Source organism: Zootoca vivipara, chromosome 10, assembly GCF_965207765.1.
Source record: "Zootoca vivipara chromosome 10, rZooViv2.hap1.1, whole genome shotgun sequence".
NCBI classification, from domain to species: Eukaryota; Metazoa; Chordata; class Lepidosauria; order Squamata; family Lacertidae; genus Zootoca; species Zootoca vivipara.
In genome coordinates, this window is record NC_142593.1 from 48,171,349 (window position 1) to 48,242,828 (window position 71,480).

A 71,480-nucleotide genomic window follows, 5' to 3' on the forward strand; every position below is an offset into this window, starting at 1 on the left:
GGAAGAGTGGAAGAGAGTGTCTTGGTGCTTACTCCAACTGCGCTGCGGCCAAATGGTTGTCTCCATTCCTTCCTGCTATTCCCAGGGACATAAACCAAGAACAAAGAGGGACCCAGAAGAGTTGGCAGGATTCCAGGTTGCCCACAACCTGTGAGCTAAGTGGAGCTCAGCCAGGTTTCTGAGATTTTTTTATTTTTCTCACCCCCCCCTCCCTCCTCAGAAAATAAAGGTCACTCTGCAGAATTCTCCCAACATACTAACCTGTCTCTCTACTTCCCAACCCCAGGGGTTGCCATTCCCCACTTACAATGCCCCAGAACGATGCTGGTTCCAGGGCTTTGCGGAGGATTCGAAACGGTGGCCACACCACCACTTTCAGCAGTAGTTGCGGCACACACAGATTTGCCCCCCCCCCGAGAAGGGGGGATTGCGAGTGGTCTCATGATGAATGGCCAGGGCGGTTGCCTCAGTCTGTGCAGTGGTAAGCATGCCCCTCATAATTGGCCGCATTTAAAGGGCATTTGACAAATCCATGGAGGATAAAAGGTAAAGGGACCCCTGACCATTAGGTCCAGTCGTGACCGACTCTGGGGTTGTGGCGCTCATCTCGCATTATTGGCCGAGGGAGCCGGCGTACAGCTTCCAGGTCATGTGGCCAGCATGACAAAGCTGCTTCTGGCGAACCAGAGCAGCACACGGAAACGCCTTTACCTTCCCGCTATTTATCTACTTGCACTTTGACGTGCTTTGGAACTGCTAGGTTGGCAGGAGCTGGGACCGAGCAACGGGAGCTCACCCCGACGCGGGGATTCGAACCGCCGACCTTCTGATCAGCAAGCTCTAGGCTCTGTGGTTTAACCCACAGTGCCACCTGCATGGAGGATAGATATGGGCAAATCTATGTTTCTCTCAATTTCTCCTTTTTTTCAATCTTACATCCAGTCCTCCAAATTTCTACATAAGTTTGTGGTGTGTCTGTCTCTCTCTCTCTGTGTGTGTGTGTTTTTTTCCTAATTTTTATATGTAAAAATTGTATTTTCGTATAATTGATTATGTAATTTCTATATCGCTTAATGTATTAAGGATGCCACCAAGCGGCATGCAAAAAACCGAAGCAACAACTTATGCGGTCCTGCTTAATATACACATTTTTTGCAATATACACATTTTCCCCTGATGTAATGAGACTTTGTGTGTTACTTTCATGAATATGTCCACTTTTAAGCATGCTTTAACCAAATATGTGCATTCTGGGCACTTATTATCTACCTTGCAAAATTCGTAGAAGTGTGAATTTCACTGAGTTTTAGTTCATGACCAGTTCTAAAAAGTGTGAGTTGGGTAGGTCACCTTTAAATGTGAACTGAATAAAATTCCCCATGACTAGTAGCCAAGATGCCTGCATCCTACATTGGGAGAGGGCTGCTATGCTCATGCCCCATGTTTGGGCTTCCCAGGAGCATCTAGTTGGTCTGAACCAAGAGAGTTCTCTTCTTACGCTGTACAGGGAGGGGGTGGAAATCTGTGTTGGATGCTTACATTTGGTCTGTGAGGATTCTTTTAAAAATTTCCACGATAATTAAAACAAACCACATTCCCACTTTTTTATTTATTTAGGAAGTCCTCTTAGCCGTGGTCCATCTTGCAAGCAAGCGCAGAGCCACAGTAAAGAAATGGGAGGCACCTCCCAGGGCGACTTGCTCCGAGGATGAGAATCAGCCGACAGCCACACAGCTAACTCTTTCCTATTGTCGGAGCTGCAGAATTTGAAAACACAGCGATTTTATTTTCCATTATCTCTGTTACCACATTTAATGGGGCTGAGAAGCTTTTAAATAAAACACTCCCTCCCGGGGCCCTCCCTCCTCTCGACTCCCCACCCCACCCCCCAACCGGCTTCCCTGGGCACAGGGTGCTTTACACACTCTGGAAATTGTGGCAATTAACGTTTCTCATTAGGAGAAGGAGCAGGCTCACAAGCCCCCTCATTGTCTCCTGCGGGGGGATGGTTCAATAAAGAGTGAGGAGGCCGCTTCTTTCAACATTTCCCACTCATTGTGGGCAGACAAAGCCAGGCCTCTAATTATATTTTCACAATCTGTGCGTATCTTTAAGGGGCCTGTCAGAAACAAGCTCGTCATCTTTTGTTCAGCTTCGTTTCAGGGAGCTTTTTAACCTCAGCTATTTCTCAACATCCCTCGCTGATGGGGAGGGCAGGGGTCCCAACAATGGCGCTCCCATTTGCCGACTTGAGAGCCTTCTTTCTCAGGGAAGAATGGAAATCACTGTATTTTGAAAACAGTCTCTCTCTCCTCCTCCTCCTCCTCCTCCTCCTCCTCCTCCTCCTCCTCCTCCTCCTCCTCCTCCTCCTTCCTCCTCCTTCCGAGCCCTTCGGCCTTCTCCTTTCTCTTGTAACCAAGTCGAGAATCCCAGAGCAGCCGGCAAACAACGAAAGTGCGGGTTTGAATGGCTTGCAGCATAACCAAGAAGCACTCAGGGGAGCCACTCCTGAACACAGGATCTGGTCTTTAAGGGACGATGGGTTTCAGCATAAACATTGTCCCTCCCTTGGCCTAATATATAAATAAACCAACGTTGGGAGATACGGGAGAGATGAGATTTATGCTACAATCCACCAGCCCAGCTTCCCCTCAAATGTTGGTCTCATACATATATGTATGTATATCTGGGATTCCCAGTGCTGCTTGGTTAACAGGAGTTGAGCTTGTCACTGGAATCCTTCTTCTTCTTTGGTGATCACTCGTAGCCGAGTAAGATTGTCTTCCATAAACACGGTTTTAAAAGTGAGTCCGTAAGTGACTGTGGAGGTCAAGTCTGGATCCACACGTCCTTCCACAGTGGGGACATTGGTTCCCGGGTGGGAGTTGATCACAGTGTGGATTTGCCAAGCATGCCTTCCTCTTAGCACATTTCTCGCTTGCGTCCTGAGTTCAAGTGTCTTCAAAGCCCATGACACCTTTGGTAAAGGCTGTTCTCCATCTGGAGCGCTCGCAGGCCAGTGTTTCCCAGTCGTCAGTGTTCATACTACATTTTTAAAGATTTGCCTTGAGACAGTCTTTAAACCTCTTTGGTTGACCACCAGCATTACGCTTTCCATTTTTAAGTTCGGAATAGAGTAGTTGCTTTGGAAGACGACCATCAGGCATCCGCACAACATGACCAGCCCAATGAAGTTGAGGTTGAAGAATCATTGCTTCAAAGGCACCATGTCCTCTTCAGCTGAGGAAAACAGTGCCTGCCATTGCCTCGCGATCGGCCAGAAGTGTCTTGAGCTTCTTCTTTTTTATCCACCAGGTGTTTTTCAGTTCTCTGGTTCTTCTTTGAACCTCAGCCTTAGCGTTGGCATAGGATTTTTTCTTAGTGGCACAGTTTCTATCTCTTTGCCAGATCTGAAAGACCTTCCTTTTCTTGTCAATCATGCATTCAATCTCACTGTCATTCTCATCAAACCAGTCCTGGTGTTTCTTGGTTTGGTATCCAATAGTTTGTTCACAGGCTGCAATAATGTTTGTTTTTAGCTTGGTCCAGTGTTCCTCGATGCTATCAGGGAATTCTGAAAGCAGGTGGTCCTTAAGAGTCATTTGGAAGCAATCCCTCTTAATGGGATCTTGAAGGGCTTGAGTGTTCATTTTGCACCTTGGTTTCCTTCCTTGAAGCCTGCGTTGAGGTATAATCTTGATAGCCATCATGGAGCATATTAGTCTGTGATCTGTCCAGCAGTCATCGGCGCTCATCATAGCTCTGGTAAGGAGCACAGCACGGCGATCTTTAGCAACCCACATACAATATTGCAGGACATCTTAGGCATGCAAGATGTTCTCACCACCTCTGAATGGGATCGTGCACTCCAGGGGTGAACTTTGGTCGTTCAAATTTCAGTGGAGGCCAAAATTCGACACCCCTTGGCCCTTCCATTCTGTGCATCCCTGCTACTGGACCACCTACCGTAATACTTCTCTCCCATCTTTCATGGGAGAGGAAACCAGTTTTATATGAGAGCAGGTCCTTGGGCCTTGGATTGTGTGCATATAAAACTAGCTTCGCCCACTCGCCCAACTACAGAATCATAACATGCTTGTTACTGCACAGCCTCAATGCCTTTCAGTGCTGGTATCAGATATAAGCCTCAATCTCACACCCTGACGGCCGCCACAGACTGAAATTTTTGCAGCCAACCCAACAACAATGCTATACAATTTTTTATTCGCAGTTCCCCCTATTTTACATATTTATTTACACATTATTTGGCTGGGAAACTAAGTCACAAAACCCAGAGAAGTGCAAATTTCGAGCAATAGTTGCGTTTCAGTTTGCCCAACTGTTTCTGAAGGTGCAAATTAAGTAGATCCACATTATAATTTCGAGGCGTATCGGATTTCTCCTAGTCATTTTATGAAACCAGCTTACAGAAACAACAGCATACAGAATAAAAAACTATACTCCAATAACACAATGTATTGATAACAGTCACAAATGGGAACAGTAACAGAAGCTGCCCGCGTTTTTGGACTGGCATTTTGGGCTGTTGGCAACTGGCGCCTTCATGATGAACTGCCGCACTTCAAAATTTACCACAGCCACAGGACAAGCAAGCTTCCTTGAAGGACAGCTTGCTCCTCGCTGTTGATCTTCCATTGCAAAATCCAATCCCAATCTGAGATGTGATGATATGTTTGTCTAGAACCATGACTACATTGAGTGCAATCCAGAACCCTCTGCAAGAGGCAAGAACCACTTGCCGGCTGAGGCTGAAATCCTGGACACCTTTACCTGGGAGGAAGTCCTGTGGAAGTCAGCAGGACTTACTTCTGACTAGACAGGTGTAGGGTTGCATTGAGTGCAAAAGGTTCTCTGAAGGTAGGACTTGTGCATTGATGTAAGAGGGGGATATCCAGTGATATTCCACTCAAGTGGAACAGTTGTCTGTGAGCAGAACAGGACTCCACCCACAGCTTTCTGCATGCACCCCAATCCATAGGTGCCAACTCCCAGATTTAAAAATCTGGGATCGGCACCAGAAGTCGCCCTGCGGCCATTTTGGAAGTGGGCAGAGCAGCACCGGAAGTTGCTTCTATGCATGCTCTGCCCATTTCCAAAATGGCTGCAGCGCCGGAAGTCGTGCTGCGGCCATTTTGGAAGTGGGCAGAGCAGCACCGGAAGTCGCTTCTACGCATGCTCTGCCCATATCCAAAATGGCCACAGCACCAGAAATTGCTTCTGCGCATGTCTGGAGACTCCAGACATGCGCAGAAGGAGCCTCCCCGGGCCGGTAAGAATCCGGGGGATTTACGGGGGTTTTTAAAATCTGGGCTGCCAGTGGGAAACAGCTGGAAAAATGGGGAATACGGGAAACTTGGCAGCTATGCCCCAATCTGATCAAGAGGGTTGGCTCTGTTGGGCCTCTCTTCAGAGCTGATTTTAGGATGCACATCAAGGGCTACCATGAGTGAGAAGATAGGCCAGGAGAGGTGCCATTGCGCAAGCAGAGTTTTACTAGAGAGACATTGGACCTCACCAAGAGAACAGTCATTTACATACAGAATAATAATAATAATAAAAACCCAACAAGTGCTTTCCTCCCTGCACACACACACACACACACACACACACACACACCACTTGCACTGAGCTGACAGATGTGTAAATAAATGTCTCTTTCCATTCAGAATAAATTCATTTCAATATGTGAAGGCTGGGGAGAGACGTCAGTGTCCAGTTCTTTGGCTTTTCTTGATTTTACGGGCATTTTTATCCAGTACATCCGTGTGGATTCTTACACATTGTCCTGTTGCGTTTTAAGATCCTATTTGTTGGGGATTTATTTTCTTTATTTTCTTTATTTTTCTTTTTTGTAAATATCTTCTCCTTAATTGGGTGCCGAGTCTAATAATCCTGCCTCAGCTTGTTAACTGTACAATGGCAGTCAAAGTTAATGACCCATTAGTGATTAATTCCTTAACCAGCATCTAATTGCTCACTGTAAAACCTTTTCTTAAAACGGGATTAAATCATCTGGATCCTTAACCACTTCTTTGCTCTAAATTCGCTAAGGCTCTTAACCTGGGCCTCCTTCTTTGAGTCACCTATTTCCTCTTTCACTTAAAACTCTCTTCAAGCAACGAAGACAAGATTTTAAACATTCGCTGCTAACAGCGGAACATAACGGTTGAAAGCCAAAGAAGACTGTAAAGAAACAATGGGAAATAATCAGAAATGAAACTCGCTGAAAATGTGGGCTTTCTTTCTTTCAATCCTCCCTAAATCCTAATTCAAACTGGCCATCCGGCAAAAAGGCTGTTTAATTCCTCTATCCTTCTCTACCCGGGTGACCCATCAGCAAAATGTTTCTCATTTTAAATATTATTGAATGTTCACTAGTATGATGTGTGAGTGCTGGGTTATTCAAGTGTCGAGCTTGAACAGGGATTGATTCTGTGACAGCACCAGAAAAGGAAAAAAATGGGTTACGGGAGGACAGAAGGGGCAATGTATATTTCTAGGTGTGTGAGAATAAAAAATAACAGCATACGCTAATGGCTGGAGTTAAGAAATGGGGTGGCAAGTGAGATGGACGAGGTCCTTGTTTGGGGTGGGTGCTCCCCCCCCCCCCCGCTCTATTGCCGCCCAAGGATTGATTTGACTCACTTCTGGCTACGGAGATACAGAGCTATTGAATTAGGAAAAGTCCTGCAAGGTTTCCAGAGGCCTAAATTTTTTCGTATAGATAGATTTGTCCCTCCCAAACGTGACAGGCTGCTTCTGCTGTTGCTCGGCTTCATGTAGGTCAAGCTGTACATTTGGCAGTAGAGGAGGCAGACAGGAACATTTCCGGTAAGACGTCCAAACAAAACTGTATTTGGGTGGGGAAAGAATAACGAAAACTATGCGGCTAAAATTTTGAGCACGTTCATCTCTTTTGTTGAGATCAAGGGGAATTAAAAATTCTTAACCTTGGGGTGGGCAATGTCCAAGGTTTCTCAAAGGGGAGCTGCAGGGGTAGTTTATTATTTATTATTTCCCAATTATGGGATGTGCTGCTCGTTGTACAAATGTAGGAGACCAGGGGCATGGGCCAAATGAAGCGAAAACACATCTCAATCTGCGAACACACACCACGCCTTTAAAGCACATTCGAAGCACATTTCAACCACCCAAATAATGCTGGGAACTCTAGTTTCCTCCTCACGGAGCTACCCCTCCCAGCACTCTTATTGAACTACAGTTACCAAGATACCTTGGGGGGAGGGAGGTGCTTTCAATGCACTTTAAAGTCATGGTTGTGTACCCATTAATTCCTACAGGAAAAGTTATATGGAGACTGATCTCTCTTTCCACAGAAATCAATAGGTCTTAAAAGCATTGAACTTTAACCGGATAGTATCCCCTTCTCCAAATTTGTTTATTCCTTCTTCTGTGTCCCTTCTGGACCCAGGTGGCGCTGTGGGTTAAACCACAGAGTCTAGGGCTTGCTGATCAGAAGGTCGGCGGTTCGAATCCCTGCAACGGGGTGAGCTCTCATTGTTTGGTCCCAGCTCCTGCCCACCTAGCAGTTCTAAAGCACGTCAAAGTGCAAGTAGATAAATAGGGACCGCTTTGGCGGGAAGGCAAACGGCGTTTCCGTGCGCTGCTCTGGTTTGCCAGAAGCAGCTTTGTCATGCTGGCCACATGACCCGGAAGCTGTCTGCGGACAAACGCCGGCTCCCTTGGCCTATAGAGCGAGATGAGCGCCGCAACCCCAGAGTCGGACACGACTGGACCTGATGGTCAGGGGTGCCTTTACCTTTATCCCCCTCTCTAAATTTGTTTATTCCTTCTTCTGTGTCTGTTGCTTGGGGTTCTATAGCACATTCTTTTGCTGGTACACTTGAAAGCCCTCTGCGGCTTTTAAAGGCTGGGTCACGTTGTCTCTCCATTTTAAAGCTTTCCAGTTTGGGGGGGGGGGGACAACAGTTGTGGTTCCTGCTCACGAGCAACCCTTCTGAAGGCCTCAGGAACCAATGGAATTGGCAACATGCTGTGTGACTGACTGTGACTCTACCTGCCTCCTTGACAAGGCGACCTGAGGGGAACATAGGCAGTCAAAAGTCTTCGTGATCTGCTTAACTCTGGATCAACATTCAAGCACACTTTTGCAAAAAATCAAACATTTGCTGGGGAGGGAAATTTACGCCAGCAATCCTGCGCACCTGTTTTCCCCACACAGGAAAGATATATCCAGAGCGTGGAAAAAAAAGACAAAGATGATGAACTCTTAAGAACCATAAGTAAGAGAACAGACTCAGAGGAGGAAAGTAGCTTTAGGGCATTAATCTGAGCTGAACTTCCCAAGGTCAACAAGACAGCGGTCTGTTTGATAAAGGGACTTTACAAACTTACTCTTTTGATGATGGAGTGAGTGAGAAGCAGGTCATCATGCTTTAAAATAAAGCCATAGTCCGTGGGACCTCTTTGTGCTTCAGCGCCATGTAAATAAGAGAGCTAAATCCATATTAAGGACAGAAGAAGACCCCTAAAACCTAGTTCAGTGTCCTGTTCCCCATGACGGACTGCAAAGCAGATGGTCCCAGCTCCATCCCCTGGCCTGAAAAATATCTCAGGTAGCAGAAGTTTCAGGCTTGTGATTATGAGATCATTATTCTGACTATTATAACTGCCATGCTGCTGTGATTCGTACCGTGCCATCAAAATCATCGCTAGTGATTCGGATTTGTGCCCAAAATGACTTTTCCTAAATGTATATTCCAGCGAGGATACGTTGGCCAAGATTGCCACCTGGTGGAATATAAGAGAAGTTCACCAGAAGGGTGTTTGATCCAAGTTGCCAAAGTTTTAATCAAGGGGGGGGGGGGGGGAGAGAAGGAATTTAAAGGAAAGACAAAAACCAGAAGAGATGCATTCCCTTCTGAAACTGAGGTGGGTGAAACTAGCCCTCTCCTTACCTTGTCCTGTCTACTTTGCAGGTAGAAGTGAGGGCAATCTGTGAAGTAGTGAAAAGATGATATAGATATAGATATAGATTAGATATAGATATAGATATATAGATACAGATATAGATACAGTATATATAGATATAGATATAAATATATGATTAGGTAGGTAGGTAGGTTTAGTCTGAAATCATCTCAGCTCTCTCCCTCAATAAGCGTTAAGGAAAAAACCAAACTATTTCTCTCTGAACATTTTGTGCACTTTTATTTTTTTTAAAAAGAAATTAATTCAGACATGGGAAGCTACGGACTCATACCCTCCAACATTTCTCTCATGAAAACAGGGATGGATTATTATTATTATTATTATTATTATTATTATTATTATTTATACCCCACCCCCTCTGAGAGGGTTGACTCAGCCACTCTGGGAGGCTTCCAATATATATAAAAACATAATAAGAATTATATACAGGACTGCCTTCAGATGCCTTCCAAAAGTTGTATAGTTACTTATCTCTTTGGCTCAGACGTCACATAGCTCCATAGGCTCCAAAATGTCTCCAATGAAAATAGGAACATAATCCTGTTTCTGTCTACAACTGTTTTGGCCCTAGCACACAGTGGCTTAACAGGATAGGCCCCAGCCCCATAATTTTGGAAGTGCCCTGTTAAAGCTCCTTGAATTCCTGATATGTGGCCCTTTGTGTCGCTCTGTGTGGCCCTTAGAATTCTCCCCAGGCCACACCTCTCACTGCTCCTGCTTAAAAAAACCCAAGTGTCTCCACTTGGCTGGCATAAGTAAAAAAATTAAAATGTGACCATTAAGGGCACCTCCCACATATCACTTAGTAGGTTAGGCCCAAGCAGGAGTGCAAGGTTAGGAGAAAAGACCTGTTGCATATACGGTAGTTCTTTAATTAAAAAAAAAACAATTTCTTCTTTAACTCCTCCGACCTGCTCATTATTAAAAAGCAAAATGTTGTAAGTTGTCCTAGAAGTGGGCCCTGAGCTGAAAAAAGGTGTCCCCAACAACCCCCAAAAGTATAGTGCGATCATGTGCCCTGATTTACAGAGCATCGTCTTCTGTTTGAATTGCTACCTGTTATAGAGAGAATCCTAAAACAGGAGAGCAAGCACAGAAGACCTGGAACTTGCCCATTGACAGTTGGCAGCGGACATAGCAGGTACACAGGTTAGCCGGTCATAGTCTTTTTCCACTATGGCGAGGTGTCTTATATTTTGATTTAAAACCATTGTTTCTAAATTTGCAACTGTGCATATGCATTAGCAGATGCAGATCTGTGTCCTTTGTTGTCTTGTGGGTGGGTGTGTTGGGTAAGTGGCCACCCTGAACGACTTCAAAACGACACTCTCCTTCGCTGAGCATGTTCTCAAGAGAAGCACTCTAGACTCAACCGTGTTTACGGCCTTGCTTCTAAAAGTTCCCGTTAGGCTGTGGGATTGTGACTCACAGTTTGCTTATCTCGGCGGATTAGTCCTGATCTGATTACAGTGTTTACTGTTAGCACTCCTAAAGCAAGAGGCCTCTCAACAAATCGTCCTCCCCACTTCTGTGTGTTTGAAGAGTTGTTGGCGAGGCGCAATTTCTCTCAAAGAGAAAAAAGCACACACCTTTGCGATATCAAATTGTTGACTCAGGGCCTCTCCATACATCATTTTCTATCGCACGTGCACGATTATTTGTCTTCCTTCGCTATTGGGGATCGATCCCACTGGCAATACGGTATCATTTGCACCTGCAAACATTTGGGGTGGGCATATTGCTACGTTTCCAACCTGCCGAAACCCTGTAACACTTTGTGCCACAAATGTTTGTGTCTGGTGCGTGTGTTGCACAACAACCTCTGCAGACAAGAAGTTATGTGGTACCAGTGTTGGGGACACCTTTGCAGAGCAAGCAGTGTAAACAAGTTGCAGTATATATACCAGGATACTTCCTTCTCCATTCCCTCCCCCCTCGCCCCCGTGTCTGTTTCTTTAACCTGCTGATACCAGAAATTCTGCGGCTAGTAGGTATGCCCAGTTTTCACTGGGCTTTCCCCCATTTCTTAAGAAAAATATTTTCTGACTTCTGTAAACCTGAGGATTCCCTCAAGTGTGCTTGCTAATCCATCTTTTCCATCTCTCGGGGGCTCCATTCTGACTGCATCGCTGTCAGCACTCGCCCCCCTGAGCTCGCTGCTAGGAGGAGTGATTTGAGAACAGAAGGGCTCCCTTGCCGGATCAAATCAATGGCCCCGTTGAGTTCAGCTTTCAGTTTTCAAGACTGAACCGTTCTGGAAATTCACAAGCCAGGGTATTGCACGCAGTTTTCACTGGGTGATTGTTTTATTACGTTTCATCACTGTTGCTGTGTGTTTTATGAAATGTGTTGTATAAATCAGGTGCTAAATAAAATAACGTAAAATGTTGCCGCGGGAAGATCTGTGCTTCTCTGTGCTCCTTCTTAGGGAGAAGCACGTTCTGCATGTGCAAAAGGGAGGGCCTCCTCTGTGTGGGCTCCAGGACTAAGAACAAAAGCCCTGCTGGGTCAACCCTGCGGCTTCCATCCCACCGTGGCCAGCCAGATACCTATGAGAAGTCTGCAAGCAGAACCTGAGCACGTTAGCACTATTTGGTGACTCCCATCAACCGGTATTCAGAAGCATCTTGCCTCTTACAGTGAAGGTGGAACATAGTCATTGGGGTTAGTAGTCATAGAATCATAGAGTTGGAAGAGACCACAAGGGCCATCCAGTCCAACCCCCTGCCAAGCAGGAAACACCAGCAAAGCATTCCTGACAGATGGCTGTTATAGACCTCCAAAGAAGGAGACTCCACCACACTCCTTGGCAGCAAATTCCACTGGCGAACAGCTCTTACTGTCAGGAAGTTCTTCCTAATGTTTACGTGGAATCTTCTTTCTTGTAGCTTGAATCCATTGCGCCATGTCCGCTTCTCTGGAGCAGCAGAAAACAACCTTTCACCCTCTTCTATATGACATCCTTTTATATATTTGAACATGGCTATCATATCACCCCTTAACCTTCTCTTCTCCAGGCTAAACATACCCAGCTCCCTAAGCCGTTCCTCATAAGGCACCGTTTCCAAGGCCTTTGACCATTTTGGTTGCCCTCCTCTGGACACGTTCCAGCTTCCCTCAGTATCCTTCTTGAGCTGTGGTGCCCAGAACTGGACACAGTATTCCAGGTGAGGTCTGACCAGAGCAGAATACAGTGGTACTGTACTATTACTTCCCTTGATCTAGATGCTATACTAGTCAGTGATAAGACTTCTGCTTCAGGACTTTGTCTAACCCCCCTTTGAAGCCATCCCAGTTTGTAACCCATCCCTGCCTCCTGCACTTATGTGAGGAAGTACTTTCTTTCTAGTCCAACCCCCTGCAATGCAGAAATATACAGCTGTCCTGCACAGGGATCAAAACTGCAACCATGACATTATGGATAGCTCTAGCCGACTGAGCTATCCAGGCAGACATTTCAGTTGTTCTTTTCCCTCACATGAACCTTTTCCCATTCCACAATTTCCTCTTTGAGGTCAAGTGACCCAGAACAATGCACAGTATTCCAGACGCAATTGCATCATAGATTGTGCAACAGTGTTGGTTTTCAATGCCTTTCCTGATTACCCCTAGCATGGAATCTACCCTTTTCACAGCTGCCGCCCACTGGGCTAGCATCTTCGCCAAGCTATCCTCCAACAAAGTCTCATTCCTCACCATTCCTCACCACCCCATGGACATATATGTGAAATTGAAAATACCCTCCAGAGAGAGGTATGCTTTTTAATTTTCTTGTTTTGAAAATCTATCCGCCGTTTTATAAATCCGATCGTCATTTGTTTTATAATCTATTTGTCACTTTAAAATTTCGTTTCAAACTTCTCTGTACCATTAAAGATAAATGCATCAAAAAACACACACACAAATAGCATTTGTGCATTTATTATTGTACATATGTTTCCTTTATTTTTGTATGTCACCTTTCCTCCATCATGGAGCTCCAGGCAGCTTACAAAAATGGCCCCCAGAAATCCAAGCCCTTGCCGACCTGCTTCGCTGCAGCAAGACTGCAACACCACCAGCGTTTGAGACAGATGAAAGCACTAACCTCGGAATCTTTCCTTTTTAAAACATATTTGTTTATTGTGAATGTTGAAAAACATCGAATGATTGTTAACACAAAAGACAATGCGATTGGAGAGAGAGGAAATGGCAAATTACCGTCAGAGAATTGGAAGACCCTTCATCAACAATTATGCACAACAGCTTTTGCCAACCTGGCGCCCTCCAGGTGTTCTGGAGCGTGCCAAGGGTGGCAAAAGCTGTGGTACAAACAAAGCCGTTCGAAAGAGGGAAAAGGCTACTCAGATGGAAATAAACACCACCAAAGAGTGTCGTCATTATTAGGAATACAAGTGAGCAGGTTATTTTTACGCCAGAGGGAGGGGGGGGGAAATCTTGCTTAACACAAAAGATAATATTATTATTTTTAAATCAGTTATCATATACGATAAAATGCTCGTGAAACCAATAGTCTCTTTCGCAAAGATATTATTCCATGCCTTCAGTGCTGGGAGAGACAGTTGCTTCAACTCGGAGAGGCGTCTTTTCTATCCATTGCTTGCAGCAGATAATCCATCATCTAATGGAGACACAGAGAGAGAGGGAGAACAATAACAGTGAGAGGGCAATCTTGACAAAAGCCACTGTAGTGATGGGTGCAGAGGTCATATGTCCCTCAACCAGCTCCAGCCCAAGATGTTTCACTGCTGGAGGCGAAGAGGTTCCACAAACAGGAGCCAACTGGGTGGACAACTGAACATTTCAGTCAACCAGTGGGGCAGACTAGGACTGGTAGGGGTGGGGAAGGCAGGAGACCAAGAACAGGTAGCGCCAGAGCCACCCACTGACTGCTTGTATCCAGGGCCGGATTTAGGTTTGATGAGGCCCTAAGCTACTGAAGGTAATTGGGCCCTTTATATGTCCAGCTGTCCTTTGTCAACAGCAAACCGCCGCTGTTTTTTGTGTTGAATATATGCTATATGGTAATTTTTGGACCTAATTGGTATCTAAAGCCATTTGCACATAACAAAATAGGTATTTTATCAAAGTAATTGTTGGACTGAAATACAATTAAGAAGAAGTATATTAATAGTGAAATACAATTAAGAAGTAGTATATTAATAGAGAAATAATTATTAAGCTCTAACTTAAAATGATTTTTTTATTCATAACAAACTTAATAATGCCAACACATTGGCATTTGGCAATAACAAAAGTTCCTTTATTTGTTTTTATACAGTATTTTGGAAATCTACATCCAGTTTTTCCCCCTGCAATTTTCTTTTGGGGGGGGGGCAAGAGAGTGGGACCCTAAGCTATAGCTGTTTAGCTTATACGTAAATCCGGCACTGCTTGTAAGTAAGGCTGGAGTTGGACAGGAGTTGGAACTGGCAGCGTATTGGCCCATTTGCCCTGTATAGACCAGCCTCCACTAACATCAGCGCTGGTGTGACAGGAGGAGAGCATTCTCCACCAGACCCGAGGCAGCAGGACAGATTAGGAGGACCAAGAGCGACCATGTGGCAGCAGATATCATTGTGGTTGGCATCCACCTGTCTCAAGAGACAATGGCCTGCCCCCTAGGGGTGAAGTCAAACCACTGCATTAGCAGCACTGAAGTGACCTCCTCAGAGCTCAAGCTTGGGCAGTGTGTATGGAGTCTTTTAATGAACTAAACCAGGCATCCCCAAACTCGGCCCTCCAGATGTTTTGGGACTACAATTCCCATCATCCCTGACCATTGCTCCTGTTAGCTAGGGATCATAGGAGTTGTAGTCCCAAAACATCTGGAGGGCCGAGTTTGGGGATGCCTGAACTAAACAGAGTGGAAGATTATGAGTCATGGGGCTGGGAAGAGTCAAGGAATACATCCGTGCTTATCTTATCTTTTGGTTGCTATTTTGTCAAGGTTGTTAACATTGTTTTATAGCAGGGGTCCCCAGACTTACCGGCGTTTGGGCCGGTTCCCACCGCGCCGATCGCGCGACGGGCCGGAGGACGGGGGAGCGCGCGCCTGTGCGGGCCTGCGGGTGGGGGAGCTTACTGGCACGGCGGCGCGCTTCCAGGGTGGAAAAAGCGCCGAAAATCCGTTGTGCGCATGCGTATGGGCCTCCCCCGACCTGGAAGTGCACCAGAAATGACCTCTTCCGGGTTGGGAGAGGCCCATACGCATGCGCACAAAGGATTTTCGGCGCTTTTTTTCCCGACCCGGAAGAGCGCTGCCGCGCTGCGCGCCATAAGAGCGAGCAGCGGCGGCGGGCGGCAGGGGTCGTTGCGGGCCGGATTGGCAGGCCAATTGGGCCGCATCCGGCCCCCGGGCCGTAGTCTGGGGACCCCTGTTTTATAGCTTATGACCACTGTAGTGCTTTGAGTAATCCTATAATATGGCCTTTGTTGTGCTGTTTAGCTTATCTTTCCCAAGTCATTTCATTAATAGTGTTTTATAGACTGTAATTGTTTCACTGATGAATTGTAATTGTTTTGACTGATGGTTGCATTTGTGGTGTTCTATTATGTTATTGTTACAGTGGTACCTCGGTTTTCGAACGTCTCCATTGACGAACATTTCAGTTTTTGAATGCTGTAATCCCAGAAGTACAGTGGTACCTCGCAAGACGAATTTAATTCGTTCCGTGAGTCAATTCGTTTTGCGAAAAATTCGTCTTGCGAATCGCGGTTTCCCATAGAAATGCATTGAAATTTCTTTTTTTGCCCATAGGAACGCATTCATTAAATTTCAATGCATTCCTATGGGAAACTGCAATTCGCAAGATGAATTTTTCGCAAAACGAATTCGTCTTGCGAGTCACCATCAGATCGCAAGACGAATGCGTCTTGCGAAAAATCCGTCAGGGCATTCATCTTGCGAGGTACCACTGTAAATGCTTCAGTTTTTGAACACGCTTCAGAAGTCGAACATGCCATGTGGCTTCCGTATTGAGTTTTCTGTATTGAAGAAGAAGAGGAGGAGTTTGGATTTGATATCCCGCTTTAACACTACCCGAAGGAGTCTCAAAGCGGCTAACAATCTCCTTTCCCTTCCTCCCCACAACAAACACTCTGTGAGGTGAGTGAGGCCGAGAGACTTCAGAGAACTGTGACTAGCCCAAGGTCACCCAGCAGCTGCATGTGGAGGAGCGGAGACGCGAACCCGGTTCCCCAGATTACGGGTCTACCGCTCTTAACCACTACACCACACTGGCTCTCACTTTCACTATTGAGGCTTCCGTATTGAGTTTTTGGTTTTCAAACGTTTCGGAACTCGAACGGTCTTCCGGAACGGATTACGTTTGAAAACCAAGGTCCAACTGTATTTATTGTTTGTAAGCCGCTTTGTGATTTGGTTGAATGAAAGCAGCATATCCATATAATCAATCAGATGGGGATAGCTAAGTGACTCGGGAGGAACAGCCAGGGGCTGCTACTACTGCCCCGCATCCCTCATCTACTGCCTGACACAGCTGCTTCACTATAATAATAACAACACTCCCACTCCCACAACATATTAAAAGGGCATTGGATGACAATCAGCCAGAGGCCTGGTTAAAGAGGAACATTTTCACCTGGCACCTAAATGAAGGCGCTGGCCGAACCATGTCAGAATATGGGTAAACTCATTACTTGGGGCAGTAGTTCATTTACTATAGCCCCAAGCACAAATCAATCAGTTTTTCTAGAAAATTAAATCAAAATAATCAGAAAGGGAGAGCTGTTTCCCCCTTGGTGTAGCAAGCTTCCCAGTACCTCATGATAGTAAGTTATTTATGTTTCAACAAGCTAAAAAATGCTTTGTGTAAATTGGGAGGTTAGGAATATGCTCCGCAGGCAAGAGTTCCAAGATCCAGTCTTTTGCCATTGTCACTATTTCAGGGTGGGATTCAATTACATACATACCATCAAATTCAGGTTGTGCAATTATAGTTGGCTGGGAGGTCTGATTTAGCATAAGGTACCTCCTACATGTTCCTGTTTTGAGGCTCAACTTGGTGACCTTCTCAGATGTATTTTCACCTCTGTTGAACCATGTTTGGCATGTTTGTTTGAAGGAAACAAACCGAAACAAAATGAACTGTGACAGGAGCTTCCCATGTTCAAATTGTCAATGAAAGCATCAGAAGTGCAGCAGCAAGCATCATTCAGTTTGCAACTCAAGGGTTAACTCTGTTATCAGTAAGTCAGCCAACCAATAGGGGGATGGTGGAAGTGTTGCTTAGCAACCAGACAGAGCAGCTTGACATTTACTGAGGTAGCATACACTCTGATTGGCTGTGCAGTTCTCAGGGAACTTTCCCTCTGTGTGTTTGGCTGAATGTTTCCCTGCTGCTTACAAGGCCTAAACTAAGAGAGACAAAATCCCTCTGCTCGTTCCTCCTCAAATTATACACTTTGTTCAGGTTTGCTCAGAAAAGTGTTATCAGGATTTCTTTCCTCTCTGGACTCCGTCTACATTATTTAAGTGACTTTTGGCAACACAGAGATGAAGGCAAGTGTTTACACTTACGTCTTTGAGACTGCTGTTGTCCTCTGCCTCCCAAGTGCTCTTGACAGGAAATGGAGATTCTTCCCTAAGAACCTGAGCACTTTGGTTTTCATTCCCTTCAAGAAGCCGGAGGAACTGCTTGAATGTTTCCTCCCAGTGTAGATAGTCTCCCAGTTGCTTGGCATTATCGGGTAGCAAAGAGAAAGGTGGCTCATTTCGTTCTTCATATATAGTAGGGAAATCTCCACTGCTCTTTTTGCCCATGAAGTGCCCTGCAAGAGGAACCGAAATGCCATGAAAGTGGTGCCGAAAGTCATAGAATTGTAGATTGGGAAGGTACCCCCAAGACCCATCTAGTCCAACCCCCTGCAATGCAGAAATCTTTTTGCCCAATGTGGGGCTCGAACCCACGACCCTGAGATTAAGAGTCTCATGCTCTATGGACTGAGCTATCTGCTTTATGCTGTGATCCTATCATCCGGCGAGGCATGCCTGAATCAGGCAGAAGTACATCAAAGTTGGTACCCTCATAAGAGTACCAAGCTAGCAGAGTGATGATGGCAGCCCTTGTGAAATTATTTAGGGTGCTTCTGGGCACAGGTAATTCAGTCTAGGAAGACATTATTTGTAGCTTAATTTGTTCCTTGGCAAGTGTTTGTTGCAATCCACCCAAAGCTTAGCATGTGCACAAGATCACATCACATAATTAATCCAGGAGAGTTACTGGGGTTTTTTTGTAATCAAGATCTCTAAGTAGATTAGAACTGCCACTTTGCCCATAACCAAGCACAGGAGATATGGGGAATATCCATGGTTAATAGGACATGGTGGTTAAAGGATGCTAGCGACAACTAATCCATGTCTGTGCCCAAAAGAGCTAAATCAGGCACGTCCAACAGGTAGATTGTGATCTACTGGTAGATCACTGGACGTCTGCAGTAGATCACTGGTATATCACTGGCTCCCCCCAAAGAGACTGAACAACTGTGGCTCCCCTAAAAAAAAGCTCAACATTTTAGCTCCTCCCTGAAAAACTCAACAACTTTGACCCAAACCCAACCCCCCCCCCCCCAAAAAATGGGCCTTCCTCCTTCCTAAAACAAAGCTCAACAACTTTGACCTGAACCCCAAAAAGGGGGTAGATCACTGCCAGTTTTTAACTCTGTGAGTAGATTGCAGTCTCTTGGGAGTTGGCCACCCCTGAGCTAAATGAAGCACGCAGCTATACTGAAATCCCAGGGCAGAAGTTGCCGAGGTGGCACCCGTGGGCACAATGACACCCTTGGGATCTTTTCCCTGGTGCCCACAAAGCCTCTTAACCTCACTCCCATGTCACTGCCCCCTTGGTCATGAGATGGCAAGAGAGGTTGCCTTCTGCTCTGTGAAAAGTATGTAGAACCGAAGGAGGAAGTTGGAAGCGTGACACTCTATCCCACTTCCTCTTTCACCTCCATGTGCTTTCCGAGGCTCAGGTGAATTATTTTATCCAGATCCCTTGGAAAGGAAAAGTGGGTGGGTGGGTGTGGTAAGGGGCAGAGAAGACACCACCGAAGGTTGTGCCCATGTCACTTGTTCAAAAGTTCAAATGTGTCCACAGGTTTCTTGTTAGGTGACGCCTGTCTTGGAGATTGAGGGTTTCATGCTGGGGCTAAACAGGCATCCTTTGCCTTGACTGAAATGTGGTAGTCTCTTCTCTTTCACCCTCTCATCAAAATTCTAGCACACTTATGCATCAAAGATGTTCCAATAAAAAGGAACTCAACAGGCTGACAAATTAACGCTAGGAACCTAGATGCCTTGCAAGCAAACTCACTGGGGACTTTTTCACTGGGCTGATGGGGGTGGGGAGGAGAAACAGGTGTGTGTGTGTGTGTGTGTGTGTGTGTGTGTGTGTGTGTGTGTGTGTTATATCCTTCCAAATAGAAACCCCCATCAAAGGTGTAATTCACACTCTGTATTTTTCGGCCATGTGAGTGCTCCTGACTTTTGGATAGGGACCCATACATGCACAAAAGAGTGTGCAGACCAGGTGAGCATGGATTTTCAAGGTGCTATGATAGACACATCAGTGACCACAGTGTAATGCACACACTCGTTTCTTTTATCCTGCTGATCAAACAGGCTTTGCTTGCAGGTTTTGAAGCCCTACAAAAGCATGCAAAAATTATGGGCTAAAATAGACATGAAAGACCTTTTCCTGACTTTAACCCTTTTCCTGCCGGCCACCTTTGGGCTCCCCTACACTTTCGGTTGACGCGTATTTTGATCGTATTGTGCACCGATTAATTTTTCCCAGGTGCGAGGGCTATCCTCATTGTTCCTCGGCTATGCCGAGTGAAAATCCAATCTTACCTGCTGAATCGTATCTTATCCGATGCACAGAAAAAATCAAGAGGCAGATTTTGCTCTAGTGAGCATCAGTTCACTGGTGGGTAAGGTCAAATTTTCAGAAGGCACAGCTGCAGAACAAGAAAAGTTCTTGGAACTTGGGGAACTAATCAGTACACAATACGACCAAACACGGGACGAGCCAAAGTGTGGATGGGCCCAATGATGACCTCCCCCAAGCTGCTTTCCCCCACCACAACATCCCTGAAAAAGGCACATATATCTAGAGAATGGGAGGAGAAAAGCGGCGTGGGGGAGGGTGGTTTCGATGGCTGGTGGCGGGGAAAGGGTGAAGCACTTCCATTTCTCCAGCAACTCCTCTGCTCAAAAGCAAAGCCTCTCTTGGAGCTTGTTCTAGTTAAATCAATGTTACTTGCAACTACATATGTAAAGCTCTGTTGGGATGAGCCGTGTTCCCATCATATCATTTCTACTCTCTGGAATAAACTGTCCTCTGTCTCCAGGCCATCTCAAGGGAAGAAGCAAAGAGGCAGCAGATACTTGTGCACAGTACAGGTGTGTGGATGATACAGTATTTCGCAAGCTATTTCTATTGGGGAAGGGCTATGGCAGAGCAGAACATTCCAGGTTCAATCCACAGCATTTCCAGCTAGGACCCATCTCTGAAAACATGAAAAGCAGCTACCAATCAGTGTAGGCAGCACTGGGTTAAGTGGAGCAGGGCTCTGACAGCTCTGATAGGCAGTGTACTATCTTTGTAATGCCAGGAGAGACAAGACATCAATTTTATAAGAAGATGTAGAGACCAACCTGTCAGGGATCCTATTAGTACAACCTTTGCTCCTTACACTAGGATATCCTGAAACTAAAGTAGCTCTCTAGCAGATGCCAGTGCAATGACAGCCTAAGAAAAACCCTGATAGCTTAGACCAGGGATCTATCTAGTTTCCAACACCAGCTGGCTGGCCAGATACATGAATGGAGGGCAACAGTGTCCCTGATTGGTTTGTCCTCAGTACCTGGTATTCAGAGCTGTACTCTCTCTGTCAATGGAGATTTCATTTAGCTCTCCAATATCTTAATAGAAAACTCAGTTCTCTTGAGTTTAGAACCCTATGTAGCCCAAATGGCAACACCATCCAAAGTTCATCAGCACATTTTAGCAAGCCTGGGGCCACCCCAAGTACCTTTCTCCCCCCCTCAAAAATAAAAGCTTGCGGGGGCGGGTAACCCAAGTGAGGGGATGTCTAATAGCAGCCGGCTGAGGACCAAAGATGCTCATTTTGCGCAGAATTCAGTAGAGGAACAGGAATTGAAGGAGTGGGGGGAGGAATGGAGTATCCCCACAAAAGACATGGCAAGCTGATTGGCTGGGACATTGAACAGGTGCACTCCACACTGCAATGTTTTGCTGGCCCACTTGTCAGGATTGAAAAGACCCAAGGGATGGAATTCTTTTCCATGGAACCTAATGGCGGATATGACTACAGGGTAGCAAAGTCCCGCCCCCCCCCCTCAAAAAATAATAATGACCTGCTGTGTGAAGTCGCATTTTCTTTTCCAAAAGATGAAAATAAAAACCAGCAGCAACGCATCTGTCTGCACGCGGAATAGATTGACACGAACAGGATGGATGGGATAACGTGATGCGGCGCAGGAGCGGGGCAAGTTAGAGGGGATGCTCACTGGAAACGGAAGGCATTGCGTCGCCAGGATGGGCTTGGCTGAGAAGGAAAATGATAACGGACGGATGGATGCTCTCCAAGCAGGAAGCCAGCTTTTCAAAGTTGGGGGGAAAGTACGAGATCCCTCCCTCCGTCCCTCTAAAGCTCACTCTCCTTCCCTCCGCTCAACCCTCACTCCCTCAATGCTACTCGCTCCCCCTGCAAAAACAACAATTGTAGGCTCCTCGCGGCAAAGACCTCGCTCTCTTTTCACTTTCTCTCGGGGCTGATGCTCCTCTGTCAAGCGCCAACCGCGGCGTCGGGGTGGAGAGAGAAAGCGCGCGCGCCACACACACACACACATTTGGCGACCGTGGGCGCACAGCAATTCGTGCGTACTCACCCACTGCCCAGTGGCTGCCCCGGGGGTAGATCTTGGCCATCGGGGACGCCCCCTCGCTGCCTTGCAAGGGCGCGGCGCGGCCTCCACGTCCCTCCAGCAGCAGCGCGAAGGCAAAGAGACCCAGGAGGGAGAAGAGCCCGCGGGGCTTCGGCAGCAGCTGGAACTCAGGGCGCGCCATCGTGCGTTCCGGGCTTGGCCTCGACGGGGCGGCTCCGCGCTCTGCTTGATCAAGGGCAGCGGCGAGTCGCGACAGAGGCTGAGTGCGGCGCTGCTTCTGCCTCCTCGGCCGGGACCCGCCTTTATATGCAGGCTAGGCGAGGTGGCAGGAAAGGTCAAGCCCTTGACGCCTCCCCTCGAGGGCGCTGCTGGAAACTCGGGAGCGAAGCAGCGCCTCTCCGTCCGCCTGACTGGCTGGCTGGCTCGACGGTGAAAGCGCAGCCGAGTGCGCCTCCTCCTTCCTCTGACGCCCACCCGTCCAGCCATTACTGCTTAAGTGCTACCCTCTGGGGGAAGGTTCCCCCAGCCCACTGTCCCCCGCCCCGTCTGTGGCTTCAGCAGCTGCACGGCAAGCTGACACCACCAGCCTTACAGGTAGAGCTTCCCCCCACCGCTCAGATTCAAGGATGGGTAAAACGGCACCTGGAGAACTTCTGCCTGTTGGAAAAAAGCGCCCGTCGGAAATATGAGAGCCCCATGGCAGGCGCAGGCGGGGGGGGGTAGCAATTCTGAATAATGCCAAGAGGGGTGGGGTCGGCCCTAGATTCTGCTCTCAGCTCCCGAGGCTCAGCCTTGTGAAGTCCTCCTAAAGAAGAGGGTGTCTCTGAAACAGTGCAGAGGGACTCTTACCCCACTAGCACAAGCAAGCTCTTACCTCTAGAACGCCAGAGGGGAACTGTCCTCTCAGAGAGAGCCTGAGGAGGGAGGAGACCCCCGGTATTGGGTGGTATATAAATAATAATAATAATAATAATAATAATAATAATAATAATAATAATAATAATAATAATAATAATATTCCAGCTGAGGTAGGTATAGCAAGGCTTAGCCCCCGACTTGATTTCAGTCCTGAGATGCTTAAAGTCCTAATAAATTGGAAATGTTCCTCTGAACATGTGCCAGGTACATTTCTCTGACTTCTGAGGGGAAATCGCCCACTGGAGGTAAAGGTGTATTGAAAGCTAAGGGCTTCTGTCCGCTCTCATTTTTGCAATAAGTGCAGGGAGGAGACCAGTGGCGTAGCCTGGGGAGCCGTGGCCCCGGGGACATTGTTTTGAGGGGCGCGAGCAGGTGCCCCACGAAAGGCTCCCTCATCGAGGTTGGAGCTGCAGGAAGGGAAGCCGGGGCTCAGTTCCGTCTTCACAAGAGAGCTGCGGAGGCAGCTTCCTCCCACGACAGCCCAATTAATATTTAACGGGAGGGAATTGAAAAGGGTAGGTGCCGTGACAGTAGGAGCCTGATTTCTGTATTGCGTGAGACGGGCATCCTGATAATGATAAGGTGGCATCTCCGGGGAGCCCTCACCTGCAGAGTGCAGTGCTGGATTGGGTATTTAAGGTCTTTCAGGTATCCTGATCTCAAGCTGTACAGTATAGGGCTTTATGCAGTAAAACCAGCACTTCGAATCAGTTGTCCTGGAATGTTGCATGTCAGTTAGAAAAGGGAAACTGGAAAGGGGGGGGGGAGAGAGAGAGAGAGAGAGATTGGGATGTCCTGTCTGGAGGGAAAACCGGAGTTTTCCTATTTGGAGGGAGTTTACACTGCAACAGTTTGTTGCAGAAGGTCACATTTGCCTTTCCTGCTGGGAAAGCATGTAGGTTTTCCCATTTACCAAGCCCACTGCCAGCTGCTCAATATTGTCCTCTCTGCTGAGTGGTAGAGGGATGCCTGTAGCTCAACAGAGTGCACCCTTGCATGCTACATAATGTCCCACATGCAGCCCAAAGTGGAGCTTTCGGGAGCAGAATGAGGAAATGCCCTCTGAGAAACTGGGGAGGGGCTGCTAGGCAGGTCGAACAGTGCTGAGCTTTACGAACAAGAGGTTCAGTTCTGTATAAGTCCATTTTATACGTCCGTGCAGTGGTAGAGCCAGACTACAGGGCACAAGTCCAGCGTGACCAGGGTGCAATTTTGTTTCATCTAGCCTCAAGTTCTTGCCCATTCCAACAGTTAATTTTATGCTTAATTTTTGCGCTTAATTTCTCCAAGATTGTGTCTTCTCGATGGTGGTGGTTTTATAATTTATTACAGGCCTGGCACCAGTTCTGAGTGGAAGCCAGATTGCACAGCAGCCTCTTCACCTTCTTCCTTTTGCACATCAAACGCACCCTGTTGCAAGCTCCTGATATTTTCTGATTAATGCACCAGCCCTCCCTCTCACTGCTCTACCCTGTGCCATTCATTCATATCTCCCCCTATTCACGAAACAAGCCAACAAACAAACAAACAAAAGCTATCAATGGGAATGAAACGTGCTATGCCTCGTCTAAAGAAAACGCCATCTCCCCCTCCCCATTTCAGGACCCTCCTCGTCCATAAATGAAGTGGGAATCTTTGTTTTCCCCTCTGTTTGGTGAGACTTGATAAGGCCTCCGACTGCCATTCCCTTATCAAAGTAGGGGGAAGGGGCTCTTTATTTGGAGGATTACAGGTGCTGATAACTCCAGGGATATTCACACGTGAACACTGTCGCCTCTGATTGATGAAGCCCGTGCACTCTGTTATTGTATCCTGCGTGCATTATTGCGCCTGGAGCCTTTGAGAGATACCGGGGAACACCTCTGCGGACACCCACCATATATGCCCCTGTCTGTTGATGTTATCCAGTTTTCAAAACCCATCTTTCATTTTGTGCTCCCCTCCGCCTCTCACCAACACATTTCTTCTGCATAGAAACAAGGGAAACTTTGCTCCAGGGGATCCTGACAGTATCTTCGCTAGCATGTTACTTCCCTTATTAAATCTGCACCAGACTCTTTTCTGCATCTTCACAGCTGTAGTTCTGCAAAGTAGAGACACTGCTCTATTGGTGCCCTTGGCCCATGGAATGCCCTCCCTTCAGATGTCAAGGGGATAAATAACTATGCAACTTTTAGAAGACACGGGAAGGCAGCCCCGTACAGGGAAGTTTTTAATGTTTGATGTTTTGTTATGCTTTTACTGTATACAAATACAAGAACACTATTGATGGGGCAATTCACGTGCACTTTCCCCAACCAACGATCACTCTATTAATTTTATTTTTTCAGAAAGCAAGTGGTGTTGGGGAAATGAAGAGGCTTCCCTTACCCTGAATAAGACCCTATTTTATTTGTTTGATATCTTCAAATATCTTAAGGGCTGCCACCTGGAAGAGGGAACATGCTTGTTTTCTCCTGCTCTGGAGAACCAATGGCTTCAAGATACAAAAAAGGAGATTCCGACTTAACATTCAGAAATAACTTTCTGACAGTAGGAGCTGTTCGGCAGTGGAACGGACTCCTTCGGAAGGTTGTGGACTCTCCTTCCTTGGAGGTTTTTAAACAGAGGTTGGGTGGCCATCTGTCAGGGATGCTTTAGCTGAGATTTCTGCATTGCAGGAGGTTGGACTAGAGCACCCAACTCTAAGATTCTATGATAATATGCTTTTATACCACTGCTTTATTGGTTTTAGGCTGTATTTTTAAAATGATGGTGTACGTACGTGTGTGTGTGTGTGTGTGTGTGTGTGTGTGTGTGTGTGTGTGTGTGTACCACTTAGGAAATTATATTAAAATTAAGAAGTTTACAAATGCTCTTCAATATATAAATAGATGAATGAATAAATGAATGAACGAATAATCAGATGACTGAAACAGACAAATGTTACAATTGTTGGGCAGGGTGGGGAGGACCCTTCTTCACTAGGTCTATAACCAACATTTTGCTTGGGTACTTCTAAGCTGATTGGTCAAGAAGAAGAAACATAGCATGGAACCCCTTAACCACATCAAAGATTGCGGCAGCTCCTGGAAGGCTTCTAAAACGGCAACATTAACAGAGATCTTGTGAACAGGAGCACATAGGCGGTACTCAAAGGCTTTCCTCCCAATGGGGCTGTGTAAAGGGATCCTGGTGAAACAATTGCCTATCATACTGATTAGCTGTTGAGTAGCATGGGTGGCGCTGTGGGTTAAACCACTGAGCCTAGGGCTTGCTGATCAGAAGGTCGGCGGTTCGAATCCCTGCGACGGGGTGAGCACCCGTTGCTTGGTCCCTGCTTCTGCCAACCTAGCAGTTTGAAAGCACATAAAAGTGCAAGTAGATAAATAGGTGCCGCTCCGGTGGGAAGGTAAACGGTGTTTCTGTGTGCTGCTCTGGTTCGCCAGAAGTGGCTTAGTCATGCTGGTCACATGACCTGGGAGCTGTACGTCGGCTCTCTTGGCCAATAACGCGAGATGAGCGCCACAACCCCAGAGTCATCCGCGACTGGACCTAACGTTCAGGGGTCCTTTACGTTTGTTTTTTGTTGTTGTTGTTTAGTCGTTTAGTCGTGTCCGACTCTTTGTGACCCCATGGACCAGAGCACGCCAGGCACTCCTGTCTTCCACTGCCTCCCGCAGTTTGGTCAAACTCATGTTCGTAGCTTCGAGAACACTGTCCAACCATCTCATCCTCTGTCATCCCCTTCTCCTTGTGCCCTCCATTACCTTTACCATTACCTCCGTTACCTTTACCATTACCACCTTGTGCCCTCCTTTACCTTTACCTTTAGGCAAAACTCACTCCTGTTCCCCAGAGCCTCCTTCTGAACAGCTGACTGGCACTATCGCAAATTTTGTAACGCTCCCAAAAACTAGACTGGGAGAGGAACTGGGCTCGCAACATCTGCTTGCGTACAGAGGTTTGTTTCTTCTGTGCACACGAGCCTCTGAGCTGAAACCAGGGCAGAAGCATCCTGAACGTACAGCATCTCCCTGTATTTTGTAGTTTGGAAATCAGAGTATAACCTGAATATAAATGCATGCATACAGCTTCTTTTCTGTGCTTTAATTACAGTATACATTGCAAAATCAGTTTGTATAGATACACCACCATAATTCTGTATTTTCCATCATAGTAATTTATTCTGTGTTACTAAGCATATAGAAGGGAATCCAGGTGCAACAAACACAGTGATTCACTTTAAATGACTCGGCTGTTTTCCTTTGAGACAACTTCTCCTTCATATGAATAAATTGCAGTCACATCTGTGTACAACTAACTGACGCTTAGTTCTCATTTTCAAACCTTTTTCCTGCTTAGCTTTAGGCAAAATGTGACACAACCAAGCTTTCTGCATCAGAAAGACATTTATGGATATTAATTTATATAATCAAATTGTCGTTATTTGTGCTCTTATTTCCTTCCTTTACGTTTCTGCCACATAATAGTGTCTTCTCTATGACCCATTGTTATTTGGTTGCTGTAATGTGCTCTCTGATATCATCATCATTTTATTATTATTTATATGCTGCCCATCTGACTGGGTTGGCCCAGCCACCCCGGGCAGCTCCCAACAAAATATTAAAAACACAATAAAACATCAACCATTAAAAACTTCCCTGAACATCTCAAAGTGGTGTGGTGAAGGACCAGACAGAGCAGGACTGGTTAGATTTTAAAGCGTTCTCCCAAATTGGTTATATGTTATTATTTGATCTGAGAAGTGCAAAAAAAAGAGATAAAGGTTGTGGTTAATCGTGACACCTGAGACAAGGGCAGGCGAGTGATGACACGGGTGAAGTTCTGATAGTTGAGGAATTCAGTTCGTTTCATGTTTCAAGGGGAGCCCACCAGATCCACAGTTTCTGAAACAAATGTTGGCATCTGTCTCAAGAGACAATGGAGTGTGCCTCTGTGGGTGAAGTAAAACCATGGCTTTAGCAGCAACGAAGAGGCCTCCCCGGGACGCAAGTCTGGGCAGTGGCCTTGGCCTTGTTGTTATAGTCCAAAGGAAAGCAGAGCAATACATTTGGGACCAGCATGGCTGCAGGAGTTGTCAGAAGCGGTGTCAGTTTGCATTTCTTACGGTAGTGCAGAAAGAATTGATCTGATGTGAAGAGATCTTTCCTATTCATTCAAGAGGGATCTGAAAGCTTCTCTGTGTGAAAGAAACAAGCAGAAGAGGTGTGTGATGTTTGGGTTATTCCTTCAGAGAAGCTGGGTACAGCTGGCTTAAACTGGTTCTGTTACCTCTTCTGTCTGTTAGGATCGTCCTACTCGCGTGTAGGACCCTGGCAGAGAGACATGCCCGACTGGCATGTTCTCTTCCTCCTGGTCGGTCGTTTGGGAGCTTCAAAAGCTTTCTCCAGCCCGAACATCACAGCGACTGATACCAAGAGGCATCGGCACGCTTAGGAGCCTGCAGAGTGTTGGCAGCATTCTGCCTCAGCTCCTTCCTCTTTCTCATCAGACAGCAAAGAGAGAGAACAAAGGACAATAGTCCCACTTCACGGAACACAGCAGCACAGACATCCTGTCTCCGTCACTTCCCACACTGTGGAATGGAAACATACACCGTCATGTGATTAAAAAACAATCCCGTGGCTGCAAACACGGAGCAAGAATCCTAACACTGTCAAGGTCATGCTGACTAGAAGGAGCCTGGGTTTCACTTTCTCTGTCTATAGCCTTTCTTTCTGGTGTGGTGTTCTGCATATAGTGTTTATAATTATTGTAAGTTTAAGATAAGTCTGCTGCAACTGGGTTTCTTATGGACAGTGCCAACCCGAAATGTATTGGATTTGTGACCATTATGCTCATTTGCCTTCATTAGCAGTAAACCTCTGCTGGATGAAATATTAATTGCCTCTGGTTTATTTTGGGGGGGGGAATCCCGCAACGTGTTTAAGTTTTTACTCTGCTAACTAGACGTTGGAATCTGCTCTGGATCAATATGGAGTAGAATTCCATGATAGGAGGCACAGAAGACACCATCCAAACCTGTGTGAGACTCCACTCCGGATTTGTGTAGGGTTCACTCCTTAGCCTTTTGTTCTCCCAAAAATATCCCAAAGTATCTCTCCCAGTCCTACCTGGAGGTGCCAGGGATTTAACTTGGGACCTTCTGCATGCAAAGCATATGCTCTGCTGCTGAGCGACAGCCCTTCCCCATAAGGGTCAGATTGAACGATGGATTTAAATGCTGAAAATTGTTCTGAGGGTAGGCCTGCAACAAAATGTTGCAGTGTGCAGTGCTGCTGTTCAAGGCTGGTTAGAATTCCTCCATCCCATTCCTCTTCCCTGCTGGTCTTCTGTGTGGGCATGTGTCCCCTGCAAAAGTCTCTCTGCATTTCAAGGCGACTGACAAGTGATAATTCCAGTGTGCATTGTGCCATTTTGGCTTCATGAGCAAAAGCACTAGGAGAAAGGAGATCACCACTGGTATATGTGCACTACGTATTATAGTGAATACTGAGAAGAGCAGAATGAGCAAATTGGTTGAAAGCGACAGAGTAAGAAAGAAAATAAGCCCAGGGGGCATACACTTCTAGAAAATGAAAGGGTCATTGTCGAGTGTGAATTCGGGAAACAGGGATAAAATGAAATAAAAGGGGCAGAGAAAAATGTGTTCTGCAAAAGCCTTCAGGAAAATCGAGAGTTTATGGAAGCCAACGCTATTCCATAATCAGCGCTTGTTTTGAAGAGTGGTTTTCCATCAACTGGCACCCGTCATCCCTTCCATTTGCCTGATTATGACTTGAAACTCAGGAACTAAAACACTTTCCGCTGTTAGTGATCACAAGAAGTGTGTGACCTTGTAGAAGAAGATCTGTTCAAGCCCACAATTAGAGATTTTGTCTTGGGCGGGGGCTAAGCAGGCAGCAAATCATTGCCAAACAGCCTGGAAATAGAACTACTGGTAGCTCAATAGAGTTTATGCTTGCTCTTCAAGAGCAGTAGAGTAGAATACATTATTGCTTACATCTGCAATAGTAAAAAGGCCAGAAGCTCTCTCTCTCTCTCTCCTTATATATTTATATATGTATATATAATTATATATGTATATATAATTACGTGCCACCTCAATCTCTGAGCAGTGAGTGATTTCAGGGGGTTCAGTGTGTTTGGTTTTCTTGGAACGAGGAACAGCAGAGTCTGTGCTGTCTTCAGGATAGATGGCTCATTTACACATGTATACAACCTGAGCCAGACACCTGCTTATTGGGAGAAAAGCAATGACAAACCTAGACAGCATCTTAAAAAGCAGAGACATCACCTTGCCAACAAAGGTTCGTATAGTTAAAGCTATGGTTTCCCCAGTAGTGATGTATGGAAGTGAGAGCTGGACCATAAAGAAGGCTGATCACCGAAGAATTGATGCTTTTGAATTATGGTGCTGGAGGAGACTCTTGAGAGTCCCATGGACTGCAAGACGATCAAACCTATCCATTCTGAAGGAAATCAGCCCTGAGTGCTCACTGGAAGGACAGATCGTGAAGCTGAGGCTCAGGGCCGGCTCTACATAGACCCCCGGTGGCGCAGTGCACCACGGGGGGGGGTGATAAGCTGGGCAAGGAGGGCGCCATGCGGAAACCAATTGCGCCCTGCGAGGGCGGGGCGGGCGGCGGAGTGATCTCCGCCCCTCAGCACCAGGGCGCGCGATCTGCTCAAGACGGCCCTGCTGAGGCTCCAATACTTTGGCCGCCTCATGAGAAGAGAAGACTCCCTAGAAAAGACCCTGATGCTGGGAAAGATGGAGGGCACAAGGAGAAGGGGACGACAGAGGACGAGATGGTTGGACAGTGTTCTCAAAGCTACGAACATGAGTTTGACCAAACTGCGGGAGGCAGTGGAAGAGGGGAGTGCTTAGCGGGCTCTGGTCCATGGGGTCACGAAGTGTCGGACACGACTAAACGACTAAACAACAACACAACCTGAGCCTAAGAAGGGGGGTCTGATAGCATCCCCCAGTTTGCTCTGCTTGCCAACCCCACCTACCCCATTGCCCTGACCACACACCTGACCAAGCCCTCCTCCCTTTACACTTCACCCCTGCCTATCGCCCCAGATAGCCCCCCCAGCTCTCCCCAAGCCCCTCCCCTCTCATCCCAAGCCACAGCCCCTTTTAAAGATGGGGAAAGGTGCTTGGCATGGGGGAGTGGCTTTCTAAACCCCTGTGTGAACGACCTCCGCTCCTGAGAGTTAGACTTCGCTGCATGCATGCCAAAGACAGTGTGTGTGAGGACACCTCGTTGTAAGCTGTGTATGATGACTTGGTAGTGTCATTCTGGATAGTGTGTTTCAAATGGGTGAGGGCTTTGGGATGGGGTCGCAGGAATCACCTGTCCCATTCAAACAGGCTTCTTAGAAGCAAGATCTACAAATGAACGCTGAGAAGATAGAATAGCTAAGGGCCAAACTCGATGTGACAATGGTGATCACAGAACTGGAAGGGAACTTGGACATTCTTCCAAGTGCAGTGGCATAGCGTGGGTTGCCATTGTGCAGTAGCATAGCGTGGGTTGCCAGAGTTGGAGCAGCATGGAGCGGAGGGTGGAAGGGAGGGAAACGGATGTTGTACGCATGCGCATTCAACTGCCTAATGGCATCCACGTCACCCAGGAGATCGCAGCCACAGAGGAAAGAAAAGGAGAGTCGTTCCGTTGTCTGGAGAGGTCACTTCCTGGTTCCCATGAAGCCATTTTCAACGGAGCCCAGTGACAGAAGCACACGGCTGTATTGAGGCAGCACTGAATGTTGAAATTTTGTGCACCCTACCAATTTTTGTGCAACTGCCACTGTGGCGCTCTCTCTCTCTCTCTCTCACACACACACACACACATACATACACTACGCTACTGTTCTAGTGACAAGTGATCCAGTCATTTAGTGATCTAGATTTTTGTCCCACTCCTTGCTTAGTGTGGGACCTGCGACTCAGGATGCAGCCACAGCATCCCTGAGAGACGGCTGCCCAGCCTCCTTCAGTGTATCTGGGTCTCCTTCAATCCTTTCCAAATAGCAGCTTCAAAGAGCTTCCAGATTAGTAGGGCAAGAGCATAGGAGCAGGGTGGCTAACCTTCCCCTCACAGTACAGTTTCCCTGCTTACACCTCCCCACTGCAGCTGCTATTTGCTCTCTTGGGAAAAACCCATGTACACAGTGGCAAAGTGGAGGAAACAGGTTTGTAAGGAAAAGAGCAAGGCTCTCTGGTCATGCTTACCTGCAACCAGTTATCTGGTTACTAAAACTGACGCACACCAAGAGATCTTCTGGGTCCTTATTCACCAATTTCATAAAAGCTTGGCAGGGACTTAAAGGATCCAGTGGTAAGTGGATGTATGTCAAGAAATGTCAGAAACGTTCCATTGTGTTACTCCTCAGGATGAAAGACCTGTTTGAAGGGTCTCTTCTAGGGTTGTGGACTGGTGATGATGCAGTGCCAAGTACTCCTGCAATAGCGGAAAGCACAAACGCAGAAAGGAGTAAATGGTACAAGTGGTTTTCAATTAAAAAGAGAACCCTGTGGAGCTGGCAAACCAATCTGAGAAAAAACTCCAATGGATCAAGATGCTCCATGCCATAATTTTATCCATAATTGCGTCAGAGGGCATAATTCCATCAGGTGTCGAGATGATGCACAGGAGAAGGATCTCTGCAGCAGTTCCTTTGAAGAACGACTTGGGCACTTCTAGACTCTTCTTCTTTGGCGATCACTCGTAGCCAAGTAAGATTGTCTTCCATAAGCACGATTTTAACAATGGGTCCGTAAGTGACTGTGGAGGCCAATTCTGGATCCACACGTCCTTCCACAGTGGGGACATCGGTTTCCAGGCAGGAGTTGATCACTGTGTGGATTTGCCAAATTAGACATGGCAGCATAGACCCCAGCTAGCAATCGTGTGAATGGGTTTTAAAAAAGCAAATAGCGTGTGTGGAGTCCCCGATCTGGATTGGGACTTGTGGAGAGGGGCTGAGGCTTTAACCCATTTCCCCCTGGTGCAATTCTGGTCCGGATCATAGCTGTCAACCCCCGGATTTGAAGATAAGGAATCCTATGGGGCTGTCAACTCCCGGATATGAAAGTAAGGGCTGCATGTGGAGGAGCGGAGATGCAAACCCGGTTCCCCAGATTACAATGAATTTCCCGCAAAAAAAGGGGAAAGTTGACAGCACTGGTCCGGATCAGAGGCCCTGAACCTTCCATCGTTGCAAATTGAAACTTTCCTTCTGCTGCAAATAGCAGGCACAGGGGCCCTGGATCAATTGGGACCACAGCAGGACCACAGGGTAGGGTTTCCAAACTCCCATTAGGATCTAGGAACTGTATCCATTGCTAGTTCTACTCACTGAAAATTAACAAACATGGCTAATTTAGGTCCATTCATTTCAGTGGGCTTCAGTAGAACGTGGTTGGAGACAACTCCTGGCTTGGATCACACATCCTGGCAATTGCCCATAGCATGAATGGAGCTACATCTAATTTGGGACAAGAGTAAAGGAAATGTTTTATTCAGCTTAAATGTTGCAGCATTCCAGTGGCGGCGGTGGAGAGACCTGCTACGATTTCGGTCTTCCTAAACTAAGAGACCAGAAAATATAGGCATACCATCCACTGTGTTCTTCCCCCATCATCCCTCACCCTTTCTGCTAATACAAAGCCTAATGGCCTAGAGAGAGCGGCTAGCGAAGTCAGTAGAGGTCACTCAATGCAAGCAGAAATGTCAAAGAAATGGGCTTCACCATTTGACAGCTGGGTTCCCAGATGAAGTTTTAGACATGATTTGTGGACCTCGTAAGGCTTTGGAGCACAAACTATGGCAGTAGCGGCGGTGATGGTGATGACGACTTGTGGTATCAAGAAAGTGAGGATGTGGAAAACGTGCTCTGAGTCATGATGCTGAGGAGAACAAAGAAGCTGGATCGATAGGAGGAAATACAGCAAAGTCTGAGGAGGTTTATTTTTATTATTGTTTTATTTGGAAGACTATTGTATACAGGGGTGGTTTCCTCAGCACCGGTTGACCAATTGTGACATGGATTTCTTTGACTTACGGTCTGGCTGGGATCCATTTTACACCTGAGGTGAGGAGCCTGTGGGCCTCGTGACACGGTTGGATTCTGACTCCCCTCATCACTGACCCATAAGCTATGCTCCCTGGGGCTGATGGGAGTTGGGAGACGGAAGCAGGTTCTCCATCCCTGAATTAAAAGGTAAAGGTAAAGGGGCCCCTGACCATCAGGTCCAGTCGTGTCCGACTCTGGGGTTGCGGCGCTCATCTCGCTCTATAGGCCGAGGGAGCCGGCGTTTGTCCGCAGACAGCTTCCGGGTCATGTGGCCAGCATGACAAAGCTGCTTCTGGCGAACCAGAGCAGCACACGGAAATGCCGTTTACCTTCCCGCCGGAGCGGTCCCTATTTATCTACTTGCACTTTGATGTGCTTTCAAACTGCTAGGTGGGCAGGAGCTGGGACCGAGCAACGGGAGCTCACCCCGTTGCAGGGATTCGAACCGCCGACCTTCTGATCAGCAAGCCCTAGACTCTGTGGTTTAACCCACAGCGCCACCTGGGTCCCCATCCCTGAATTATGCAATGTCAAAAAAATTATTTTGTTTCTCTTGGTGGCCGGGTGAAAATGTGTGGAAATATACAAAGTGGTTCTCATTGTTTACAACCCACACAGCACAGGTTCCAGGGCAGATCACAAGGCACCGTTGTAAGCTTAGTACTCTATGGCATGTGGATTCAGCCATAAAACCTGTTGGGAAGAAAAGATAGTGAGTGCTCTCTGTGTTTCAACTAGGACTGGGCAAACGTGGCAGTTTTGGTTTCTCTCAATTTCTCAGTTTTCCTATTTTAAATTCAGTTCTCCACGTTTGGACATTTTCAGGCAAGTAAGATCTGGCATGGCAGAAGTTTATATAATTATGTTAGGCATGGAGAAAGTGGGTGAAACCTCCGCTGCCCCCTCATAGCACTCAAACTCAGAATGTTCAAGACAGATAACAGAAAGTCATTCACGCAGTGCATAGTTAAAGTACGGACCTCCCTTCCACAAGAGACAGCAATGGCCACAAAATCGTACGGCTTTAAAGGATTGGGCAAATTTGTGGAGGGTGAGGCTATCCATGTCTACTAGCCATGATTGCAATCCTTTGCCTCCACTGTCAGGGGAAGGATTGCTTGTGAATACATTTCCAGAAATCACAGGAGGGCTGACTAAGAAACCAGAATCCTTTCTATTGGGTATAGTCGGGAAAGAGATTCCCAAGAAAAATGTTAATTTCTTTATGTATGCCACAACGACGGCAAGAGTATTATTGGCCAAGAACTGGAAGTCCCATGAACTACCAACAGTGGATGATTGGCAAATGAAGATGATGCAGTATATGGAAAAGGCGGAGATGACCGGGAGAATTCGCGACCGGGGAGAAGAAGCGACAGAAGAAGAGTGGAAAGATTTTAAAATTTATTTTAAAAAATATGCTAAAATAATTGTATATTGAGATTAGATTTAGAAGTGTATAGAAGCTGTGGATTTGGGAATTATGTGAAGTAAATAGAGGTATGAGAGATTTGAAATCGTAAGGAATTTTTATTTTAAAAAATGCATTGGAAATTGCTAAAGATAAAAGAGAAATGAACTGCACATCGAGGGAACTCGAGGAAGTCCCCATATACAATGTTAAAGGGAAAGGATTGTGTATTTGGATTTTTGTGTTTTCTTTTTATTGTTATGTTATTGTGTTTTATTGTGTTGTTTGCTTTTGCTGTTTTTCTTTCTTGTTGTAAAACTAATAAAAATTATTTGGGGGGGGGGGGAGAAATCACAGGAGGGCTGGGTGTTCTTGGGGTTGGGTCCTTTTTGCAGCTTTCTCCAGTGGTGCACTTTGGGCTTTCAAATTTCCATGGCACCCTGTGCAATGCCAAAATCCGGCGCGCGCACAGACCGCCTTCCATTCGAAGTCATTGTTGCAGGGGGCTCTGCAGCACCCTCCTGACTCGTTGCCCAGTGCAGGAAAACTGGTCCCCGCAGGCCACTGGGATGCTGAATGAGATGGGCCATTGGCCTGATCCAGCAGGCTCATCTAATATCTTTATGTAGTCTATGATAAACATACAGTATAAATGATATCAACTCCCAGGATGATTCTTGATTGCACACTGGAAATGCAAAAAAAAGGAAACAAAGTATTGTTTGGCTAGTATGATAAAGGATGTGGGACATCTCCGTGGAACATTGGAAGTTATTACACGCAGGGAGATGACAGTCTCTTTCAGCATAAAATGCAATAAAGCTAATTGGCAATAAATATGGAAACATAAATTGTGTGAAGGGTGAGTCAGAAGTATACACTGTCTTTATCTGCTCTGTGGACTTCTCGTTCCCCCTCTGCTGCAGCCACGATTATGCTTTAATTCATCTGAACAGGCACACAAAACATAGCAGCTCGTTGCTATTAACACGGGAGAGTGATTTGGCACGTAAAGCAATCGGCTTGTAATCAATAGATAGGAACGGCTGCAGTGGTTATCTTTTTCTGCTTGGATGATGCCATCTATTCCGTCGCAGCCAGTTATCCACACCCAGTGGCAGCTGGCGGCCGCTAGACCAGGGGTGGGGTGCAAGTGGCGCAGGGTCACAATGGTGCAGCCAAGTTTCTCTGGTTTTGTCCCTTCCTCCCTCCCTTGCAAAGCTTCTATGGGAACTTAAAGCCTTCCTTGGCTACTGCGAGAACAGGGGGATTGGCCCAATCTAGCAAGGTCACAAGGAAGGTTTGAGGGCCTAGCCGTAGCCAAAAATACCCGATGTCAAAGTGTTCTGAGTTTAATGTGTTCCAATAGCCATTCTGAAATTGAGTTTATACCAAAGGTGATCAGGGGGCTAGAAGAAAGCCATTTGGAAGGAACCAATGTAATCCTATTTTTAAAAAATAATTTTTAATTGAAATTTTACATTTTTTAACATCAAAATATCATAACATGCAGCAAAAATACCACCCCCCAATTTCCCCCTCCCCTCCCCGACTTCCCTCAGCCTCCTCTTCTGGTTTTTTGGCATCTTATCTCTCCCAGATTATTGGTTATTTCTTTTTCTTTAAAACTTTTTAAAAACATATTTATTATTGTTCTCTTATCATTTTAAGATCCTCATTCTATTTGCTACACTTGTTTTGTTAATTGCAAGTGTTGAATCAAACCCTGCAAGTGAGTCCATTTCTTTACATTGATTCTGTAGATATAACATGAATGGTTCCCAGTCGTTCTTAAAATCTCTACTGTCCTCGTCTCAGAAACCAATGGGTTCCATACCTCCAGCATGTTGAGTCTCAAAACCAGGACGTGCATCATCCTGTCCGTGCTCCTGCACAAGTCTTGTGACCTGTGCAAGGTCACTGAGCCCCAATGACACACTTTTTTTTCCCCAGGGCAATCTCACAATGCCCCGAAACATGTTTTGCACCACACAAGATCATCATGGCCCCGTCCCGTTTTTTTCAGGGCTTGATCTCAGAGCAAAAACCACGCGAGATCACAGCGCCCACAACAGTCGCTGTGTTCTCGCAGGAAAAGAACAGGATGTCCCTGTGAGATATTCTGGGCAGAATATCTCACACACACCTCACAGCCTGCAGAGAACAGCTAGTCCCTGAGCATACACAGAGTGTGTTATTAGACTTTGGTGTAAGATAAGGATTGGTTGAGCTCAGCCAATCAGTTTTATACTGTAACAGAGCAGATATATATATATATATATATATATATATATATATATATATATATGCCTCCGTCCTGAGAGAGTCATTCTGTCTGTGGTGGTTAGAGTATGAGGGATTGGTTGATGGCAATTTGCCGAGAGACTGTACACGCTGTTGACACTCTGTATCTGTATATAGCAATCTCTGTGTTTATTACTGTCTACTACAATAAACACTAGTTGCAGCTTTCAAGCCGTTTTTTCCTTCATTGTCCAGAAGGACAGCATTCAGGCTTCAATCGACTTCCAATGACATTGCATATTCTACAAAGCTCACGCCAGAGGTAGCGTGTGGGCACAAGATTCACTGGCACACTTCGCTTGCAATAAATCCATCAAAAGTCCCGATATTTCCAGGACACTTGCGGGCTATGCAATGTCCATTCTCTCGCTTGTTTGGTGGCAGCCATGGAGAAAGTGACAAAAATGGTGTAGGCTGGTTGTCTAGGGCTACTGTTCCATGGAGAACGTCAAGTGATTTTTTTATTATTAAAAAAACACAATTCCCATCTACCCCTCAATTTCTTCACCCAAGACTTATACCACGAGGCCTCCAAATTCCTGGGGGTGGTACTGAGCTTATGGCACCCATTTAAGATTAGTCCTGTTGGACAACCACAATCCTGATATCGACACAGAAGTAAAAAGTAGAGTTAAAACTGCCAATGCCTTTCATCAAACATTTTTATTTGAGTTTGTCAGTGGACAGTGGAAAGAACTGAAGCTATGCCGTAAATGTCAGCCAAGTTATAATCTTGGAGTTTTCTCCCGCTTTGGGCAGTCTTGGCTGGGTCACGCTGTCCAAAATTTACCACCCAACCCAGGATTGCTTTCCTCTTGAAATTCATTCTCAGCTCAGGTATTGCCAGGTCCTCTGCTGATATCCGCAAGGCTGTGGATCTAGGAGGGGGCCCCTTTCAAAAAATGTTCAGAGATGCATCTAGTGGAAAACAGCTTCTGGGAAAGAAAGGCACCTATTCAATTTTTTATATATATAAAAAAATTGGCCAAGCAAGAACTTCTGTTTAATCTTCTGTTTGAAAGCAGGAAAGTATTAAAAAGCTTCAGCTTTCAACAGTATAGTTCAGGCAGAAGAAACAGATTACTAATCTATCTGTTACTTTCTATACAACGGATAGGGAATTGGCGGGTTCAGTTATTGGTGGGCTACAACATCCGTGACCACTGGGACATGTTGTACAAAAATATGACATAAAAGGTTAACTCCTGAAATACTATTTCTGTCACTCTCTTAATGTGTCTTTTTGTTTTGCTGCTATTGCATTAACTTCCAACTGATATGCCCATTCTTTGCCGACTGCACTTGAAGTTGCCTATCACCTAGAAAACTCCGCTTATGGGCTAACTAATGGTATGATTAAATAAATGCTACATACACCATCAAAGAAAGCAGTGAGAGTGAACTGGGCAGGGTTATATGACCTCAGCAAATTGCCAATTCGGAACTGTCCAAGGTCCTGCGATGAGAGAGGCAGGGAGTCCTGGTAGGAGACGACCAGGTCAAGGAAGTCAAGGAAGCCAAGTTGCATGCAGCTGGGTGGGAGCTTCTAGAATCACCAAGTTCTTAAGGATTTTTGACCATTTCTGAGGCCATCCCCAAGGAGAATCTGACAACATTAGGAAGAACTTTTTGGCAATAAGAGCTGCTCAACACTGGGACGGACTCCCTCGGAAAGTGGTGGGCTCTCTTTCCTTGGAGGTTTTTAAGCAGAGGTTGGATGGCCACCTGTCATGGATGATTTAGCTGAGATTCCTGCATTGCAGGGGGTTGGATAATAATAATAATAATAATAATAATAATAATAATAATAATAATAATAATAATAATATTTATACCCCGCCCGTCTGGCCGGGTTCCACCAGCCACTCTGGGCGGCTTCCAACAAAATATTAAAATACAAAAATCCATCAAACATTAAAAGCTTCCCTAAACAAGGCTGCCTTGAGATGCATTCTAAAGGTCTGGTAGTTGTTCTCTTTGACCTCTGGTGGGAGGGCATTCCACAGGGTGGGTGCCACTACTAAGAAGGCCCTCTGCCTGGTTCCCTGTAACTTGGCTTCTCGTAGCAAGGGAACCGCCAGAAGGCCCTCGGCGCTGGACCTCAGTGTCCGGGCAGAACGATGGGGGAGGAGACGTTCCTTCAGGTATACTGGACCGAGGCCGTTTAGGGCTTTAAAGGTCAGCACCAACACTTTGAATTGTGCTCGGAAACGTACTGGGAGCCAATGTAGGTCTTTCAGGACCGGTGTTATGTGGTCTCGGCGGCCGCTCCCAGTCACCAGTCTAGCTGCCGCATTTTGGGTTAGTTGTAGTTTCCGGGTCACCTTCAAAGGTAGCCCCACGTAGAGTGCATTGCAATAGTCCAAGCGAGAGATAACTAGAGCATGCACCACTCTGGTGAGACAGTCCGCGGGCAGGTAGGGTCTCAGCCTGTGTACCAGATTGAGCTGATAAACAGCTGCCCTGGACACAGAATTGACCTGTGCCTCCATGGACAGCTGTGAGTCCAAAATGACTCCCAGGCTGCGCATCTGGTCCTTCAAGGGCACAGTTACCCCATTCAGGACCAGGGAGTCCTCCACACCTGCCCGCCTCCTGTCTCCCTCGAACAGTACTTCTGTTTTGTTGGGATTCAACCTCAATCTGTTAGCCGCCATCCATCCTCCAACCACATCCAAGCACTCACATAGGACCTTCACTGGTTCTGATTTGAAAGAGAGGTAGAGCTGGGTATCATCCGCATACTGATGAACACCCAGCCCAAACCCCCTGATGATCTCTCCCAGCGGCTGCATGTAGATGTTAAAAAGCATGGGGGAGAGGACAGAACCCTGAGGCACCCCACAAGTGAGAGCCCAGGGGTCTGAACACTCATCCCCCACCACCACTTTCTGAACACAGCCCAGGAGGAAGGAGCGGAACCACTGTATGACAGTGCCCCCAGCTCCCAAACCCTCTATAGACGGTCCAGAAGGATGTTATGGTCGATGGTGTCAAAAGCCAGTGAGAGATCCAGCAGGACTAGGAAATAGCTCTCACCTTTATCTCTAGCCCGCCAGAGATCGACCAGTGCGTCCAAGGCAGTTTCAGTCCCATGATGAGGCCTGAATCCTGACTGGAAGGGATCCAAATGGTCCGCTTCTTCCAGGCGTGCCTGGAGTTGTTCAGCAACCACTCGCTCGATCACCTTGCCCAGGAATGGAAGATTTGAGACTGGGCGATAGTTGGCCATATTGGCCGCATCTAAAGATGGTTTTTTAAGAAGCGGTTTAATAACCGCCTCTTTCAGCGGGTCTGGGAAGGCTCCCTCACAGAGAGAAGCATTCACCAACCCACGAAGCCCATCGCCCAGCCCTTCCCGGCTAGCTTTTATAAGCCAGAATGGGCAAGGGTCAAGGAGACAGGTGGTTGGTTTCACTCGTCCAAGCAGCCTGTCCACATCCTCGGAGGTAACAGATTGAAATTGATCCCACACAACTTGACTAGACAGGACTCTAGCACTCCCCCGCCCCGGCCCTGCTCCCACGGTGGAGTCTACTAGATGACTCTTGGTCCCTCCAAACTCTACAAATATATGTTTCTACAATACGAAGAGCCCTGCTGGATCCAGACCAAAGGCCCGTCTCGTCCAGGATTCTGGCCTCACCGTGGCCGACCATGTACTCAAGGGGAGTCCACAAGCAAGACCCAAGAGCAACAGCTTTTCCTAACGTCTGGATAGAAAGCAATCGGGGGGAGGGGGCTGTAACTGGGTTTCTTTTTGAATCATCATCATCATCCACAACAACCATAAAGAGCTAAGCAGAGATGACTCCAGCAGAAATGGAGGTGGGGAAAAATAACCACAGTGAATCATAAACCGAGACAGCAAGTCTTTAATGATATTATTGCATAGCATGATAAGACAAATGAATGAGATGTTTTCAGGGCACCACATTTATTATGTCACATAACCCAAAGACCCAGCTGAACTTCCACTTTTCACTTAACGCTTTTCTGTAGGTCCTTTCAGACAGATGTTACAAATCTTTGAAACAGTGAATTTTCTTTACTTTTTGTTTTTCCTTTTAAAGGCAGGCAGATCCGTGGAACGGACAACATTTATAACCGTGATTATGCAGAAAGGCAAAAGTATTTTTCAAAAATAATAATTAAAAAAAAACCACACGCACAAATATTATTCACATTGTTAAAGTGACTTCTCTAAGGCCATGAAGGGGTCGTAAAAAGCCAAAATGGGCAGGAGGAGTGCTCTTAACATGGACAGTGTGGAGAAGTGGAGATTCTGAGCACCGATACAAAATGCCATTTCCCGGGAGAGATTTGGAACAAGCCACAACTGTTGGACAAGTTTATGCTGGCAGGGTAGATGCGGACCAACATAATTCTTTCTTTAAAAAACAGTATCACCCACAAGAAAGCTCTTTATGCTACATTTCTGCAGGTCTATTAATTTCTACAGGTGAATCTTGGAACAATCCATAATACTCGTACCTCAGCATCACTTTCCACATTATAAAGCAAAAGTATTGGTCCATAAGAGAAAAACTTGGTTGGATAATGCCTTATTATTTTACCTCATGGATACATTTTGCCTTGCCTTCCCAACTCAATCCTACCACCTAGTTTTGGGTAACATCCTGCCTAACCAAGAGTTCCAGATGACCCAAAAATTCCCCACATTTTGGTTGGTTTTTCTCAAGAGTTGGGCTTTGGAGTGTCCTCCAAACTATGGGATTCCTTCCCCCTACCCCAAGAAGACACTCCAGTCTGCAGAAGATGTATACATGTGCACAACTGCATGTCAAAAATCCACACGTAGCTCAGATTGTGCCGTTTCTGGGTTGTTTAGTAAGTAAGTATATCCATCCTTCTCACCCAGTATTTTATTCCTGGGGGAAAGGGAGATCAATGATGTACACTGACATCCTGGGGTGCCACATCAGCTTCTCAGAAGGCTTGAGTGGACCTGATCCGTCTTCCAGAGGTTTAGGATCTCCTGGATCACACACTGGAAGACGTGAGCTGCCTCTGTTGCTAATTCACACAAGGCAGTGTGGGCGTCTTCAAACACAGGAATGTTCCTGGTTGGTTACTGGTTGACAATTTTCTCATGCATCTGCATCTTGTGTGTGGTCCAGGTTCTCATGGGCAGAATGATGCAGATGACTGTGCTACCGAGGGAGGAGCAGGACCACCTCAATGAATCTGCAGGGGGGGCTCTTCCCCGTCTATGAGAGAATAACACAATCTCATCTCAAGCTACTGAGAGCCAAGATTGTCAACCTGCTCTTCTCAGACAAGCCCAGTCCAGCAGTACAATTTTTATTTTGTCACAACAACCACAAAAAAGTCTCCTCTCACAAACAAGTTTGATATATATATCATGCAGTGTAGATCCGTTTTGGAATGTTTAACCAGCCCCCTGCCCCACCCTGAGCGCTGAAATTTCCATGATATTGACCCTCCCCACCCCACTTCCATCCCAGTCACTCTGCCCATTTATATCCCTTGCTGAAAAGCAACCGTGAAAACATGAAAATCAAAACAATATTGTAAACAAAATACCAGTGGACAGTGTTTGTAATCCCGTTGTAAGAACACTTATAGGCTCGTTCAGACGCAACCAGTAGGACTTATGCACAAAAAATTGGGTTTTTAAGATTGTGGCACGGACAGGAAAATTCATTGGGACAGTATTGTCTGCGGACCATGAAATATTTTGTAGACACAGGGACGGTTCAAATATATTAGTATCTCTTTGTATATCTATGCTCAAGAGTTGCGCAAGGCAGTTCCATGTTCAGTCTTTTATGATTCTCGTTTCAGGAGGACATACGCGCCCATGACAGCCAAGAGAGCGTACTGCAAACAAAACATATAGATTACTTTGGTATTTAACATAACTCTTTGCATCTCAGACGCCAAAAATCAGATACTGTTTCAGAATAAGTTTTCAATAAACGACTGGCACCAGTTTCTGAAAAGCAAAGGGTGAGTCGAAATTGTCTGCAATGTGAACGAACATGGATTCCCGATTGGCCACTATTCTTTCCAGTGGAATAACTCACTCTCGCCTGGTTCACACATAACACTAAACCATGGTTTACTATACCATGGTTTATTAAACCATGGTTCAGCATTTTGTGCAAATACTGCCCAAAGCTTAACTATGGTTTGTACACTGCCAACAAACCACAAACTGAAACCATGAGCCTTGGGTTTGGTTTGGTTTTTTTAAAAAACTATGGTTTGGTGTGCAATGACAAACCTAGACAGCATCTTAAAAAGCAGAGACATCACTTTGCCGACAAAGGTCCGTATAGTTAAAGCTATGGTTTTTCCAGTAGTGATGTATGGAAGTGAGAGCTGGACCATAAAGAAGGCTGATCGTCGAAGAATTGATGCTTTTGAATTATGGTGCTGGAGGAGACTCTTGAGAGTCCCATGGACTGCTAGAAGATCAAACCTATCCATTCTTAAGGAAATCAGCCCTGAGTGCTCCCTGGAAGGACAGATCGTGAAGCTGAGGCTCCAATACTTTGGCCACCTCATGAGAAGAGAAGAATCCTTGGAAAAGACCCTGATGTTGGGAAAGATTGAGGGCACTAGGAGAAGGGGACGACAGAGGACAAGATGGTTGGACAGTGTTCTCGAAGCTACGAACATGAGTTTGACCAAACTGCGGGAGGCAGTGCAAGACAGGAGTGCCTGGCGTGCTATGGTCCATGGGGTCACGAAGAGTCGGACACGACTAAACGACTAAACAACAACAATGGTTTGGTGTTATGTGTGAACCCATCCTTAAACGTGATTTGACCACCAGATGCTCCCTAACTACAAAGAAGCTGGAAATAGACTAACTTTGGAGAAGCAATGTGTTTCATTCATGGCTTGTTAAATGAACCATGGCTTCCAATTATGTAGAAACCTTGGCTCTATGTACACCCCTATGTGTGAGTGAAGCTGCACTCATGACTGAAGTGAACGGAGCAGGAATTTTGGGCGCCACTGGAGGGCACATGAGGCTCTGAATAAGAGTGCATATACTTACGCATGTAGATGTATTCTTACTTGATTAGAGATCTAATATTTGACTCTTGGTGTGTTTCAAATAATGATTAAAACTGAAATCTAACAGAATCACGGAACACACAGTATTACCGCATGACTAATTATGTGTGGAAATTATATCTACAGCTCTACAAAAACAAGGCTTATTTTAACACTGCCTATAGCAACATGGTCGGGAATTTAAAAACATTCTGTTGAGCAAAACAAAAAAAGAATAAAAGCTTATTTATAAATGTGACACATGGCTAGTTTTCTCTGTGGCATTTGAGAAAAGGAAAAATAAAAACACCCTTAACTATTAATTTGTTATGAGGAAAATGTAGCTCCACAATGCTTTCCAGAAAGGGAAGATCAACCTGGCCACTATTGCATATAAATGCCTCTTCATTCATTCTGGCTTTGAAGAATTAACTCCTTGTGGTCTTTTCAGTTTATAAGACTGATGGCACAACCCGTCATTCACTTTTATTAATATGAGCAGCTTTGAGAAACAATAATTGTCGGGACAGCAAGATCCTTTTATTTAAAAAAGTAAATAAATATAGAACTTTTTAAAATGAATGGTCATCTTGCCACTCACTTCATTGTTAGGTAAACTGTATGGTAGATACACTTAAGAGTCCTTCATAGTTCTTATTTGTCTTTACAATCCAAGTTTAGTCAACGTTTCACGCAGGGCTACTTGTGTTTTCTAGGGATCTATCTTGCCTGCTGGCGGCAGATGCAATCCTTTAAAAAGAAAAACCTCAAACCTTCCATTGGCCTTTAACCCAAAGTAATCTGCTCTATTTGAATACTCACGCTCGCAAAAATTCTCCAACGTGATCCTTGATGCAAAGCAAGATGCTGCCCTCAGAAATATGAATATGAATATGAATATGTCCTCCAAACTATGGGATTCCTTCCCCCTACCCCAAGAAGACACTCCAGTCTGCAGAAGATGTATACAGAGATTCTGAGCACCGATACAAAATGCCATTTCCCGGGAGAGATTTGGAACAAGCCACAACTGTTGGACAAGTTTATGCTGGCAGGGTAGATGCGGACCAACATAATTCTTTCTTTAAAAAACAGTATCACCCACAAGAAAGCTCTTTATGCTACATTTCTGCAGGTCTATTAATTTCTACAGGTGAATCTTGGAACAATCCATAATACTCGTACCTCAGCATCACTTTCCACATTATAAAGCAAAAGTATTGGTCCATAAGAGAAAAACTTGGTTGGATAATGCCTTATTATTTTACCTCATGGATACAACATTTTGCCTTGCCTTCCCAACTCAATCCTACCACCTAGTTTTGGGTAACATCCTGCCTAACCAAGAGTTCCAGATGACCCAAAAATTCCCCACATTTTGGTTGGTTTTTCTCAAGAGTTGGGCTTTGGAGTGTCCTCCAAACTATGGGATTCCTTCCCCCTACCCCAAGAAGACACTCCAGTCTGCAGAAGATGTATACATGTGCACAACTGCATGTCAAAAATCCACACGTAGCTCAGATTGTGCCGTTTCTGGGTTGTTTAGTAAGTAAGTATATCCATCCTTCTCACCCAGTATTTTATTCCTGGGGGAAAGGGAGATCAATGATGTACACTGACATCCTGGGGTGCCACATCAGCTTCTCAGAAGGCTTGAGTGGACCTGATCCGTCTTCCAGAGGTTTAGGATCTCCTGGATCACACACTGGAAGACGTGAGCTGCCTCTGTTGCTAATTCACACAAGGCAGTGTGGGCGTCTTCAAACACAGGAATGTTCCTGGTTGGTTACTGGTTGACAATTTTCTCATGCATCTGCATCTTGTGTGTGGTCCAGGTTCTCATGGGCAGAATGATGCAGATGACTGTGCTACCGAGGGAGGAGCAGGACCACCTCAATGAATCTGCAGGGGGGGCTCTTCCCCGTCTATGAGAGAATAACACAATCTCATCTCAAGCTACTGAGAGCCAAGATTGTCAACCTGCTCTTCTCAGACAAGCCCAGTCCAGCAGTACAATTTTTATTTTGTCACAACAACCACAAAAAAGTCTCCTCTCACAAACAAGTTTGATATATATATCATGCAGTGTAGATCCGTTTTGGAATGTTTAACCAGCCCCCTGCCCCACCCTGAGCGCTGAAATTTCCATGATATTGACCCTCCCCACCCCACTTCCATCCCAGTCACTCTGCCCATTTATATCCCTTGCTGAAAAGCAACCGTGAAAACATGAAAATCAAAACAATATTGTAAACAAAATACCAGTGGACAGTGTTTGTAATCCCGTTGTAAGAACACTTATAGGCTCGTTCAGACGCAACCAGTAGGACTTATGCACAAAAAATTGGGTTTTTAAGATTGTGGCACGGACAGGAAAATTCATTGGGACAGTATTGTCTGCGGACCATGAAATATTTTGTAGACACAGGGACGGTTCAAATATATTAGTATCTCTTTGTATATCTATGCTCAAGAGTTGCGCAAGGCAGTTCCATGTTCAGTCTTTTATGATTCTCGTTTCAGGAGGACATACGCGCCCATGACAGCCAAGAGAGCGTACTGCAAACAAAACATATAGATTACTTTGGTATTTAACATAACTCTTTGCATCTCAGACGCCAAAAATCAGATACTGTTTCAGAATAAGTTTTCAATAAACGACTGGCACCAGTTTCTGAAAAGCAAAGGGTGAGTCGAAATTGTCTGCAATGTGAACGAACATGGATTCCCGATTGGCCACTATTCTTTCCAGTGGAATAACTCACTCTCGCCTGGTTCACACATAACACTAAACCATGGTTTACTATACCATGGTTTATTAAACCATGGTTCAGCATTTTGTGCAAATACTGCCCAAAGCTTAACTATGGTTTGTACACTGCCAACAAACCACAAACTGAAACCATGAACCTTGGGTTTGGTTTGGTTTTTTAAAAAAACTATGGTTTGGTGTGCAATGACAAACCTAGACAGCATCTTAAAAAGCAGAGACATCACTTTGCCGACAAAGGTCCGTATAGTTAAAGCTATGGTTTTTCCAGTAGTGATGTATGGAAGTGAGAGCTGGACCATAAAGAAGGCTGATCGTCGAAGAATTGATGCTTTTGAATTATGGTGCTGGAGGAGACTCTTGAGAGTCCCATGGACTGCTAGAAGATCAAACCTATCCATTCTTAAGGAAATCAGCCCTGAGTGCTCCCTGGAAGGACAGATCGTGAAGCTGAGGCTCCAATACTTTGGCCACCTCATGAGAAGAGAAGAATCCTTGGAAAAGACCCTGATGTTGGGAAAGATTGAGGGCACTAGGAGAAGGGGACGACAGAGGACAAGATGGTTGGACAGTGTTCTCGAAGCTACGAACATGAGTTTGACCAAACTGCGGGAGGCAGTGCAAGACAGGAGTGCCTGGCGTGCTATGGTCCATGGGGTCACGAAGAGTCGGACACGACTAAACGACTAAACAACAACAATGGTTTGGTGTTATGTGTGAACCCATCCTTAAACGTGATTTGACCACCAGATGCTCCCTAACTACAAAGAAGCTGGAAATAGACTAACTTTGGAGAAGCAATGTGTTTCATTCATGGCTTGTTAAATGAACCATGGCTTCCAATTATGTAGAAACCTTGGCTCTATGTACACCCCTATGTGTGAGTGAAGCTGCACTCATGACTGAAGTGAACGGAGCAGGAATTTTGGGCGCCACTGGAGGGCACATGAGGCTCTGAATAAGAGTGCATATACTTACGCATGTAGATGTATTCTTACTTGATTAGAGATCTAATATTTGACTCTTGGTGTGTTTCAAATAATGATTAAAACTGAAATCTAACAGAATCACGGAACACACAGTATTACCGCATGACTAATTATGTGTGGAAATTATATCTACAGCTCTACAAAAACAAGGCTTATTTTAACACTGCCTATAGCAACATGGTCGGGAATTTAAAAACATTCTGTTGAGCAAAACAAAAAAAGAATAAAAGCTTATTTATAAATGTGACACATGGCTAGTTTTCTCTGTGGCATTTGAGAAAAGGAAAAATAAAAACACCCTTAACTATTAATTTGTTATGAGGAAAATGTAGCTCCACAATGCTTTCCAGAAAGGGAAGATCAACCTGGCCACTATTGCATATAAATGCCTCTTCATTCATTCTGGCTTTGAAGAATTAACTCCTTGTGGTCTTTTCAGTTTATAAGACTGATGGCACAACCCGTCATTCACTTTTATTAATATGAGCAGCTTTGAGAAACAATAATTGTCGGGACAGCAAGATCCTTTTATTTAAAAAAGTAAATAAATATAGAACTTTTTAAAATGAATGGTCATCTTGCCACTCACTTCATTGTTAGGTAAACTGTATGGTAGATACACTTAAGAGTCCTTCATAGTTCTTATTTGTCTTTACAATCCAAGTTTAGTCAACGTTTCACGCAGGGCTACTTGTGTTTTCTAGGGATCTATCTTGCCTGCTGGCGGCAGATGCAATCCTTTAAAAAGAAAAACCTCAAACCTTCCATTGGCCTTTAACCCAAAGTAATCTGCTCTATTTGAATACTCACGCTCGCAAAAATTCTCCAACGTGATCCTTGATGCAAAGCAAGATGCTGCCCTCAGAAATATGAAACGGGAATGATATCTGCATAAGGTGAACATTTCCTTGAGTATATTTTTAAAAAAAAATCAGGGAATTGAGGCTTTGTACATTGACACTCCACTGAAATTAATGGGAGCTACACAACAGACCATTTGTAGTTTTGCACAATTCCCATTCACTTTAATGATACCTGCTGTTGCCGCGTCAGCATTTGTTTTTTCTTATTTACCATCAAGCGGTGTATAAATTTTATGAAATAAATCTGCCAATGCATTGTGCAGACCAAAATTATCCCATATCTGAAACATGAGCCTTTAATGGCAAAAGGAAGTAGGCCTGATAAAACCTTCCAGGCGCAATCTTCTCTCTACCAGGGAATCTGTTAATGCAAGTTTGCAGATTAGTTGGCAAAAGAATTGCTTCTTTGCCGAAAAAGTTATTGGCCCCAGAGTTAAATCTTTACTTACCTTAAATTTTGGGTAGTCGTTCATGATTATGGTCACCATTCCAACATACGGCAAAAACCTGATCCGTGGAGGTTAAACAGAATAGCATAAAGTCATTTCAAAATAGCCTGACTTAATGTAGCATTTTATGCTTTTATTTTTATTTTATTTTATTTTTAAAGCCAGACCAGGTGTAAGCACAGTAGGCCTCAGGAGCTTCAAATATCAGAATTCACTGTGAAAGGAGAAAATGGTTTCTAGCCCTTTTGGCTAGTATAGTTTGAGAATCTGACAGCTAAAACTGGTAAAAGTAGAATAAATAAAGGCCGAAAACGAACAGTCCATTTGAATGTATTTAATGCACAAGGCTGGAAAGTCAGGGTTTAGGTGGCCCCAAACAGCCCACATCCTCCCTCCTGAGAGACAAGTGCTGTTTTGAGCAAAATAAATGCACACAAGACAGAGAATAGTTTATGTAGCACTGCAGAAAGCTTTGTGCAGCCCAAATGAGAGTGGAGTATTCACGGGCAAAGGCAAATACGGCAGTGCAATTAAGACTTGCTATTGCTGGCATTTTTTTTTCACAGAAATCAGAAATTCTGACACGGGGTGGGGGGTGGGGAACAGCCCACTAAGCATGTTTAACCTGGAAAAGAGGAGACTGGGAGGAGATAGGATCGCTATCTTCAAATATCTTAAAAGACTGACACATGGAAGATGGAGAGCAAAAGCTTGTTTTCTCCTGCCCTGGAGGGAAGGACTCGAACCAATGGATTCAAAGTTACAAGAAAGGAGATTCCGACTAAACAGCAGGAAGAAGTCTCTGACCGCAAGAGCTGTCTGACTCCCTTGGAAGGCGATGGACTCTCCTTCCTTGGAGGTTTTAAAGCAGTGGTTGGGTGACCATCTGCCATGGGTGCTTTAGCTGAGATTCCTGCATTGCAGGGGGTTGGACTAGATGACCCTTGGGGGTCCATTCCAACTCTACGATTCTACGCAGAATTCCTCTGCAGCAGGGGTGGGAAGGAAAATGCAGCCCTCCAGGCCTTTCTACCCGACCCTCAGGAAAATCCCCGGGCTACTCCCCTTACCAGCCCTGCTTTGAACCCTCCCTGAGTATTTTCCCCTTGCTGAAATAAGTCTGTGAATGCTTTTAATGCCCCTTGCTTGACTAGGTGCAGGAGGGAGAGGGGGCATGTGAGGGTGTAGATACTAGCCCTTCGTACAATGATAAAAAAATTGATACTTTTTGCTCTGACCGCTTTTGCTTCTGGGTCCTGCCTGCCACCAGCATATTATGATGATGATAGTAGTAGCCCGGAAAGAAACGGGGTCTGTGATCTGAAAAAGGCTTCCCACCCCTGCTAAAGAGGATTGTTCTACTTACTGCTTTTTAAAAAGTCACCCACCTATTGCCCTTCATTTCAGGGGCAACACAGCCCACCCTGCAGCAATACTCACCCTCGTGCTCTGCCAACGACGTCCTTCTTCTCAAGCCAGTTCTGGCCTTCTTTGTACAAGCCTCTGTCGTCAACTTCATTATTGTCGCCCTTGGTCAGAAATTTGATGTTGCCGTTTTCTCTACAAAAAAACAACAACAAGACAGCCAACGCGTTGTGGCACCACATATGGAAGTCGTCCATTAGAATGTTTGCAAAACAGGGAACAGAACGGATAAGGTCCCAGTCTGCCCTTCCTGTTGCCTTTAATAAATATCAAGACCTTCATTTCTGACTCTTACTGACAGATCTAAGCACCTATTTCTCCCCGGCCTGTTAATAATTTACTTTGGGCAAAACAAAGAGTTATCTGTTTAGTTACTAGATGCCTGCCCTAATGTGATTAAAGAGAAATAAGAGCGTTTCTTGATCTGGAAAACAGACACCTGCACATGTGAAAGTAACAAGAAATTTGGGGTCCAAGAAAGAGGTCGTTTCAATTCAGAAAAGCTTTGAGGGAATAGCACCAGACTTAGTACATTCTCTGGGCTAGAGGCAGAAGCCTGGGATTGTGTCCTGCCCATATTTTTTTTTAACCACAACTCCCATAATTCCTGACCATTGGCCATGCTGGCTGGGGCAGAGGGAAGCTGTGATCCAAAAGGTCTGGTGGTGCAAACCATAGGGGCAAACTCTAGGATTGCCGGACTCAATAGAGGACGGGACTTCTGTGCCTTTAATTGCCCTGCTCTCTTTTGAGTCTGGAAACCTTAAAGAGAAACCAGCAGACCCTTTGTTTAATTCCCAAGCAAAGGGTCTGCTGGTTTCTCTTTAAGGTTTCCAGACTCAAAAGAGAGCAGGGCAATTAAAGGCACAGAGGTCCTGACCTCTATTGAGACTGGCAACCCTAGCAAACTCCCTGGCTGAACCCCTCAGGACCCGCTGCTAGTCAGTGTACATTAAGTCTGCTAGATGGACCAATAGTATGACTTGGTGTTAGACAGCTTCCTATGTTCCTAACATTGGTTTCAGCTCACGATTAAGTCTGGAGCACAAGCCCGGGTTTGAGCCACACACTAAGCCAAACCATGGCTTAGCTCAGTACAGGGCAGCAGCAGGATGTCTGGGGATGAGCAAAAAGGCTCTGACCTCCTTTCCCAGAGCCCGCACATTTGCACTAAGCCGTGGTTTGGCTTAGCATGACGTGCAAACCAGGCAAGTGGATCGCCGTGAAGGAAAGCATCCCAACAGCTGGGAACCCCTTCGTCTGCAGTCCTCTGTGATAAACCACTTTATGGAGCTGATGTTTTAAAAAGCGGCTGAACAGCTGCAGAGTGAAAGGAAGTACTGCAGATGCTTTCAAAACCCAATAATTTGGAGAGCTGAGGCTGACTGCATTGACAGCACTCATTCAATACATATATGCACCAAATACGTCCCTTTTTATATTTATTAAGGAATGTACATTTAGCTTCATTTGGCCCAAGTATTTCCTGCCCAGTTCACCCTCCCCATTTCACTTCAAATGCAAATCTCGATTCCTTCTAAGCATTCTACATTCTAACAGCCAAGCAGGATGACTACACCAGTGACAGCACAGAATTGTTTTTGCCATTACTTTTCGTGGACTTTGATTACTCTGTGTACAATCGGAATATCTCTGCCTTCGACTTTAAAAACCACTATTTCCCCGGCCCTGATGGGGTCGTCCCGGAAGTTTGTTAAGAACAGCAGATCTCCTCTGTGAAAGGCTGGCTCCATGCTGCCACTATAAAGGAAAGAAGAGAAACGGGAATTAAGGAGTCAGTATCATTCTTCTGTTGGGGAGGCAGGGAGGAAGCTTGGTACTAGTTTTCTTCTTTAAAAATTACTATTACAGTGGTAACTGAAGAAAAATCAATCATGTTCACAGGCGATTGAAGCGACACCCTGATATTTGACAGGTGACGTATTTCACATTCCAAGATGCGCTATATCCCACAATGCCCTTTAAACCATTTCAAATGTCTTTGCCTGGAAATGAAATGACGACAAGGGTTGGTGTCTGGCAGGCCTCCCTTGGCTGTGAGACTTGGGATACCGGCTCAACCTGCTCCCTGCCTTGCAGGACTTTCCCCACCTGACCAGGGAGGGGAGGGGGAAATGTTGCTGTCTGTCTGACTGTCTCCAGCTACAAAAGCTGGGGCTGCTGAACAGACTCTTGGACTGCAGTGTTGTTTGGGGTTTTTTGTTGTTGGGGGGTGGATGTTGCTGTTTGTTTGTTTGTTGCATATTTATTTTGTTTAAATTAAAAAAGTATGTGCAAATTGCTCAATTTGGTTGTGTACATCTTGATGTTACATTTATTGTTTATTACTACTTTTGTTGTCTTTTGCATATTTTTTTATATGTTGCAAGCAGCCTTGAGCATGGTTTTAACTCTGGAAAGGAAGCATACAAATAAAATGATTGACTGACTGAGAGCATTCCATAGACAGGGGCTAAATCTGTTGTTAATCAAGCTCATGTGATTTTTATTGTACTTTTTACTTTGGTTGTAAATAATTTTGGGACTTTTTTTTTTTAAAAAAAAAGTGGTATAGGATGCACAGATTGAATAAACCTAACGAAGGAGATACAGTTGTACCTTGGTTTAAGTACACAATTGGTTCCGGAAGTCTGTACTTAACCTGAAGCAAACTTTCCCATTGAAAGTAATGGAAAGTGGATTAATCCATTCCAGACGAGTCCACGGAGTACTTAAACTGAAAGTACTTAAAATGAAGTGTACTTAAACCGAGATATGACTGTACATCAGACAGACAACAGTTGCCGAAACCACACATCCTGGTCTCCTTCCAAGATCTGCAGATACTATTTTAGGAGAGGAATGGGGCATAAGCTATGGATCGCTCGCTATCCCAGCAACAGATTTGATTTAACATAGACATACCTGAGCACTACAACGATAGGACTCTCACTCCCAGTGATAACAATAAGGCCTTTCCATATCATCAGCGCCGAAGACACAATCATGGCAAAATTTAAGACTTGGTAATAGAGCTGTAAGGAGGGGAAGAGCCTTGATAAGTGAAAACAGCAGATCAAAAACATGAGATTAAGCAAGCAAGCAAGCCAACAGATGCCAGCAGGGTTCTCATTTCGTGATGTTATAGCAGCACAGAATGCACTAGTACAAAATGCACTGGGCTTAAGAGCAATTGCTCCAGCTCAAGAGCTGGGAAAACTAGCTTGGGTGTGAATGGCAGAGCCCAGAAACCGTTTTTAAGGAACAAGGAAGCAAGCATGAAAGGAGGCAACCAGGGCAAGGGAATCTCCTGAAAAGACTGGGCTCCAGTAACCCACATTTGTGCTTTTACACCTCTACAAAAGTCCCATTGACCCCCATTTCTATGTTTAATGTAACCACAACAGTTTGGGGAGGGGGAGAGATTATTATACTGCACAGAAACATAAATGGTCACAGCTGCTAGTGCAGTTTGCTTCCAGGAAGGAAAGTGGGGGGAGGCACATTCTGAGATGTAAATACTGTAGGATCTTTTTATCTTCAACAGACGCACGTTGAGCTTCTTCGACAGAGGTGAAGGCTTCCCAGGGCGCCGTGCCTTTATAACAAGCGGCTTGGTGGGGTTGCACAAAACAGGGCAATCAAAAACAGACTGCCGAGAAGGAGGGTGCCCTGACCACAACACTGCCGCCCTCACCAAAGAGGGAGAAAGTAGATCAATGCGGAGGGGAAAGTAGGGCACTCAGATTTCACCTGCCTGCACAAGGCAGCTGTGCAGTGCTCAAAAGGAACCCCAAGGATGCCCTCATTTCCTGGCTTCTTTCAGAATAGGTAAAATTGTTTAAAGGCGGAGGTTGGGTGGGGGAGATAAACTAGAACATTTTTTTCCCTTCACCCTCCATGATTTATTGTGGTCACCCAAAAACATATGTACTCTGCTCACAAAAGTTAAAATAATACAGTATTTTTTTAAAAAAAACAACAACACACACACACAGAGAGAGAAACACAACACAATAAAAAGCAGCTGAGCTAGAGTTTGTTTGGACCCTGGGTGAGAACATGGTGGCTGAAAGGGAGGGTGTGTCAGAAGGAAAAATGAATGGATATTGATTTATATATAAAACTTTTCATTAATGTTACATTTTTATATGTAACCATGTGCTTTTGTAATATTTTGTTTACGATGTCTGTTGCATGGTGTCTGTTGCTGCCTCAGTTTTTCGGGTACCACCACTTAAGAGATATTTTAAATATATTAAGTGGTATAGAAATTAAATAATCAATCAATATAAAACCACCCATTGGGTGGCATCTAGTGAATTAGTTCTGTTAGCACAAGGACTTGGGGCTGAACAACCGAACCTTCCCTTCTCTTCTGCCCATACGCCCCCTTCCCCCCCCCCCAAAAAAAACCTGTTCTGGAAGTTACTCCAACCCTCCAGAGCAAATCTGGTGAGGGCACCGAGAGAGGAGGGGGAAATGAAGTTCTGTTGCACAAGAAGAAAACCTGCCACTAGCAGAAGTACTTCATATTGACACCGTCCATTGAAATTATTTTATTTTGTTGCTTATGCATTTTTACAACTTATATATACATCATACAATATCCATCATTTATCCCTTATCTTCAGACCTCCCAGTCCATCTCTCCATGGCATTCTAGGTAGTCTTTTGTCGGTTGCATATTCTATTATTTCACCCATTTCCGTCTCAAATTTTCACTTATTTAGTGTTATCTGCTGCTTATACGTTCATTCCTACTTGTGGGTTAAATTGACTGTTGCACCCTCTAAGATACCGTCCACTGAAATTAATGGAGATGACTAACTGAGGTCCATTCACTTTCAGTGGTTCTATCCTGAGCATAGCTTAGTCGGATACAAACATTATTTGGAACGGCCCAGTTCCAATTCCTGACATGTCCAGGGAAAGCTGGGAATGTCCCTACTGGAAACTCTGGCCAGCTGCTGCCGGTCAGTGTAGATAATACTTAGCTCAATGGTGCAGCAGCCTGACTTGGTGTTCCTTTAACCCTTCCCTAGACTAAGTGCTCAGGTGGACCTGTGATTTTGACATGCAGTGAAGGAGTCGTGCAAATTGCTCTTGCCTGTGGGATGCTCACCCCACATTCCCCATGACGCCACAAAGCTGACAAAATGCTCCAGCCAAGTCGTGGGGAGTGAAATGTACCCTTGGATTATATGCTGGGCAGGTGGTGGAAGAAGTGTCATAACTGCTTAATCTCAAAAAGGAAGCTCCACTTGACTTACGTTCTTAAGGCACCAATTGGGTTGGATGAATCATCCTTTCATCAAACACCCACCCACCCAAAGAGAGACCGGAAAAGAAAAAGAAAGCTGCGTTCCACAACCCCTTTGCACACATCCCACAACTCTCTTCCATCAAAACATTCTCCTCTCAAGCACTTCCAGGCCTCCTTATTTTATCTCTCAGCATCCTGTATGACCGGGGGGTGGGGGTGGGGCTGTCACATTTATTTGCTCCTAAGACGCTTTGGGGCAGCTGTGAGGAGAAGCGCACAACCCCACCGATTTTAAATATGGAGAATGAAAGGAAAGAAACTGGAACTCTGAAGAGTAGAAAAACAAACCCTTTTCAGCTCTTGTTTTCCAGAATGAGAAACTTGCCATGGAATTCTACTCAATATTGATCCAGAGTAGATTCCAATGTATAGTTTGGAATACATATATTTGTATTAAAAAATTCCTTCAGTAGCACCTGAAGAAGTGTGCATGCACACGAAAGCTGATACCAAAATATAAACTTAGTTGGTCTTTAAGGTGCTACTGAAGGAATTTTTTTATTTTGCTTCGACTCAGACCAACACGGTTACCTACCTGTAACTAGAAATATATTTGTATAGTTAGCAGAGTAACAACTTAAACACGTCCAGGATTCTCAGGAAATAGACCAGAGGCCATTGTATTTCATCCAGGAGAGCTTTACTGCTACTGAAGGCAAATGAGCATAATGGTCACAAAATCCAATACATTCAGAGTTGGAACTGTCCATGGGAAATCCAGTTGCAGCAGACTTAAACTTAACTTAAACTTACAATAACTTAAAATAAGACTAAACCTTAACACTGAATACAGGACACGACACCACACCAGAAGGAAAAGAGCTTGAAAGAGGAAGTGAAGCCCAGGCTCCTTCTGGCCTATTATTATAATCAGCATGACCGTGACAGAAGAGATAACAGAACCAGTTTAAGCCAGCTGTACTCAGTTGCTCGGAAGGAATAACCCAAACATCATGAACCCCCAGTCCAACCCCAGCAAGACTGGAATCACAACTAAAGAACCCCCGATAGACCCAACCTCCATTTAAAAACATCCAATGAAGGAGAGACTACAACCTCCCAAAGAGGCTTTTAAACAGAGGTTGGGTGGCCTTCTGTTTTTAAATATGCAACTGCTTTTATATAGGTTTATACGTATATAGGTCTTGCAGGCAGCAAGACAAACCGTAGTCGTGCTTTTCTTTTACCTGGCGCTTGTTCATTCGCCGCAGGTCACCAAATATATCCATGGCTGCAGCTATCTGAGGAGCCAATAACAGAAAGAGAGAAGGAGAGAGAAATGTTATTCTTAAACTAGGTAAGGTAAGGTAAAAGGTAAAGGACCCCTGGATGGTTAGGTCCGGTCAAAAGCGACTATGAGGTGCAGCACTCATCTTGCTTCAGGCCGAGGGAGCCGGCATTTGTCCACAGACAGCTTTTCGGGTCATGTGGCCAGCATGACTAAACCGCTTCCGGCACAACAGAACGTTGTGATGGAAGCCAGAGCGCATGGAAATGCCGTTTATCTTCCCGCCACAGCGGTACCTATTTATCTACTTGCACTGATGTGCTTTTGAGCCGCTAGGTTGGCAGAAGCTGGGACAGAGCAATGGGAGCTCACCCCGTCATGTGGATTTGAACCACCAACCTTTGGATTAGCAAGCCCAAGAGGCTCATTGGTTTAGACCATGGCCCCTTTTCTTAAAGCTGTGAATTCTACCAGGTGTATCTTTCACTGAAAGGATGTGGGCAAAAAGTATGGTCAGGTTGTAGTGAACACTGAACTGCAACCCTCGTTCTGGTATCAATTGCATGGGGAGACTTAGGACAAGAACATGTAACCTTTGGCCCTCCGGATCTTGTTGGACACCAACTCCCATCAGCCAGCATGGCCAATCGTCAGGGACGGTGGGAGTTGTAGTCCAGCAACATGGAGGGCCACAGCTTCCCCAGCCTTCAAATACACCCCTAGCCAACTTTAATAAATTGTTGCTTTCAGCTGCTCAAAGGGCTTCACGTGCATTATCTAGCTGCAATAATTATTGACTTACCGGTACCTTTCAGGGATTCTTGTATCATTAGCCCTCATACTGTAGACCACCTATGCTAATCTTCACCATCCTGGTGCCCTTCTTCCATATGTGTCAGGCTACAACTCCCATCAGGCAGTGTGAGCATGGCTGTTGGGAGTTGTAGTATGGCACATCTGTAAGGACGCCAGCTTGGCAGAGGCGAGAGTCAAACCACAGGCTTCCCGATTCGTAACTCAGTTTCTTAACTACTACACTTCCCCTTTAGAAGCAACTATTTTTTCTTTAAGTGTTTGTTTTTTGGCAGATGCATTTCATGTTGCTTAACAAGACACTAAGCCAGCAAGGCAGGAGGGTTGCCAAGGGACCAGAACTTCAGGCTGTTCAACAGATATAATATATGTATGAAAACCTCACAATTCACACGGTACCTGCGTCCAAAAGAATAATACACCTTGCATTTACTACAAAATGCAGATTCATTTCAATTTCCCAGGTTTGGCGTATCTTAACTGGAGATGCTTGGTCAGCCTAGGACAGTATTAACAAGTCTGACAGCAGCTCAACAGGGGTTTCCCCCAGACCTGTCACTTAAGCTCCTTTTATTTGAAGATGCCAAGAACCAGAAACCATCTGCCTGCAACACACATGCTCTACCACTAAGCTCTGGCCTCCCCTCGCCTTATAATCTGAGAAGTTAGCACACACTTTCCAACATTTTAACTTAGCAGCAGGGAACTGCAGCGGAAATCACTTAGGGCTCACACATCAAAAGTTTGCAAGACTAGCAGTTCAAGGATGTCCACCCGATGCCTCTTGAACCCCACTAGGTATTCTTCAGCCTTTACGCCCTTGCAGCAGTGTGTGGCAAGAGAGGGGGTGGCATTAACAATGTCCTCCAGTGTCCCCCAAGAGGCAGGGATGCCACAAACTTGGATGTCTTTAAAAGAGGATTGGGGAAAAAATCCATGGAGGAGAGGGCTATCAATACCTACTGGCCACAATAGCTATGCTTCACCTCCACAGATGTAGGAAGTTAAAGCAGCTACTGGAAACCACAGGAAGAGAGAGTGCCCTTGTGCTCATGGTTCTGCTCCCTGGTTTCCCACAGGCATCTGTTTGGACACTGTGAAAACGGGCTGCAAGACTAGATGGGCCACTGGCCTGATCCAGCAGAGCTGTAACTATAGAAGGAAATGAAAAACGGCCGAGAGCAAAGACCGAGACTCTCAATCTCAGGGATGTGGATTCGAGACCCACCTTGAGCAAAAGATTCCTGCACTGCAGTGGGCTGGACTAAATGACCCTCGCAGTCCCTTCTACCCCTACAAGCCTATGAGTTGCAAAAGTCTTCCCTGCCCACCCCTTGTTGCAGGGTGGTGTCCAGACTCCATACGATTAGGCTGGAGAGTCACGAGCCAACTGGCAGCCCGAAACAAAACACCATGAGAAGGAGCAGGGGAAAGCAACACCCTACCCCCATATAACGCTTGGGGTATATCATGGGAAAGTAGCGTTGGAAGGGGACCACGAGGGTTATCTGGTCCAATCCCCCCTGCAATGCAGGAATCTTTTGCCCGATGTGGAAACTCGAACCCACGACGCTGAGATTAAAGAGTTTCATGCTCTGCCGACTGAGCTATCCCAAGGACCAACTTTGGGTTGCAAAATAAAGCGATTGGTAAATTATTATTATTATTATTATTAATTCGTTTTTGAAAACAGTGCAAATATAGATATATAAGACTGCGAGCCCCCAGCCTCCACTGAGTTCCAAAAGCAAACCTACTTAATTGCAATCTGGCATATCAGTTCGGGAAACGTCTCCCCCTTTAGACCCCCCACCCTCCTCCTACCAGCAGGTAAGGAGGGTCGCCCAGCATGGGTCGCCACGGCTCTGCTGGAAGAAGCCCCTCCCCTAGAGCCCCCTTCCCCAAATGAGCCCCACCAGAGAGGGGCTCGCGAGACCTCTACTCACAGCAGCAGCCTCCTCCCTGCCGCCGCCACCGCAGACCATTCACATTCCCCAGAGCAGCTGGCCCAGGTGGGACAAGGCACAGGTCTCACGCTTTTTTCGCGCAGGCTTATGGGAATTGTAGTCCCGCCACTTTCCCCTCTCGCGGCGATCCCGATGTAGCAGCGGAGACTTAGGAAACTACGTCTCCCAGAATGCAGCTGCGCGGGGAGAGGGGTCCCTTTCCATTTACTGTCTTGGCGGCTGCGCTAAGTGCCTGAAAGTACTGATATTTTGTCACAGGGAGGGAGGAGAGTTGAGGTTTGTTTATTTATTTATTTTTAAAAAACCAGCCACGATACAGGGCCGCCGCGCTGAACCAATTCGACTTGGGTTCGAGGGAAGCAGATTCGAGTGCTCGCGTCAGGCGTTACTTTTGACGGCTAAGCATTCGAGAGAGTCTGTTAAACCGTGGACGTCGTTTATTGGCGAGAGGGGAAAAGAAAGGGGCGGGGCTTAGAAGAGGTAAGCGAGCGGTAAAGAGGCGCGGCAAGCTGAGCAATCGCTGGGATTTGGAGGCGGGGCTAAGAAAGATGCGGTGTTAGAATTGAAGGTACGGAATCAGCGTTGCGTGCGTGAATGACGCTGGTGGAGTAGGCGGGGTTAGTGAGAAGGCATTTGATAGTGGGGTGTGTCAAATATAAAATGCAAGGTGCTAGTCCTCAAGCAGGCTCACCTCCTTAGGCATGACCAGAAGCTGCAGCCTGGAGGGTTTTCTGTTTGGGCCTTAATTCTCTTCCCTACATCAGGGGTGGAGAACCATTTTTTTTTCTGTTCGAGGGCTAAAAATGGGTGAAATTCAATAAATGTGAATTTCGCTTTTGCACCAGCAGGTAGATTCTCCACATTCACACAACCCTCTCTATGCTCCATCCATGCAAGCAAGAAGGACACGGTCCAGCCAGCCAAAAAACACTCAAGGGCGGGTGCAAAATACAACTGGTGAGGTGTATTGCCTGTGGAGAGTCCCAATGGCTGGACGGATAAATGTGAAGGGTTGAATGTATCCCCCCTCAGTCTGAAGCTCTCTCACACACACTGACTGCCTACATTGTGTGCTTTGGCTCACTTGCAAGAGTTGTTTTGTTACACTTTGTCTGTAATAAACTTTATGCAGATCATATGGACCCTGTTGGAGTTTAGCTAACAGATTTGTGGAAGAGCTGCTGGCGAGCAGGTGCTTTACTTCAATGAGTGGGTTTAGATCAGCAGTGGGGAACCTGCGATCTCTCAGGTGTTGGATTCCAACTCCCACCAGCCCCATCATCTAGCATGGGATGATGGGAATTGTAGTCCAGCAAGATCTGGAGGACTCAGGGAGCTATTTAAGAATAAGAATAAATATTTATACCCCGCCCTCCCCGGCCAAGACCGGGCTCAGGGCGGCTAACACTGAATATAAATACAGTAAAAACAATAAAACAAAAACTATAACAGTTGATTAAAATATAAGTTAGAATACAGCTTAAAATGCAGCTTAAAATGCAGCCTCGTTTTAGTGGTAGCCTAGTATAGATCAATGGGGACACGGGTGGCGCTGTGGGTTAAACCACAGAGCCTAGGGCTTGCCGATCATAAGGTTGGCGTTTCGAATCCCTGTGACGGGGTGAGCTCCCGTTGCTCAGTCCCAGCTCCTGCCAACCTAGCAGTTCGAAAGCACGTCAAAGTGCAAGTAGATAAATAGGAACCGCTACAGCGGGAAGGTAAATGGCGTTTCCGTGTGCTGCTCTCGTGTGCTTCATGCTGGCCACATGACCTGGAAGCTGTACACCAGCTCCCTCGGCCAATAAAGCAAGATGAGCGCTGCAACCCCAGAGTTGGTCACGACTGGACCTAATGGTCAGGGGTCCCTTTACCTTTACCTATAGATCAAAGCCATAAGGGGGGAAAACATCAAATATTCACTGGGGCCAACTATCCATGCTGGTCTTACATGGGCCATCAGAAAGTGCTGAGGGAAAATTTATACACAAATCCCATATAAGGGATTCCATCAAAATAAATAAATGAAGGGGGGGTAGACTGAGCCCAGCTACATTATTGCATGGCAACTTACTTTAACACAGGAATTCCAGGAGCCTGCCTTTTTGGGGGGGCCCGTGAAGCATTCGAGAGATGTGTATGAAAGTGAACATTAAATCACAAGTTTCATCCGCCTGCTTATGTGGTCACACGAGAATGGCTGCTGAATTTAACTGTAGGAGCATTGTGTAAAAACTCTTGTGCAAGCATTTCCACAACGGTTTTGGAAACTAGTCCAAGGTACATGGTGTCTGACTCAGCTTCTCGTTATTGTAAGAGCAATTTGAGAAAATGCAGCAGGTTCAGCCTGTCTTCGAAAAGCCTTGCGTCACAGAGGAAGAGCACTTTGTTCCCAACTTGGAAACACAAAGAAATGGTTTCTCCTGACCTCCATACAATTTCCTCCAGCTTCTCAGTAAGTGTGGGTGCCTGTGTTTTATTATCCACCGTTTCTGCAGCATTTCCACTGATGTGTGTCGCTGCTTGGTGCCAAAATCCTAGAACAGCAACTGGCCCATATTTTCCGAACGAGGAATAAGAGTTGCCTACTGAATGGAAGAAAACAGACCCCTGTGGGTTAATTCTTTTTTCTTTCTTTTTTTAATAAACATTGGACTAGTTGACACAAACTGTATACTGTATGTGTAAGCAATTAAATAAATAAATCAGAATTTTTTGCTTGGTTGTCAGATTTGGAGGGAGAGAGGCCGTGTCTACACCATACATTTAAAGCACATTTATACCCCTTTAACAGTCATAGAGAATCCTGGGAACTGTAGTTTGTTAAAGGTACTGGAATTGTAGCTCTCTGAGGGCAGCACCCTCGGTGAACTAGTTTCCAGGATTGTTGTGGGGGGGGGGAGCCCTGACAGAGTAGTATGTGTGTTTTAAATGTATGGTGTGGGGGTGACCTCTTGAGAGTCCCTCACCTCCAAAAATATATTGAAAAGTTGGGGGGGGGGAGTTCAGAAAAGGGCAACCAGAATCATTTCCATTTACAGTGGACGCTCGGGTTGCAAACGTGATCTATGCAAGAGGCATGTTCACAACCTGCAGCGTTCGCAACCCGCAGAGCCTCATCTGCACATGAGTGGGTGGCGATTCGGCACATCTGTGCATGCGCAAAGAGCGATTTAGTGCTTCTGCGCATGCGCGAGCGCCGAGTGGGGCTGAGAGACTTCAAAGAAGTGTGAGTAGCCCAAGGTCACCCAGAGGCTGCATGTGGAGGAGCGGAGACGCGAACCTGGTTCCCCAGATTACGAGTCTATCACTCTTAACCACTACACCACACTGGCAGAGACAGGAATGCAATGCCACCTCAGGATTATGAAGGGGATTAGAGATGAAGCTAGCAGGACTCTGGATAGATCACTTTCCCAAGGGATTTGGATAAAATAATTAATCTGAGCCTTGAAAATGCACATAGAGGAAAAAAGAGGAAGTAGGAAACAGTGTTGGTCTCCCAACTTCCTCCTTTGGTGGATGACTAAGGCATGCCCATCGCTGGAGCACGGACTTGAGACGAAGTGTCCTCCGTTTTATGTGGTATTTATTCTCTATGTTTCCACTGGGCCCGTTTCCAGTCATGTTGTTTTATCTTGTTTCTTGCAGTTCCTTCTGATTTACTCCGCCCTTCGTTTCAATATTCCTTTCTACTCTTCGCAATGTTAAACACGCAGCAGACGGTCATCATTTTGCTATTAAAGAACTATCCCTTGAGAAGGCTCCGTGTAAGATGGACATCAAACACAGTGTTACCGTATCGCCTTATTGCCTGCCCTTAAATCAATATTGCCATTTGGAGTGTTCTCTCTAATTCACGCCTGCCTTTTGATACTTGGCGTGAATCCTACTACTAAATCACTCCTAAATGTCACTTTCCCTTACCACCTGGTCTCCCTCCCTCTCCTTTCTGCGTTGTCTTCAGATTGGTAGAATGAGGGCACAGCTGGTGTCTTAATTCTGATCCCAGTGCCCGGTTGATGGTAGGTATAATGTATGTATCACCAACTAAATGTCTGCCCCCTTTGAGAGAAACTGCTCCAGGAGAGCCTATTCAGAGAACTCGGTGACTGATCTATGCTGGTGCCCACGCCTCGCCTGAAATAAAGCTTTCCAAACCACTAACTCAGCTTAGAGTGAGTTTCTACATGAACAGCTGAAGACAGCACATGGTGTCAGAAGTCACGGCCATCGCAGAGCACTGCAAGGAAAGTGCAAACCATGGATTCATTTGAAACTGGAAGCACCTCAGAGAAGTGGGCATGGCAGAAGCTGTGAATGGAGCCTATATTTGTAGGACCAGAGGCAGATTGAAGCGATCTGCAACCGCCAAAGCTGTTCCGTTTCTAATACGGATTGAGCAAAGGAGGGGCAGGGGCATCTGCAGAGCTTGGGTCTTTCGTGGTAAAGCTTACAGAAGCAGCAAAGAGAAGAGACCCAAGCAGGCTGCTCGAACTTTTGTAGGCCTGCTGGAAATATTATTACAGTACTAGCAATAGCAGCAGCAGCAATGTAAAATCGAGACAGAGCCCCTACCCATGACTCCAAGCCACCAAACCAGGGTGGAATCATAGAATCATAGAGCTGGAAGAGACCACAAGGGCCATCCAGTCCAACCCCCTGCCAAGCAGGAAACACCATCAAAGCATTCTTGACATATGCCTGTCAAGCCTCTGCTTAAAGACCTCCAAAGAAGGGGACTCCACCACACTCCTTGGTAGCAAATTCCACTGCCGAACAGCTCTTACTGTCAGGAAATTCTTCCTAATGTTTAGGTGGAATCTTCTTTCTTGTAGCTTGAATCCATCGCTGTGTGTCCACTTCTCTGGAGCAGCAGAAAACAACCTTTCTCCCTCCTCTATGTGACATCCTTTTATATATTTGAACATGGCTATCATATCACCCCTTAACCTTCTCTTCTCCATGCTAAACATACCCAGCTCCCTAAGCCGTTCCTCATAAGGCATCATTTGACCATTTTGGTTGCCCTCTTCTGGACACGTTCCAGCTTGTCAGTATCCTTCTTGAACTGTGGTGCCCAGAACTGGACACAGTACTCCAGGTGAGGTCTGACCAGAGCAGAATACAGTGGTACTATTACTTCCCTTGATCTACCGTATATGGAATATCAGCGGTGCAGAGAAATTGTTTCTCAAAGGCAAATTTTGACAGGTGGGTGGTGCTGCCACCTGTCAATCATCTAATGCCACTATGACATCGAGTGACATTGCGCTGATGATCCGATGATTCCCCCACCATGGTCCACTGATGTTCGTTCTTAATTCTTTTGCCTTTAACCTTTGCTTTTTTCAGCAGTACCATATATACGTGATTGGTAGTGCCTGCACACATCGTTTTTAACCTGCCACGTTTTGGCCCTGCCCCAGACTTGACATCATATATGACATCATGTTGGCATGGCATGGCCCAAATATCCTACTGGGCCAAATGGGGAGGCCTGAGAGACTCATGCATCGGAGGTTCTACACCCCTGGTGTACAAGCTTTAAACTCTGCATGCATAACCAAACTGCTGGCTTCACTCTGTGTCTCCCAAATTCATTTTTTGCCAGGTATTTTTATTGATATTCCATAACTTTTAATAAGTTGTCACCAAGTTAATACAAATGCAATACAAATTTAAAAGTTGACTTCCCACCCACCCCAGATATCCCTCTCTATTTTCCTCCCTCCTTTTGCTGCTCCCAATAAAATAACTTTTCCAACTATCATTTCAAAATACAGTACATTCATCCCTTCTCCCTACACATCACCTGTTCAATTACCAATTTCTGCTATGGCTTTTGTACATTGTTATAACCTGTCCTCAAAATAGTCGAGTAGAGTAAATCCTCTTCTTTCTATCTATCTATAATAGTAGTTCAACAATTTTCAAACATTTCCTTCTGATACCTCTTGAATAACACTTCGCCTGAGAGAAACAGATCTTGCTTCCTCCCAGACAAAATACGTACATTCCTCCCTAACACGGCCTTGAACCTTGCTGTCTGACATCTGGCCCCAGTAATCAACAACTCAGCCTCACTGGTGCAGCATGCAGAGGGTGAAAATGAAACCCCTAGAATATTTTCTGTCGTTGTCATTTAATCGTGTCTGACTCTTGTGTCTGACTCTTCATGACCTCATAGATAGAGACCAGAGCATGCCAGGCACTCCTGTCTTCCACTGCCTCCCACAGGTTGGTCAGACTCATGTTCATAGTTTCGAGAACACTGTCCAACCATCTTGTCCTCTGTCATCCCCTTCTCCTTGTGCCCTCAATCTTTCCCAACATCAGGGTCTTTTCCAGGGAGTCTTCTCTTCTCATGAGGTGGCCAAAGTATTGGAGCCTCAGCTTCAGGATCTGTCCTTCCAGTGAGCACTCAGGGCTGATTTCCTTCAGAATGGATAGGTTTGATCTTCTTGCAGTCCATGGGACTCTCAAGAGTCTCCTCCAGCACCATAATTCAAAAGCATCAATTCTTCGGCGATCAGCCTTCTTTATGGTCCAGCTCTCACTTCCATACATCACTACTGGGAAAACCATAGCTTTAACTATACGGACCTTTGTTGGCAAGGTGATGTCTCTGCTTTTTAAGATGCTGTCTAGGTTTGTCATTGCTTTTCTCCCAAGAAGCAGGCGTCTTTTAATTTCGTGGCTGCTGTCACCATCAGCAGTGATCATGGAACCCAAAAAAGTAAAATCTCTCACTGCCTCCATTTCTTCCCCTTCTATTTGCCAGGAGGTGATGAGATCAGTGGTCATGATCTTGGTTTTTTTGATGTTGAGCTTCAGACCATATTTTGCGCTCTCCTCTTCCACCCTCATTAAATATATAATATACATCCCCCTGCTCTAACGCTGCCAATCTCCCAGCATCACCCACCCTTCACATTTTGCCAAATTTAACCCTCAATTTTACATACAACCAAGTCAAATGTTTTTAAAACCCACAATTATCAGTTGCTCTCATTGTACATACTCAATGCGTCACTTATGTTTCTGGATATTTAATGTGGCGAATTAATGGGGCATCGATAAGAAGCCAGGAGGCTGACGGAGTTTCAGCACGTGACAGCTGGAGAACCACGCAGCCTGCTGTGTGGCTGGCGAAGTTGCAAATAAGAGAAATAATAATAATAATATCCCAGATTTTCTTTGAATAAAGGAGGTGAAGGCACAGGTCTGTCCTCCATAGGCAAACACCATTGACACAGATGAGAAAGGTGTGATAGTGCATGGCCTGTTGCTGATGCCCAGTGCTCTTCCCCAACAAACTGCAGAGGTCCATGATTTTCTACATCAGGCTTCCTCAACCACGGTCCTCCAGATGTTTTGAGACTACAATTCCCATCACCCCTGACCATTGGTCCTGCTAGCTAGGGATCATAGGAGTTGTAGGCCAAAAACGTCTGGAGGGCCGAGGTTGAGGAAGCCTGTTTTACATCTTTCCTTCCCATCCTCCCCCTCTAGCTTTGCTTTTGCTGTGTTTCCCCTCTCCTTACCTTCCCATCAGGCCTAACCTTTGTCTTATTGCTCTGATGACTTTGCACCCCTAAGGCTAGTTAGGATAAGAATCCATCCACATTGCTGGTTCAGAACAGGGATGGCATCTTTCGACTGAGAAAGAGACGAACAACAAAGACATTCCAAGCCCTACTTGGAGATGCTGGGGATTGACTCCGGGTCCTTCTGCACGCAAAGCAGATGCTCAACCACTGAGCTTTCACCAAACAAGGGCTGGGGAAGAGGACATGGCCTCAGTTTGGCCATGTCCTAAGGCCTGCCTAGGGGAGGGACTGCAGCTCATTGGGAAAAACATGTGCATTGCATGCAGAAGGTCCAAGCTCTGGCATTTGCAGGTAGGACTGGGAATGTCCTCTGAATGTCCTGGACAGCTGCTGCCAGTCAGTGCAGACAGTACTGAGCCAGAAGGGCCAAGGGCCTGATTCAGGACTTATGTCCTATGTTCCAGTTTCCTGTGAATTGCATCAGGGGGTGGGCAGCAGTCTGAGTTAAAAGGTGGAAGCAGACTGAAATAACAGGAGCAAGAACTCATGAAGCAAGTCAATACTATATGAGAGAGCAGGAGTTCAGGTTGAAAACCAAATCAGAAGCTGAGGAGAGTCCAACACACTCTGGGTGGCTACATGTCCCCCATCCCTGATCAGGGAAACTGAACAGATGAGGGTGAACCAATCAGTAGGTGTGTTCCAGAATTGTCTTCCAATCAAAATCTGTGCCAGAACTTCAGAGTTCCAATCATGGCAGAAACATTTCTGGAGCGGACCCAGGAGGACACGATGGCTTTCCTGCAGGTACTACTCTGGAAACAGCTGTGTGCTGCTACATCATTGCCACCTTGAGACATGCTTGGCAGGGCCTAACACAGCACCGGATTCTACAATCCACTCCAGCCATGTTGGGGATGTGGGTTGGGCCAGCCCAAGGCATTTTGCTGCCTGCGGCGAAGGTGGTGCCTCTAGCAGCCCATGTGCAAAAGCCAAGGGGGCTGGCAGTGAATCTTACTTCAGCACTGGCAACAGGACAGAGCTCTTCACCCAAGGGCATGGGGCAGGCTGCGGAACTTGTACAGCAGGGATCACTCCCTTGTTATCGTCCTCTGTTGCCAGCGGCAGCTGATTCAGCCTGCTTAGTTGTAGGGGCAGCCCTGAGTACAGGATTCTGGTTTCAGGAGTTCGCAGGGATCTTGGAAAACAAGTGTGAAAAGATGTGGGTTCTTGTGGACATGGCAGATGCCCCCTGTAAATCACTTGGCTCCTTATTTGCATACAAAGAAGGATAACATTCATTCCTCAAAGCAGCAATGGTGCATAAATGGAGTGAGCAGCCCGCTCTGCCTGAGACAGAATGTCCTCCAATTATGAATGATTTCCCTCCTTTGGGAGCTGCTCTGCATTTTTAACGTGGGAGAAAGTGGCAGTAACTTGGAGCAGAAAATACGTTCCCCCGTTGATCCCATTTACTAATATGGCCATGCCAGGCACACAAGTTATTCCGCAGAGCTTCAAGCACAACTCTGCTTAATATGTTAAGTGCATCTTTATAAGTCTAACAATATTGGAATCAGCGAATACAAAAGAGGCAGCCCAGGAGTTATAACATTAGCACATGCGGCGAAAGCTTCCACAAAATTGCATTACGGGCACACATTTATGACTACCAAGTTCAATTTAGTCCAGCTAGTGATTTGTGACCGAATATCATTTATTTTTCCCCTCTCACTAAAGGAAGCAAAAGAAACCAGGTCATTCTCCATGCTTTGGCTGTCTGGTGGTTTTAGACCTGGTTACCTAAGGTGGCAGACATGAGGCTGCATTTGGATGGAACAATAAGCCACGGTTTAGTGTTAGAAGAACAAGCATAGCTTCCCCAGCATCATGGACTTCAGAGACTCTGTTCTCCAGCAGCTAAAACTCTGAGAAGTTTCATCCCATCTGCTAAAACCTGGGGAAATGCCACTCTCCTCAGATGCTAAGTGATGGTACCTCTAAGGATAGGAAGGTCCTGGGAAGAGTTCACCAACCAGGTGACCACTGTTCCAACCTTCATCTCCAAGAAGGAGCAAGAGACTGCAGAACATGATGTGGGCTCTGTAAGAGAGCCTGCTGCAGCAACTGAGAAAGAGGGTTTCCAGAAGGACTTCCCTGGTCAAGCTACAAGTTGTCCCAGGCTTGTCTCCTACTGGCAAGGTTGCTAGCCATGGTCCTGAACTCGTGTCAATAATCCATGGGAGAGCACTAACTAGGACAGACATCCACAAACTGCAGCCCTCCAGATGTTTTGGCCTGCAACTCCCATGATCCCTAGCTAACAGGACCAGTGGTCAGGGATGATGGGAATTGTAGTCCAAAACATCTGGAGGGCCAAAGTTTGGGGATGCCTGAACTAGGATCCTGAACGTGCCTTGCTTCAGATCAGCACCAACTCATCACCTTACCTCATGCCCTCTTGCCTGAGCATGTTCACCCTCCCCATTCCTTATCCACTGTGACTGTAAGAAAGAGAGTGGATGCTTTCACTCCAGTTTTAGATTAACCACAGTTTAGCATGTTGTCCAAACTCTACCTTATGGTTAATCCCAGCTGTGGCTGGGATTGACTTGTTTGAATAAATCATAGTTAAGATTAACCATAGTCTGTCTGGGTCCTAACATTGCCACTAGCTGCAGTTATCTTAAAAAGCAGAGACATCACCTTGTCGACAAAGGTCCGTATAGTTAAAGCTATGGTTTTCCCAGTAGTGATGTATGGATGTGAGAGCTGGACCATAAAGAAGGCTGATCGCCAAAGAATTGATGCTTTTGAATTATGGTGCTGGAAGAGATTCTTGAGAGTCCCGTGGACTGCAAGAAGATCAAACCTATCCATTCTTAAGGAAATCAGCCCTGTGTGCTCACTGGAAGGACAGATCCTGAAGCTGAGGCTCCAATACTTTGGCCACCTAGACTCTCTGGAAAAGACCCTGATGTTGGGAAAGATGGAGGGCACAATGAGAAGGGGACGACAGAGGACAAGATGGTTGGACAGTGTTCTCGAAACTACGAACATGAGTCTGACCAAACTGCATGAGGCAGTGGAAGACAGGAGTGCCTGGCGTGCTCTGGTCCATGGGGTAATGAAGAGTCGACACGACTAAATGACTAAACAACAACAACAAGCCATTTCACAGCTGGATGAACCAGTCTGTCTCATTATAGGATAGTTTCCTTTGTAGAAGAGGGAGAAGTTAACAGTTGGGGGGGGAGAGACCAGACATTTCACCTTCTATTTGCTTTCACTACAGCCTACATATGGTGTGCCTCTGAAGCAGGTGGACTGGTATTCAAAGTGCAAGACATTTGCAACCGTATTCTGTTCCTCTCATCCCTTCCACTTGCCTTGTG

At 45.7% G+C, this 71,480-nt stretch overlaps 2 protein-coding genes and 1 long non-coding RNA gene across 4 annotated transcripts; all 3 read right to left on the reverse strand.

The window, feature by feature from the left end:
• Nucleotides 1-13,090: 13,090 nt before the first annotated feature.
• On the reverse strand, nt 13,091-22,393 carry GRP (gastrin releasing peptide). The gene is made up of 3 exons (XM_035100952.3): nt 21,932-22,393; nt 17,537-17,787; nt 13,091-13,615 (listed from the first exon to the last, which is right to left on the reverse strand). The coding sequence occupies exons 1-3, from the start codon at nt 22,107-22,109 to the stop codon at nt 13,562-13,564; spliced, it is 483 nt and encodes a 160-aa protein (XP_034956843.2). The 5' UTR covers nt 22,110-22,393; the 3' UTR covers nt 13,091-13,561.
• A 19,114-nt stretch (nt 22,394-41,507) lies between these two features.
• Nucleotides 41,508-45,606, reverse strand: LOC148684465 (uncharacterized). The gene is made up of 2 exons (XR_015946241.1): nt 45,528-45,606; nt 41,508-43,517 (listed from the first exon to the last, which is right to left on the reverse strand). It is a non-coding gene; the product is annotated as an uncharacterized LOC148684465 (long non-coding RNA).
• A 1,102-nt stretch (nt 45,607-46,708) lies between these two features.
• On the reverse strand, nt 46,709-60,569 carry SEC11C (SEC11 homolog C, signal peptidase complex subunit). 2 transcript variants are annotated; one of them, XM_060280341.2, is made up of 8 exons: nt 60,515-60,569; nt 57,715-57,768; nt 54,127-54,236; nt 52,813-52,962; nt 51,217-51,336; nt 49,777-49,834; nt 49,275-49,351; nt 46,709-47,264 (listed from the first exon to the last, which is right to left on the reverse strand). In XM_060280341.2, exons 1-8 carry the CDS (start codon nt 60,551-60,553, stop codon nt 47,225-47,227), a joined length of 648 nt encoding a protein of 215 aa, XP_060136324.1. In that variant the 5' UTR covers nt 60,554-60,569; the 3' UTR covers nt 46,709-47,224. The 2 variants fall into 2 exon arrangements, with proteins under 2 accessions (XP_060136324.1, XP_034956623.1); XM_035100732.3 differs by lacking the exon at nt 49,275-49,351.
• Nucleotides 60,570-71,480: the final 10,911 nt, after the last annotated feature.

Bases quoted from the DNA above. Each gene is read 5' to 3' on its own strand.
- GRP (XM_035100952.3), bottom strand. From the start codon at position 22,109: ATGGCGCGCCCTGAGTTCCAGCTGCTGCCGAAGCCCCGCGGGCTCTTC. The intron at 17,788-21,931 runs GTGAGTACGCAC...TTCCTCTTGCAG, and splicing joins GGGCAGCCACTGGGCAGTGG to GGCACTTCATGGGCAAAAAG. The intron at 13,616-17,536 runs GTAAGTGTAAAC...TGTCTCCATTAG, and splicing joins ACAACAGCAGTCTCAAAGAC to ATGATGGATTATCTGCTGCA.
- SEC11C (XM_060280341.2), bottom strand. From the start codon at position 60,553: ATGGTCTGCGGTGGCGGCGGCAGGGAGGAGGCTGCTGCT. The intron at 49,835-51,216 runs GTGAGTATTGCT...TCCACGGATCAG, and splicing joins GTCGTTGGCAGAGCACGAGG to GTTTTTGCCGTATGTTGGAA. The intron at 47,265-49,274 runs GTGAGTATTCAA...TTTTGTTTGCAG, and splicing joins GTTGGAGAATTTTTGCGAGC to TACGCTCTCTTGGCTGTCAT.